We start from the raw sequence: 70651 nt of genomic DNA, 5'->3' as shown, positions 1-70651 counted from the left end.
AGGATGAAATGTCTTCAGATATAGAATTGTGCCCTTGAGGCTTGACATAACATCAGAGTTTGTAATTTTCTTCTCTGCCATAGATAAGAACTCTTCAGCTTTAGGTGTTTCCAAGGAATGCTGGTGACTCAACCAGAGTTTATCCCATACTTCAGTTGGAGGATCAACCTGAAGATCCCTGGGAAGTGGCTCAGAGTCTGTGTTCAGAGTTTGTAGCCTGGCATTGTACTGGCTAGTTGACTCCCACTTCTGTTGTGTCAGAGGAACTCCATCATTTTCATTCTTGGCAGTATCTGAACTGGCATCATCCTCAGTATCAGAGTTTGCTTTTTCATCTTCAGGAACAGGATCAGCAACTTTCTCCACATTATCCGGAGCAGATTTTTCTTGAGCTTCAGACTGTGACTTGATGGGCTTTTCACCAGTCTGAGCAAGAGATTGTAAAGCTTCCACAGCTACTTTGTCAGTTTCCTCAACTACATCAGACCTGTAGTTCTCTGGAGCTGTATCATGAACAATGACATCCTCAGGAATTTTCATTGGAGATTGAGGAATTGGACCATGATCAGATAATGGAGTTTGAGAATCAGACAAATTTGCTCCAGCTTCAGTTGTAGCTTGTGCATCACACTCTATTTCTTCATCTACTGCAGATGCTGTAGGAGATGCTTTAGGAGATGTTGTAGGAGATACTGTAGGAGATATCAGAGGAACAGCTTGAATAGGAAGCACCATCAGAGCTTGAGAAGTTTCTGGTAGTGTGGTAGATGGTGTTTGGTCTTCCTCAACAGTGAAGTCTGTGATGTCAGTTTCTGGGATTTTTGCCTTTGCAGGTTTTTGAGCCCGTAACTTGAATCTGGCTGTCTTCTGAGGACTTGTGTGAACAGGTTCAGAGACTGTTGTTGGAGTAGGTTCAGAGTTTGCAACTTGTGCAGTTTCTAGATCATCATATTCATATGCTGCAACAAGTCTTCTTCTTTTCTTCTGCTTTGGAGGAGAAGCAGCTTCATTGTGGACATTATCAGAGTTTGTGAACATAAGAGTTTACTGCTTTCGATCTCTTATATTGTCATACTGTATTACATATTGTGATCACTATATTATTATATATAGTGAATTAATAGGACCTAACAAGTGGTATCAGAGCCAGCTCTGTTAAGATTACTACAGTGAGATCTTAAACACAATCATGTCTGAAAAATCACAAGCTTCATCCTTTAGAGTCCCAACCCTTAAGGCATCTGAATATCCAGTCTGGAAAGAAAGAATGATCATATTCTTAGACTCTGTTGATCCAGAATACCTTGACCGGATTTATGATGGACCACATATGCCCACCAAGCTCTCTGTTGGGATTGCAGATGAACCTCAAAAGATGATTCCAAAAGAAAAGAAAGATTATACTCCAGAGGACATCTCATCTATCAGTAAAGATGCAAAGGTGAAACATCTGTTGCATAGTGCCCTTGATAATGCAATGTCTAATAGGGTGATTGGGTGCAAAACTGCTAAACAAATCTGGGATGCTCTGGAAACCAGATGTCAAGGAACTCAGGCCATTAAGAAAAACAGAAAAACAATCCTTACACAGGAGTATGAGCACTTTGACTCAAAATCTGGTGAGTCCCTGACAGATCTGTATGACAGATTTGTCAAACTGCTGAATGACTTATCTCTGGTGGACAAGGAATATGATCTTGAAGACTCAAACCTCAAATTCCTTCTAGCTCTTCCTGAAAAATGGGATTTGAAAGTCACTACAATAAGAGACAATCTTGATCTTGGAGAAATGTCTCTTGATGATGTTTATGGAAGACTGAAGACTCATGAACTTGAGATGGAACAGAGGAGCAAACGACATGGAGGAAAATCAAAGTCTGTTGCTCTGAAAGTTCAAGAGGAAGCTGCTAAGAGCAAGGGAAAAGCTCATGTCACAAAGTCTGACATTGAGACATCAAACTCTGATGACTCAAACTCTGATGTTCCCTCAGACTCTGAAGAAAGTGATGATGAGATGATGCAGTTAGCAGCATTGATGGTGAAGAGCTTCAAGAAGTTGGCCTACAAAAAGTTCAACAAAGGCAAAAGTTTTTCAAGGAAAGACAGAAACTCTGACAGAGTTTATGACAAGAAAAACTTTAAGAAGAATGAGGGCAAAGAAGGAAAAGCTGGAAAAGCTGACAAGTATACCTGTTTCAACTGTGGTGAAAAGGGACACTTTGCATCTGAATGCAAGAAAGCCAAGAAGGAAAAAGAAAAAGCCTTTATCACCAAGAAAGGAAACTGGACAGATACATCTGATTCAGAAGAAGAAGTCAATTATGCTCTAATGGCAAACACTGACAACAACACTGAATCTCCTGCTAAGGTACCTCACTCTACTCTTGCCTTTGATACTGAAGATATAACTGAGTTAAGATTGTTTCTTAAAACTTTACATATCAGTTTTAGAGATCAGACTTTAGAGAATGAAAGATTAAAATCTGAAACTCTGAGTGTAAAGAAAAGGAATGATTTTCTAGAAAAAGAATTAGTTCAAATGTTGGAAGTTCAAAAGGAAAGAGATGATGCTGTCATTGTCAAAGATGAATTATCAAAGAGGTATGCATCTCTTCAATCAGAACTTGCCAAGGAAAGAGAGATCATTAAAACATGGACTAATTCAGGCAAAACTACTCAGGATATCTTAGGTAGTGGAAACTGGAAGAAGGGACTAGGTTACACTGATAACTCAGAAGCTGAGTCATCAAAAACAGAGTTTGTTAAAACTCAAAAACCTAAGGTTAAACCTGTTAAATTTGTTGTTGAATCCTCTAAGCCTAAACAATGTAGACCAAAATCAGAGATTAACAACAATTTAAAATCTGAAAAGCCCAAACAGGTTAACATAGGACTGATGACTCAGAAACAGCTTAAACATAAGCTTAAAGAGGTAAAGTCTGATGACAGAAACAAGGAGCCTAGGAAAAATAGAAATGGCAAAATTGGCATAGACAAGAGTAATAACTACATGCCTGTTCCAAATGCACCTAGGAAGACATGCCATAACTGTGGTAATACTAATCATCTTGCTAATTTTTGCAGGAAGAACAAGGACATTAACTCTTTACCTACAAAGTCTGGAGTTAGAAAAAGTAGTATTAGATATAAACCACAAGATCCTTGTTTTCATTGTGGTAGTTTATGGCATTCTATTTATACTTGCAAAGAATATCATAGTTTGTATTATGATTATTATCAATTGAAACCTTCTTTAAAGGTTAATAAAAACTCTGCAAGTACAAACTCTGTTTCCAGTACAAACTCTGTTGCAAAGTCTGTTAGCTCAAACTCTGATAATAATACCGCTGCAAAAGCTAACAAACTTAATAAGGCCAAGGGATCCAAGCAAGTCTGGGTCCTTAAAACTAACAACTAGTGGTCTTTATGATTGCAGGGCAACAGGAAGAATATCCTAGTCTTGGACAGTGGATGTTCAGGACACATGACTGGAAATAAGACCCTGCTGTCAGAGTTTGTGGAGAAGGCTGGCCCAAGTGTTTCTTATGGAGATGGCAACATAGGAAGGACTCTGGGATATGGCAACATCAATCTTGGAAATGTCATCATATCAAATGTAGCTCTTGTTCAAGGGCTGAAACACAATTTACTCTCTGTCAGTCAGATCTGTGACAGAGGATATCATGTTGATTTCTATGAAGAACACAGTGAGATAGTAAGCAAGTCAACAGGCAAAGTGGCAGTAACTGCTCACAGACATGGGAATATTTATGAAATCCACTTGCCTACAAACTCTGAAGAAAAAGCAATTTGCTTGTCTACAAGGATCTCTGCAGAAGAAAGTTGGAAATGGCACAAGAAGCTTTCACATCTAAATTTCAATTCCATAAATGAGCTTATAAAGAAAAAGCTTGTGAGAGGACTCCCTGAATCACTACTGACAACTGATGGATTGTGTGATTCATGTCAAAAAGCCAAGCAGAGAAAGACATCTTTCAAGAGTAAGACTGAATTCTCAATAAACAAACCATATCATCTTCTACATGTTGATCTATTTGGACCAGTCAATGTACCATCCATTGCAAGGAAGAAATATGCTCTTGTCATTGTTGATGAGTATACTAGATACACTTGGGTATATTTTCTTCACTCTAAAGATGAAACAGTGTAAAGCATAATGTAATATGTAATGTAATGTCGATAACTCAACTGTAGATTAAGAACAGGAAACAATAACTAAGTATCGTACAGGAATCTACAGAGTTGAAGATACGATTCAAGAAGTTGAAGGCAATCAAGATATCTGAGACGTACAGCAAATCACTGATAGAAGTTCATTAAAATGTTCAAGCCTCGGTGAAGAATAAAGTCAAAGTGGTTTCTGATGTCAAGGTTGTCCAAAGATCAAGATTCTCAGTTCTGGAAGATTCAAGTACATCCTCTCTGATTATTCGTAATCAGAATCACTGAAGCAATACTCAAGTCTAGTGAGACTGATTAAGTATGTACTCAAGAAAAGAAGACGGAGAATTAATTCTGTATTAGTCGTTCGTGAACCAGACCAGTGCACAGGACGTCAGTACATGTGAATTGGATTCGAAGGATTCAGTCAAGATAACTTAATCAAGTCAGGATGAAGCCTCCTCCAAATTGATTAGTAAATACTTATACGTATATATGCAACACATATATATATATATATATATATATGTATAAGTGTTCTAGCCCGTTCTATTTTTGGAACAAGGAAGATTTATTATTTAAATCCTTCCTTGCGCCAAAATGGAACAAGGAAGAGATTTAATATTTAAATCACTCCTTGCGCCAAAATGGAACAAGGAAGAGATTTAATATTTAAATCTCTCCTTGCGCCAAAATGGAACAAGGAAGAGACTTAATATGTAAATCTCTCCTTGCGCCAATTCATCCAACTTCCTTCCTTGCGCCACACCTGGAACAAGGAAGAAATTCCTCCTTGCGCCAAGTGGAGCAAGGAAGCCTGATCTGTTTCCTTGCGCCAAATACATGTTTCCTTGCGCCAATTTCATATAAACAATTCTTTTGAATTGTTTTGGCGCAAGTTGAAGGAGGAACGAGGAAGGATGGAACGAGGTAGCTCTTTTCTGATTGGTGGAAAGCTTCCTTGCGCCTAGCGCAAGCACAAGCTGAGTTTGTCCCCCAAAGTCTATAAATAGAGCTTTGTGTCCTCATTTGAGAACAACTACACACTTTGTAAAGTGCACACAATATACACATTCTCGAGAGCAAGTTAGAATATCGTTTTAGTCGAGAGTTTGTATTAGAGTGTTTGTAGTCTCTGCAGCCGACATTCGTGTTGGAGTTTGTAGCATCCGAGGATTATTTTTAATATAAGAATATTCCCCGACTTGCTGGAGTTGTTTATTTACGATTGATTTAACTGGACTTAAACAGTAATATTCCGCAATCGAATTAATCAAAGAATTTGGTATAGACGTATTCAACCCCCCCCCTTCTACGTCTGATTGGACCTAACAATTGGTATCAGAGCGAGGTTGATCGATATACAGATCTGAGATCCGTAACCAATCTGAAAAGCTAGCTGTCCGTACAATCGTAATTTTATCTGATAACAATGTCGACACACAAGTTAGGAATCAAGGTACCTCCATTTGACAAGGATGACTACAACAACTGGAAGATGAAGATGTTGCTGTACATCAGAGTTGCTAATCCCATGTACATTGGGATTCTGGAAAATGGCCCGTTTGTGCCAATGAAGATTATTCCTGAATCTGTTGAAAATGGTGTTCGTATTCCACAGAAGTCTGTTCCCAAAGAGAAAAGTGAATACACTGACACTGATAAGGAATATGTTGCACATGACCATAATCTGCAACTCATAATTGTTGAATCAATGACCAAGACTATGACACATCTGATACTAAGTCTGAAAACTTCAAAGCAGATGTGGGACACTGTTGAGGCATTGATGGAGGGATCTGAAGAAGTCAGGGAAAACAGATACGATATGCTAATTGCCAGATATGAAGCATTTCAGGCAATACCTGGAGAGAACATTTCTCAAATCTATGAAAGGTTCATGTTGCTGTTGAATGAACTCACACTACATGGAAAAACTTATCCACAGAAAGAGATTAACAGAAAGTTCTCATTTGTGATGCCACCCCATCTAGTTGTAAAGACAGAGACCATCCGGGAAAGAAGCGACTTCAGAACTATGACTTTGGAAAAGCTGTTTGGAAAACTGAAGACGTTCGAGATGGAACTTGAACAAAGAAAGATCATATATGGTGGTGGATCAACTGAATCCAAGAGTATGGCCTTACAGAAGACCACTGCACTTATTGCTGATCAACCATACTTTGGTTATCAACAATTAGTTGAATATGGTATCAATGATCACACTGTTGCTCAGAGTGATTGTTCATCCATCAAAGCTGACTATCCTTCTACCAATACTGAGATTGTAGAAGCTGAAATTGATGAAGTTTCTGGAGAACCGGAGGATGAGTTCTACACTCTGGAAGAGCTGGAGCAGCTGGAAGATAAGTCAATGGCTTATATGGCTGCAAGGTTCAAGCATATCAAGTTCAGAAAGAACCCCCGGTACAAGAAAGCTTCAGGGAACAAGTTTCAGGGTAAAGGAGGATACTCAGGGTCAGGGTCAAAGAGTACTGGCAGTTTCAAATCTAACATGTATGACAAGAGCAAGGTCAGATGCTACAACTGCAATGACTTAGGGCACTTTGCAACAGAGTGCAGAAAACCCAAAGCGGCTCCTGTCAAAGAAAGAAGCAACTCATATGATAAGAAGAATTCTTATGAGGATCTGAAGAAAGAGAATGAGAAGCTAAAAGCTAAGTTGGAAGCAATGGTGGCCAAGCACAAAGGAAGGGCTTACATTGCTGAGGGAAAAAGCTGGGATGACACAGATTCTGATGATGAACCTGTCCAGAGCAATTATGCTTTTGCATTAATGGCTGACACTGTCGAGGAATCTCCATCTCAGGTATCTCTTGAAATTTCTGTTGATGACATGACTACTGCTGATTATAAAAAGACTATAAATGAACTAGGTCAAGAGATGTATAACTTGCACACTAGTTTATTAGCTTCAGAATCAGATAACAGTAGTCTTTCTCTAAAGATAGCTAAACTTGAAGAAAGAGTAGATGAATTAGCTTTAGAGAAACTCATGAACACTAACCTTAAAGATAGAATTGAATATCTAGAGAATAAGGAGAAGTGTAGTGCAGAAATTGAGGAGTCCCTTAGATCTCAGATTGCTGACCTAGAAACTAAGCTTAGGGCCTATCAGAATTCTGCTTTTCTACAGAAAGAGATCTTGGATAGTCAAAGGGTTGATAAGAAGGTTGCTATTGGCCTTGACTATAGTTCTTTGGAAAGAGCTAAAAGAAAGAAGAGAAAAGAGAATGAAGGCATATTTGTTTCAGCAGGAACTGAGAATGCTCCTGAAGGAACAAATATACCTAAAATTCTGAAGAACACCAAGACCCCTATCTTTAGAATGGCACAAACAGAACCTCTGATAGAAGAAGACCTTGTCATCAAGGAAGAGTTGAAAAATGAGGAAGTTGTTAAGCCTCAAGTAAAACAGGAATCACAAGATGTACCTTCTAATTCCCACGTCAGAGATGACTCAGATAAAACTGGATTAGGAAGTACTAGTTCCAACAAAAAGAAGAACAACAGGAATGGCAAGTTAGATCCTAAGAACACCAATTCTAGGAATTCTAATGCTAGAAAGGTTTGTAATAATTGCAATTCTACTAATCATCTTACTCATGCATGTAAAGTGATTAAAGTAGATAATTCTGTTCCTAGCATGCCTAATACTGTTAACATGAATGCTGTTCATTTGCCATGTGGTAGAGTAGGTTGCATGCTATGTGCTATGAATATGATGTCTGCATGTTTTACCATGTTAAATGCATCTTTTTCTGCATCATCTGCCATGAATATGAATATGCCTGCACCTTCTGTTGCCCCTGTGGCAAAGACTGCTAGTCCTTCTAAGAAGAAGGAAACTCCCAACTCCAAGTCTAAAAGCACTTCTGCTAAGACTAAAAAGGAGAAGAGTCCAGTCACCTCTGAACAAGCACATGTTAAACCAGTTTCTGTTGATAATCCTGTTTCCACTAAACCACCTGGACCCAAGAGCGTCTGGGTACCAAAGAAAGTTTAATCCATTTGTGAATGCAGGGCACAGGAAAGAAAGGCAAAGTTGTGTGGGTTCTTGATAGTGGTTGTTCAAGACACATGACTGGAGAAAAGTCCCTGCTCACAGATGTGGTGATGAGAACCGGCCCAATTGTAATCTTTGGAGATGACAGCAAAGGATTTACAACGGGATATGGTAAGCTGAAAGTTGGAAATGTCATCATTGAAGATATCTCTCTGGTGGAAGGACTCAAGCACAACTTACTCAGTATCAGTCAGTTCTGTGACAAAGGATACGACGTAATCTTTCAGAAGGAAGTTTGCTTAATCCAGAACCGGAAGAACAAGGATCTTACACTCCGTGGTGTAAGAAAATCAAGTTTGTTTATAGCCGACATAGACTCAGCAAGTAAGGGGGAGGTCAAGTGTTTCTACACCAAAGCCTCTGCTGATGATAGTTGGTTATGGCATCGGAAGCTCTCACACTTAAACTTTAAGACTATGAACTCTTTAGTCAAAAGAGAACTTGTGAGAGGATTGCCACAGAAAGAATTCTGTCAAGAAGGACTCTGTGATGCATGTGAAAAAGGAAAGTCAAAGAAAGCATCACACAGAAGCAAAGGCATGACTGACATTGGTTCACCCCTTCAACTGATTCATATGGATCTGTTTGGACCAGTCAACATTCCTTCTATGTCAAGAAAGAGATATGCTCTTGTGATCGTCGATGACTACTCAAAATACACATGGGTATTATTCTTACATACAAAGGATGAAGCAGCGCAAGTCATCATTGATCATATCAAGAAGATTGAAAAGGAAGCAGATTTGCCAGTAAGGGCAATCAGATCAGATAATGGAACAGAATTTCGAAATGCTGTTCTTAATGAATTCTGTACTGATAGGGGTATTTCTCGTCAGTATTCAGCTCCAAGGACTCCACAACAAAATGGTGTCGTAGAAAGGAAGAACAGGACCTTGATTGAAGCAGCAAGGACAATGATTAGTCAATCAAGACTTCCAATCTATTTCTGGGCTGAAGCTGTGAATACTGCTTGCTACACTCAAAATCGTACCCTGATTAACAAAGATTTGGATAAGACTCCGTACGAAGTAATGGCCAACAGAAAACCATCACTGAGTTACTTTCATGTGTTTGGTGCAAAATGCTATGTTCTTAAAGAAGAGCATCTGGGTAAGTTTGATGCTAAAGCTGAAGAAGGCATTTTTCTGGGTTATTCCTTAGAGTCAAAGGCCTACAGGGTTTATCTGATCAATGACGACAAGCTGATTGAAAGCATTAATGTAAGGTTTGATGATACCAAGCTCCCAAGTCTTCAAAAGGAAAATGAATCTGATTCTCTAGAATTTGAGAACTTAGATGACATCTATATTGGAGAAGATGAACCTGAAGCTGATACTAGAGAACCTAATGCAACTGAAAGAATTGCTGATCCTGAACCATCTGGAGGAAGTGTTGGTAACAATACAAGTGATCATCATGATCACAGTGGTCAAAGTGGAGGATCATCAAATAGGATTAGCATCAGTTCAGGGGGAGCAAGTCACATTAGTGGATCTACTAGTCGTCACACTCAACACAACAATGATTACGGTGAATCATCAAGATTGAATCTGCCAAGACCAAGGGTATGGAGCAGAGACCATCCCATTGAACAAATCATTGGTGATCCTGACACAGGAGTACAGACTAGAAGAGCAACTCAAAATGAATGCAACTTTGCTGGATTTTTGTCTCAGACAGAACCAAAGAAAGTTGAAGAGGCTCTAAATGATCCAGATTGGGTATCTGCAATGCAGGATGAACTCAATCAATTTGAAAGGCAGAAAGTTTGGAAGCTGGTGCCAAGACCTAAAGGAAAATCTATAGTTGACACTAGATGGGTTTTTAGAAACAAACTGGATGAAGATGGTATTGTTACGAGGAATAAGGCAAGACTGGTTGCAAAGGGTTATTCACAACAAGAAGGAATCGATTACGATGAAACCTATGCTCCAGTTGCTAGGCTTGAAGCAATCAGAATGTTCTTAGCATTTGCTGCACACTCCGACTTCAAAGTATATCAGATGGATGTGAAAAGTGCATTCCTGAATGGTGATCTGGAAGAGGAAGTTTATGTTGAACAACCCCCTGGGTTCGAAGACAAAGAATTTGAAGACTTCGTGTATTTTCTCTTCAAAGCTCTTTATGGTCTGAAGCAAGCCCCTCGAACCTGGTATGACACTCTTTCCAAGTTTCTGCTTGAAAATGGTTTCACCAGAGGTATCATCGATAAAACTCTTTTCCATAAAAAGCATAAGAATGATGTAATTCTGGTACAAGTATATGTCGATGACATTATATTTGGTTCTACTAATGATCTTTTGTGCGAGAGATTTGCTAAGCTTATGCAGAGCAAGTACGAGATGAGCATGATGGGAGAATTGTCCTTCTTCCTAGGACTTCAAGTACTTCAGAAGCCTGACGGTATTTTTATCTGTCAATCAAAGTACATCAAGGATCTTCTGAAGAAGTATGGAATGGAAGAAGCATCTCCTGCCAAAACCCCTATGCCAACTGCTGTCAAACTTGATCAGGACAAATCTGGTAAGTCAGTTGACATCACGAGGTATCGAGGTATGATTGGCTCTCTCTTGTACTTAACTGCTAGTAGGCCAGATATCATGTTCGCAACTTGTTTATGTGCTAGATTCCAGGCTGATCCTAAAGAGTCTCATCTTATAGCTGTTAAGCGTATTTTTAGGTATCTTAAGGGAACCCCCAATCTTGGGATATGGTATCCTAAAGATACAGGTTTTGATCTGATTGGCTATACAGATTCTGACTTTGCAGGATGTAAGATTGATAGGAAAAGTACTTCAGGAAGCTGTCAGTTTCTTGGACGAAGGTTGGTGTCATGGTACAACAAGAAGCAACACTCCGTGTCTACGTCTACAGCGGAAGCTGAATACATAGCTGCTGGGAGTTGCTGTGCTCAAATCTTGTGGATGAGGAATCAACTACAAGATTATGGATTCATGTTGGATAAAATTCCGATTCTGTGTGATAACACGAGTGCCATTGCCATTGCCAATAATCCTGTTCAACACACAAGGACAAAGCATATTGATATCAGGTATCATTTTCTTCGTGAGCATGTCATGAATGGAACAGTAGAGTTACACTTTGTACCTACTGATCAACAAATTGCAGACATCTTCACTAAACCACTAGACGAATCCACTTTCTCTAGATTGGTTGGTGAACTTGGGATGTTAAATCTGTCTAATTAAATTAGACAATCATTAACTGCAATTTGTTCGTAAGTTCACAAGTATTTAAATGTCCATATTTCTAGGACTTGTGAATTTACAAGTGCATCCAGTATTTTATGTATTTAATTGATAATTAGTTCTAATTGATTTGCCATGATATATGTGATTATGTGTTTTAATCGCTTAAATGGTAGATTGTTAAAATTAATTGCATAAATTGTTTAAGTGTTTTTATTCAATTAATGGATATAAATATTTAAATGATTCAGTTATCTTTAGTTTAAGATTAGTTAATGGACTTGAAGCAATTCAATGATTATTAGTTTCCATTAATTAAATTTAAATTAAAATAAGCAGCATAGTTTATTTAAATTAAGTTTACTAAAGTCAATATAGTTTAATTTAATTTAAATTAATAACTGTGAATTTGTTTTTGCTTTAGTCGATTGTGATTGGTGCAATTTGATTCATCAAAAACCTTTATTTTCTGATGATCTCCACCTTGCGCCATACACCTTGTTTTTCGATTAAAACAATTTCAAATACTCTACCTTGCGCTAATTCTCCTTGCGCCAGGTATTTTTGCTTTATTTCATTTTATTTCTTTTTCTTTTTCCTTTTCTTTTCTTTCTTGCGCCAGTTTATTCCTCTTATTTTCCTTCTGTTTCCTTGCGCCTCTCCTACCTTGCGCCAGGAATCATTTTATTATTTTTAGTTTCTTTTAAATTTTCTTTTTCTATTTTCCTTGTGCCTCTCCTTTCCTTGCGCCAGGAAAATATTATTTGTTTTGTTTTGTTGTTCCTTGCGCCGTTCCCTCCTTGCGCCTCGTTTCGTTAGCGCAAGGAAATCTCTTTCCTTTTTAATTTATTTTCTTTCTTCCTTGCGCCTGCTTCCTCGCGCCAGGAGAACTGTTTGTCTTCTCTCCTTGCGCCACTTGCATGCATATACACACCACTGTTCTTCACAAAACATCAGTCGCCATTCTTTTCAAAAAACTCACGAACTGCTGCCTCATTTTTCACTTAAAATCATATCGAAACTCTGCCCATTTTTAAAACCGATTGTAGTTTTGGAATCCCCTCGCAAAGCCCGTTCTTTTCATATAAAAATCTTTACGATCCGTTATAGTTTTTCGTTGGGGTTTTCAAGACTTTTCAACTTCCGGGCTTAGTTTCTACGTGATTTTGGTGTTAAAAATTTGCGATTCCGATACCATTAGTCTTAGAATTTCGAAAGGAACAACATACTTTAGTTTCATCAGATTTCGAAATTATAAGAATTAGGGTTTTTCGGCTCGTGTTTAAATTATTATTTTCGTACCATTGTGATATATTTGTCTCGTTTCTAAACAAACAAAATTTTCCTTCATTTTTAATTTATTTAAATTAAAAATGGCTGCAAATTTTGTAATTCCAAAGACAAATTACACTATTGTTGCAAATAATGATTTAATCAAACCGCAAAATTTTAAAAGATGGGTTCGTTTCTTGAGTGAAGCTTCACTTGCACGTATAGCCATGACTCAACATACACTGCTGATTAATGATTTACTTCGAGATTTTATGAACACAGCACGTGTTAGCGATGTTGATCAAGTTTTAGGTGTAAGTTGCGTGATTCAAGGTCGGAACTTTACTATATCTGAGACATTGCTGAATGAAGTACTGGGACTTCCAACTGCCAATTTTGTCCCAGTACCTACTGAAGAGGAACGAATAGCATTTTTCAATCAGATCAACTGTTCACTTGATGATCAAGGGAGGTTACCCAAAAAGATATATGTCACTCATCTCCCAAAGGAATGGAACTTTTTCTTCTCCTGTGTATCATATGTCTTTGCTCCAAAGGTTGGCGGATTTCATGGTCTCACAACTTTCAATCAGAATTTTGGCATTGCCATTGCTGAAAACCGGCCAATCAACTTTGGGCATCTGATCATGGAAGAGTTCCAAAGGACACTGACAGGACCTCGTTCTTCAATGTTGTATCCACGATTCTTCCAGCTGGTCCTCAATCATGCATTGTCCACAACGGAGAAAGCTGCATATGCTCGTTGTGTAACTTCTAATAACTCTTATCTTTCTCTCAAACAGCTGATGATTCTCCATAACAAAGCCAATTATCCCAATAATCATCCTGTGGTACTAACCCAAGTACTAAGAAATTTCTTTGAGAATATGAATGTACAGGTACAGGTACCACACGGACAGGCTGCTCCTGAAATCCAGGATGATGTGAATACTGAAGAAGCTGCTGAAGTTGATCCTGCTGCAGAGCCAATGACTGAAGCCACTGAGGGACATGCTCCTATGGATGTTGATGCTGATCCAGTAGTCCCTCCACGTGAATCTGATGTCGTCTCTGAAAGGGCTGTAAACTACGATGATCTATTCACAGACAATTACACTCCGGAGCAACCAACAGGTTCTTCTGAATTTAATCCTGATAATTTGTCTTTTCATCCTGATGAATTGTGGATGAATATGCTAGACACAGATGATCCTCTTCTTCTAAATGCCAATGCGTTTGCAATCCCACAAACTCATAACCAAGGCATTCCTTCACACACCTATGAAGCAGAAACCTCACACCCCTCTAGCCATACAGCTACAAATTCTGAGAGAGAGGGAGAAGATCTTCTAAGTGCACCACTAAAAAGTGTTGTTTCTGACACTACCACCTTATCTCTTAGCACTTCAGGAGATCTACAACATGAGGCAACTGTAACACCACAAATTTCATCACCTCTACCAACTCATATCACTACTTCGCACAGTAAGGTGCACACACTTGATGAATTGACGGTTGCAAACACCTTGTCGACCATGTCACGGTCAGACACTGCTGTTTTTGATTCTTTCGAGGATCCAGTGCCTTCACAGGCAAATGAGGGAAACTTGGATGTTCTGCCAACTTCAACATCCTTGTCTACCCTCCTGGGAGGAACATTCCCAGATCCCCCACGGGACCCTTCACCCCTGGAAGGTGAACGGCAATCTGCAATTGTGCCCTTCATATCAAGAAGTGAGCCAATTGTAGAGGACTTGACTACAAGTCATTCGCTGTCAACAGCAGTTGTGGGAAACCAGGGTGCTTCGCCAACTCAAGGATCCCATCCTTCGAGCCCTGTGTCTACCCACCTTGGAATTCCAATCCAAGATCCATCTAAGGACTCACTGCCTTCGGGTAGTCGGCAACTTGCTTCTAATGACTCAGATTCGTCTGACGAGGAAACCGAGGACGAGGCCTTACGAATCCTCATTGCACCTCCACTGACCTCTTTAAAAGGGGCTAGGGAGATTTCTTCTGCAGGTACATCTTTATTACTTGGAGCTGGAGCTTGTGTGAGTGTGAGTGATACACCAACAGAACATGTTAAACAGCACACCACAGCCCAACCGAGTGATCCAAACTTGAGTGAATCGAGAGAAACACCTACAGAACGAATAAGTGAGGACCCTTCAAAAGCCATATCTTCACCTCCACCAACTGTGTCACTTGCTCGATTCGAAGCCCTGGAATTTGAAGTTCGTCACTTAAAGGCTGAGAATCTTGTGCTAAGGGAAGAGTTACTGGAAGTCAAGACGTTTTCTAGCCAGCTTGAACAGAGATTAGCAACTTTGGAAGCTCGATCTATTGCTTCTCAAATATCTCAGGAGGATAATTCAACTGAGGGGGAGAGAGTGGTAAAAAAAGCAGTAAAAGGCAAAGCCAAAGCTGTGCTGGAAGGCTTAACTGAAGAAGTGTTTGAATCTGCACTTGACGGAGTTCCACTTAATGATGAACCATATATTCCTGAACACGTTGAGACAGAGTTCATTCCTGGAAATGTGATGAATGAAGAAGATTTGGAAGAAGGAGAAATCCCGCAAGTAGATGAAGTCTTTGTGGACGAGCTTGCATATCATGATGACATGTTTCCAGAAGAAGAGATTCCAATTACTAATCCTCAGGATATTCCTGTTGTCCGACAGCAAAGGCTTGAGAGAAACAGACTAAGGGAAAGGCTTGAAAATCAAAGACGGATACGTAGGGAGAAACTGGAAGCAACAAGGTTGAAACAAGGAGTTGAATGGGATATAGCAAGATCAGTGTTTGAATTTCCTGAAGTGGTAAAGGGTAATCATGATAAAGAAGTTCAAGAAATCTTCGACGTCTTCAAAAGCAACTATGAGAATCTTCATGAGTTTCACGAAGCGTTGGACAAGGCAATCACATCTGTATCTATCATGGTTATTCCTGCACATGGATGGTCCGTGCATATAACATTCATTCTGAATGGTGAAAGTAGAAGATTCAAACATGTGACTTGTGAGCTGCTGAGGAACTTATCTCTGACAGAACTGTTCGTAGTGAAAAACAAGATTATTGCCACTGGCGAGAAGTACAATGAAGTCTTCAGAGATAAGGTAGAGGAATGGCTTACTAACATCAGTGTAGAGATTCATGATAACCCTCCAGTGATCAAGTACTTCAAGGATAAGATGATCCAAAGCATTGGTCTGAAAGATGAAGCATTATCAGGATATCATCCAAGAATACTCAGTTACCTGGAAGGAGAAATCAGAAGAAAGTGTTCGAATACCAAAAAGGGAAGACTTACTGCAGAACTTCTATATGCTTATCGTCTGAACTTTGCGGCTCTGAAGAACAAAAGTCTTGAATCTGTTGAACGTGAACAACCATATCCACTGCCTCCTCTTGATCCTGAAACCCCTGATGTTGTGAAACCAGCTTCTGTGTCATACAATCCAACTTCCATCACCTTCAGAAAGTTCAAGAAATCTGAGCCTGAAAAGCTAACCCTTGAAGAAATTGGTGAGTGCACCTCTAAGTGTATCTCTCGGGCAATTCGACAAGTCAAGTACTCAGTGATCAAAGAGGATAAAGCTGTACTCATCCCTCTACTTGAAATACTGAGAGTAAAGAAATGTACTGAGACTGCTCAAGACACCGAAAGAGTTCGTGCTCATCCTTCAAGACTGATGATGAAAGTGGAAGGAATGAATTTGAATATTCCATTCAAAAGGCTTAAGAAAATGAGGCACCTAACCTCTCTGGAGAAAATGCAAAGAAGATTTGAAACGACTCCTCCAGTAAATGCTTTAGAGGTTGGAGCTTATAACATCATCACATCCAGGATCAAAGAAATTGAGACGAAGATAGATCAATTGAAAGCTGAGAAAGCAGCAAAGAAGAAAGCAGAAGAAGCCCTACTAAATGCAACAGCCAAGAAAGCAAGAAGAGATTAGCTCAGTCTAGAGGAGCAATTGGCCACTTGTATTTATTTTTGATTTCTGGAAATTGTAATATATAATCCAGATTGTACTTAGTATTATTTCCTGTCTTAAGTTTAATTGCTTTTTCTATATCAGTTGAGTTATCCTCCTAAAGGATTTGCTTGTCGAACTCTAACAAACAAATAGGGGGAGATTGTAAAGCATAATGTAATATGTAATGTAATGTCGATAACTCAACTGTAGATTAAGAACAGGAAACAATAACTAAGTATCGTACAGGAATCTACAGAGTTGAAGATACGATTCAAGAAGTTGAAGGCAATCAAGATATCTGAGACGTACAGCAAATCACTGATAGAAGTTCATTAAAATGTTCAAGCCTCGGTGAAGAATAAAGTCAAAGTGGTTTCTGATGTCAAGGTTGTCCAAAGATCAAGATTCTCAGTTCTGGAAGATTCAAGTACATCCTCTCTGATTATTCGTAATCAGAATCACTGAAGCAATACTCAAGTCTAGTGAGACTGATTAAGTATGTACTCAAGAAAAGAAGACGGAGAATTAATTCTGTATTAGTCGTTCGTGAACCAGACCAGTGCACAGGACGTCAGTACATGTGAATTGGATTCGAAGGATTCAGTCAAGATAACTTAATCAAGTCAGGATGAAGCCTCCTCCAAATTGATTAGTAAATACTTATACGTATATATGCAACACATATATATATATATATATATATGTATAAGTGTTCTAGCCCGTTCTATTTTTGGAACAAGGAAGATTTATTATTTAAATCCTTCCTTGCGCCAAAATGGAACAAGGAAGAGATTTAATATTTAAATCACTCCTTGCGCCAAAATGGAACAAGGAAGAGATTTAATATTTAAATCTCTCCTTGCGCCAAAATGGAACAAGGAAGAGATTTAATATGTAAATCTCTCCTTGCGCCAATTCATCCAACTTCCTTCCTTGCGCCACACCTGGAACAAGGAAGAAATTCCTCCTTGCGCCAAGTGGAGCAAGGAAGCCTGATCTGTTTCCTTGCGCCAAATACATGTTTCCTTGCGCCAATTTCATATAAACAATTCTTTTGAATTGTTTTGGCGCAAGTTGAAGGAGGAACGAGGAAGGATGGAACGAGGTAGCTCTTTTCTGATTGGTGGAAAGCTTCCTTGCGCCTAGCGCAAGCACAAGCTGAGTTTGTCCCCCAAAGTCTATAAATAGAGCTTTGTGTCCTCATTTGAGAACAACTACACACTTTGTAAAGTGCACACAATATACACATTCTCGAGAGCAAGTTAGAATATCGTTTTAGTCGAGAGTTTGTATTAGAGTGTTTGTAGTCTCTGCAGCCGACATTCGTGTTGGAGTTTGTAGCATCCGAGGATTATTTTTAATATAAGAATATTCCCCGACTTGCTGGAGTTGTTTATTTACGATTGATTTAACTGGACTTAAACAGTAATATTCCGCAATCGAATTAATCAAAGAATTTGGTATAGACGTATTCAACCCCCCCCTTCTACGTCTGATTGGACCTAACAAACAGCCTTGCATCTGATGGATCATGTGACACAACTGGATCATGGATCTGAAGACAAAGTGAAAATCATTAGAAGTGATAATGGAACTGAGTTTAGAAATTCAACAATGGAAGAGTTCTGCAAAGAAAGAGGTGTAGTGCAACAGTTCTCTGCACCTGGTACACCACAGCAAAATGGTGTAGTTGAAAGGAAAAACAGAACTCTTATAGAAGCTGCCAGAACTATGCTTGATGAGGCTAAATTGCCCACTTATTTCTGGGCAGAAGCGGTTCAAACAGCTTGTTTCACTCAAAATGCAACCTTGATTAATAAGCTTGGCAAAACCCCATATGAGATGGTGAAGAAAAAGAAGCCAAATCTGAAGTATTTTCATATATTTGGGTGCAAATGCTTTGTATTGAAGACTCATCCAGAACAGCTTACCAAGTTTGATTTAAAAGCTGATGAAGGTATTTTTGTAGGTTATCCTCTGATAACAAAGGCCTTCAGAGTCTATAATCTGAGAACCAAGGTCATCATGGAATCCATACATGTGTCATTTGATGACAAAAGAATTATGGGCTTAGCAGATATGGATGATCATGAAGAACTGCATTTTGAAAATGAAGAAATATTCTCTGATTCAACAAACTCTGATGAACAGTCAAACTCTGACTGTGAACAAAATACAGCAAACTCTAGTAAAAATTCACAAGTTCATGATGATGAAGCAATTGCTGAGGGGGAGCATCAGAATGTTCCAGACTCTACCCAAGCCTCATCAGAGAATGCTGACTTAAACTCATCAGAGAATACTGATTCAAACTCTGATAGCACAGACTTAGGGGGAGCTACAGAGAATGATCAACAGAATCAGGAGAGCATGGATCAAGGGGGAGGATCCAATGATGAAAATGGTCAGCTTCCACATGCTAGGAAGTGGACAAAATCTCACACACCTGATTTAATAATTGGCAATCCAGAAGCAGGTGTGCAAACAAGGACAGCTACAGCAAATGAATGTTTACATCATTGCTTTCTGTCACAAACAGAACCCAAAAAGGTGGAGGAAGCTCTTCAAGATCCTGATTGGATTCAAGCAATGCAAGAAGAGTTAAATGAATTTGAAAGAAATAAAGTCTGGACCCTAGTACCAAGACCTAAAGACAGATCCATAGTTGGTGCAAAATGGGTGTTCAGAAACAAAACTGACAGTGAGGGTGTCATTACAAGGAATAAAGCAAGGCTTGTGGCAAAAGGGTATTCACAACAGGAAGGTATTGATTATGATGAGACATTTGCTCCAGTTGCAAGATTGGAGGCAATTAGAATCTTTCTGGCCTATGCTGCACACAAGAAATTCAAAGTATTTCAGATGGATGTCAAAAGTGCTTTTCTAAATGGAAAACTGGATGAAGAGGTATATGTTGAACAACCTCCAGGTTTTGTGGATCCAAAACATCCAGACTATGTCTACAGGTTGGACAAAGCACTTTATGGACTAAAGCAGGCTCCAAGGGCATGGTATGAAACTCTAGCTCAATTTCTTCTTGAAAGTGGATTTACTAGAGGTACCATAGATAAAACTCTGTTTTATTTGAATCATGGTAATGATCTGCTTTTAGTTCAAATCTATGTTGATGACATTATTTTTGGCTCCACTAATGCTAAACTCTGTCAAAGATTTGCCAAGCTCATGCAGTCTAGGTACCAAATGAGCATGATGGGGGAACTCAGTTATTTTCTGGGTTTACAAGTTGAACAGACTGAAGATGGGATTTTTATAAATCAAGTCAAGTATACCAGAAATCTTTTAAAGAAATTTGGTATGCAAGACAGTTCTGCTGCAACTACTCCTATGGCAACAGCAACAAAACTAGACAAAGATACTGGTGCATCAGTGGATATCACAAACTATAGAGGAATGATTGGATCATTGCTTTATCTGACTGCAAGTAGACCAGACATTATGTATGCCACATGTCTATGTGCAAGATTTCAGGCAGATCCAAGAGAACCTCATCTGATTGCAGTAAAGAGGATATTCAGATATCTCAAGGGAACCACATCATTGGGACTATGGTACCCTAGAGAATCAGATTTTAGTCTTATTGGATACTCTGATGCAGATTTTGCAGGTTGCAAAATTGACAGGAAAAGCACAAGTGGGAGTTGTCAATTTCTGGGTGGAAGACTAGTTTCTTGGTACAGTAAGAAGCAGAAGTCCATCTCAACATCAACAGCAGAATCAGAGTATATTGCTGCAGGCAGCTGTTGTGCTCAAATTCTTTGGATGAAGAATCAACTGTTGGACTATGGGTTATCCTTCTCTAAAATTCCTATTTATTGTGATAACCAAAGTGCTATTGCTATGACAGGAAATCCAGTTCAACATTCTCTGACAAAGCACATCAGTATAAGATATCATTTTATAAGGGAGCATGTGGAGGAAGGAACCATTGAACTTCACTTTGTTCCTACTGAACAGCAGCTAGCAGACATTTTCACCAAGCCATTAAGTGAAGCAACTTTTACTAGGCTGGTGAATGAGCTAGGAATGATATCAGGAACTGAGTAAACATATTGGTTAGATCTTTAAAATTTAACTTGTCAAATTTACCATATGTATTACTCACACATCTGCCATGATATACTCTGATTGATAAAATCTGATGACATTCTCTGATAATATACTCTGTTTGCTTTACTCTGATAACATACTCTGATAACATTCTCTGATAATATTCTCTGATGCTTATAAAACTCTGAATCTTGATAAGTGATCTCATTTTTATCTTCTCTGAGACAAATCACCTATGAAGATACCATGAAGCATGTTCTGAATGAGTAATCATGAATCTCAGCTAAGTTCCTTAATCCTGATCTCAATTTTGTGCTACACTAGTTCACACTATGCATGCTGATATCATTGAGACTCTACTACTTCACATATCTTAATTATAAGTGAGACTGATTAATTTAAATTTTCTCTCATATACTAGACAGTGATTATAAACTCTGATGTTTTTGTTACCTGAGACAAAACCCCCTGAAAAATAAGCATGGTACTCCTTTGAGATCTTAGATGTTAATATGACAGTGACTGGGAAGAACCAAACATTTGCTGGTATTAAGTAATTGCTAAGATTTTATAATCTATGGTGACCAGTCACAATCTCTGATTACTGGAGAAATACTAATGCAATAGTATATTTAAAGGTCGTGCCTCACTCACACTGAGAAGCGTCCTGACTACAAAAAAAAAAAAAAAAAAGGGTAGATTATTTTATTGATTATCTTCAGAGTATGTCCTAGTCTAAGTTTTGAGAGTTTGAATAAATTATTCAAAGTCTACCTTATAATTACGAAATTGTGAAATTTTATATTCTCTGATTTAACATGACCACACACACATTTCACAAGCACATTATTGAGCTATGGATTTTAGAACAAACTCTGATTTATTGATGAATATTCTGAAAATTATGTCTTTATTCTGAGGTTCGCAGAAATTTATTTTCTTTGTCTTAAATCTCAGAGTTTAAAAATTCGAGAGATTTGATCTTGATTTTTTTTTCAAATATTCAGAGAATGTGAAGAGAATGTGTTTCAAACGGATGTATTATTAGTGGGTTTACATGCAAAACATTTTAATAGGAGAACGTGTAATCAGCATTTATTACTGCGCATGTTTTACTGCACTCATGATTATTACTCTCGTTTCTCCATCCCACTAACACTCATCTACCAGTTACATTTTGACAGGTGTCTGATTGAACAAAAAGCCCAGGCGTGCTCAGTTCAACAAAATCTGAAGAGTTTTTCAGATCAGATTTTATTGCTTATTATTCAATTTTACACTTACTCTCTACATTCACCTTCTAAACAAAACTCTTACACTCTGTTCTCTGCAATTCAAATCTTCGTCTACACACCAAGAGCTGCTAGGGTTACAAAAACTCTCTCAGTGATTTATATTCTATCACCAAGAGCTGCTAGGGTTCTTAACAATATACTTGATAACTCAACTCATATAGAGTAACCCTAATCTGTGTTTATATAGACACAGTTACAAAATCAATCTCTGATTTGATATCCTATAAATCAGCTAATAAATCTATCAATCAAAGATTGCTCCAGTTTTCTGTTTAGTTTCCATAGTCAGCAAATCACTCCTCAGCTTCTATCCTTCCTTGAAGTATATCCGCTTCTGAGCTCTTTCCACGTGTAAACTCTGTCGAGTCTTGACTATGTAAACTCTGATCAGACTTTATCAAACTCTGTCAGACTTTACTAAACTCTGATCAGCTTCCAGTTTAAACTCTGATGATTCCTGTTCTAAAACAAACCTTAAGAACATTAGTAATCATCAATTATATCTAACATCAATGTTCTTTCTATCTCATTTTAGTTGTCATATTATTATTTTTATTAGTCAAATTAACTAATTTTTGACTAAAAACTATAAGTGTCTCTTAATTATTTTAAAAAGCTGAAAATTATATATTAAAATAAATTAAAAATTATTTTCAATAATATTTTTCTTATTTTATCAATTTATAAAATATTAACATATTTCAGTCAAATTTTGATATATCTGTCAAAAATCAAACAGTGACACCTAAAATCAAAAGCCAAATTCCAAAACTAAAAAGGGATGTCATGAGTAGCAGCAGTAACTTCTTGTTAAGACTTTTACATGGATCATATAATCTGACTAGAATATTTGTTGCTGAATATTATAATTCTACAAACCAAAATCAAATACTCCCCCATCGTCCATCAACAGCATTTTCTTGAATTTTTTGAGCAGAGCATAACAGGGTACATGTATATAAATGAATAAATTTGTATTAAAACTACGATCTCCTCCTAAGATTTGCTCTTCAGCTCTTGTACAAGCAAAGACCAAACAAGACTTGCCTTACTTTGTGTTTGAATGCCGTAGAATCCACTTTTCCTCTCATCACCTCAATTCCTCCCCCGCATCTCTAACTCTAGTTCCCCTTGTTCAACCAGAAGAAGCTTTTCAATCACTTGTTTCATTCAGGTTTGCTTTTTTTGCAAAGCCCTTTCCCTCTTCTTTCTTTTACTCCCTTTGTTCCTTTCTTTTTCTAATGTTTTCAATTGCAATAATATCTTAGTCATAATCACCTCTACTATCTTCTTTTATCGTTTCTTTAATTGTTTATATACATGCTCCTGTCCCTTTCATTTGATTGATTATATGAACATATACAACTACCATGTTTAGCTCTTTCTTTTTTTGTTTCTTGAAAGTGATACCCATATATTATTCTATTTAATTGTGTTCTTGGATGCTGCTGAGCTCTTTTTAGACCATGTATTTTACTAATATTTACACATCTTCTTGTTCCTATTGTTTCATTTCTTGGATGTTTTTAAAGATTTGATTTTTATCCCTTGTTTTTCTAGGACCCTGTTTTTGGCTTCCAACGACTAAATAAAAATGTTCATTATTTGCATAGATTACCAATTTATACATAGCAATCAAGCTTAAGTTAATGGCGACTGCAACGATGGCCACAGCGGCTGGTGCAGCTGCACTTTTGTATTATACTCTTAACAAGAAATTACAATCAAAGCCATCTTCTGGAGAAGATGATGCTGATGATTCTGATGAAAACGTCAGCCCTGGACAAAGCAATGTCCACACAGGTATTCATCGTGTTTCCAACAGGCTTATTCAAGCCCCTGCGACATGGTTGGAGACGATTTCAACATTGTCGGACACCCTTAAGTTTACATACTCCGAGACTCTTGGAAAGTGGCCTATAGGAGAGTTGGCGTTTGGTATCAGTTTCCTTTTAAAGCAACAGGTAAGCATTGTCAGTACACGGGTATTGTTATATAATATACCATGTCCATATATATATTGCCGATGTTACAGAATTCTAATGGAACATTTCTAACTCTTGAATTCTAATAAAAACTACTTAGTGTTTGCCATTTTTAAACTGTGAAGGATTTATGCATATTCAATCTTCTGAAATGTGCATGGAGGGCTAGAGATATTACATATACACAACTGACTGTCTCATTGTGACTGCTATATTTTTTGAAATATACACTTTTGTTTGGGATGCTTTTAAATAAAAAAAAATTTCTTTGCAGGGGAATTATCAAGTCCACAGTGTGTTCGGTGGGAAAGATAGTGTGCAACTAAAAGGAGATGAAATAACTTTAGAGCTTCGATATTTTTTGCACTTGCTGACTTTATGTTGGCATTTCTCTAAGAAACCTTTTCCTTTATTTTTGGAAGAAACAGGCTTCTCAAAAGAGAATGTTCTTCTTCAGGAACCTAAAGCTGGAGTTAGTCATCTGACAATTACTCTTTTAGTTATCCTTCTTTGGTTTCGGCTTATTACTACTTGTCCCTTATTAGTCTCCTGCTTGCATTAATTATGTTTTACTCTGTTAACAAATAAAATAGTTAAGAGCATGTCTATTGCACTCATAGCCGCACCCCTAACTCGATTATTTCCTAGTACTTGCTGTACCCCTTAAGTCACATCAATCTGTCGACCAGCAGTATCTGGACCCTTAACTACCAGACTGTTATAAATATTAGGCATCTTGCCGGGTGAAAACGCTACATCTAGTACTGGACCAATGATTTAGGGGATATATCCGAGGTGTTTTTTTTGTTTGAGTGTGGAAGGCAGTAGGCACCGAACTAGAAGTAGTAGGATCTATTATCATAATGATAATAAATAAAATAAAATAGGTAGGATTTTTATTTATTTTTTGTTGCAAAATTGATCATATTCATCAAAATGAAATGTCCAATAGCATGTTGATCAGTTAATTTAAAAATTAAATAAGAAATGGGAGTTAGCAAGAGATTTCGCTGGTACCCCCCAACCGAATCCAATTCAATTGTTTACTTACTCACTGAGTAAAGTTGATGCTATATTAATAATATGGCCCCAAGAAAAAAAGAAAAAAAGAAATACCACCCCAGTGCAATGCTAAACATGGACAGAAAATATGAATAAGCTATACTTGGTGCTAAATGTAGAATCAAGTATAGATACTACTATAATTGTCACATAAGAATACAAGTGGTGAGAGGGGAAAAATGGATAATTAAAAGCTAGCATCCATTTTTGAAACATATTTGAGGTGCAATTGGTTCTATTTAGAGTTATTTGCTTCCATTTTTGAGCTATGGATTGGACGACAAATATAATTTCGGCACCAAGAATCAATTTTTGGGTTAATTTTATTGAAATAGCTATATGTATATAGCACTAGTACTGGATATGCGCTAATAAATAAGAGGGAACCTGTAATACTGTGAACAGATAATAATCTTTTCTGGCAGGGACAATCAAACTAACAAGAAAAACATCATTGTTGTACAATGTTAATAGAGTCTACTTGGATTTGGGGTTAGATGTATTTTGTGTGGACTTTATAGTATTCTTACATCAACTTAAATTTTGCAGATTCTTAAGCCAGCTTTTACAGTGCTAGTAGATCATAAAACAAAATCCTTCCTTCTACTTATTCGTGGAACTCATAGTATTAAAGATACCCTGACAGCCGCTACTGGAGCAGTGGTACCATTTCATCACACAGTTGTACATGAGGAAGGAGTTAGTAATTTGGTATTGGGTTATGCACATGGTGGAATGGTTGCAGCTGCTCGATGGATTGCCAAACTTGCAACTCCTTGTCTCATCAAAGAGCTGAAGACATTTCATGATTATAAACTGAAGGTATTCATGGCTATTACAGCTTAGAAAATTTGTCAGTTGTAACCTCTTCGTGGATAATGCTTGTGTCTAATATGAAATTTCGTACGAATGTCACAGGCCTTCATTTCAAAGGCCATCTCTTTTAACCCAAAATTTAAGATATTAATTATATTGCATTCAATATTGTTTAGTTGACATGTCTGATATAAAACTTAAATGTTAACATTGGAAAATCTCCAGTATACACTGACGACAAAGTATAATTCATGATCATACAGTATTATCTCAATTCTCAAAGAATGTTAAACTTTAAATTGAATCATAACACTCTGAGTTAGTAATGACATATTTTGTACTTTTTCTTCCTTGCAGATTGTTGGACATTCTTTGGGGGGGAGCACTGCAGCACTTTTAACCTATGTCATGCGAGAGCGGAAGGAATTGGCTACTGCTTCCTGTGTTACATTTGCTCCAGGTTTGCATAAAGTGTGTTGTTCATGTAAATACAACTAGCATAAAAATAAATATCTGTTGTGTTTTGCCAGGAATTTAACTCTGTCACATTGTTGCATTGATATTATGATCCATAAATGAAAATGTTCAGGAATAAGGACCTACTGTAATGTTATTATGTTGGTTGACCAAATGCATTGTCAACATACATATTCCACTTATTTGATTAAACGATTGAGACCCCAAAAATCACATCTTTATTTGCATAATATCTGCAGCCTGATATTTTATCATTTTGGTTTCTCTGGGCCTTTGGTCAAGTTCTAACGTTTTAAAATTCATCGCAGCTGCTTGTATGACCTGGGATTTGGCAGAATCTGGCAATGAATTCATTACAACTCTTATCAATGGAGCTGATTTAGTGCCTACTTTCTCCGCTGCTTCAGTGGATGACTTGCGCACTGAGGTTTAAATTCTGACTATTAAATTGAAAGTTCTCTATTAATTTTGTTGCCAAACCAAACCAATTATGTCTCGAAAGACTTATATATGTTTCCTTTGAATATATATATATATTTGATATTTTGAGAGTAGAACAGGTGCCGATATAAGATATTTATTTAGGAACAACACCAAAATCTATAATGATTTCGTTGTCATCCCCACAAGATGGATTTATTTACTATCAACTTTGATTCAGCTTTTCTTTAGTAAAGTGTTACAGAGAATTGCATGCAGCTGTAGTTCTTCCATTATTTTCCTAAGTGATTCTTCCATATTACCTATTAAGTGATTGATGTTCACTCAGTGTTAAGAGGTCTCTGTAATTCTAAACAAACAATATTATTTAAGTTACTCCATCTGTTTCTGAATATTTTCTTTTTAAGTTATTGCATAAAGACCAAAATTTTCATTCATTAGTCTAAATGTTGGTGTATTTAATTCTTTGTTTACAAGAATACCCCTGGGTAGTCAAATTATTCAAATAGAGCATTTATTATCTTGTAAGGATATAGTTGGAATCATAAATTAATTACACGTTGAAAATAAAAAAAAAACAAATATTTTGAAACAAGGCTACTTCTCTAAATTAGCACATATTCAAGAATGAAGGGAGTGACTTTTATGCGCTATTGCTTTGATGGGTTTTACTCACTATATTTCATGGTGATATAAATTTGTTACAATTCCTTTTATTACCTGGAGTGGAATTAATTGCTTTACTTTCCTGACAAGCTGGGGAACACTTTGATACTTCTTGGACTAATACTTTTGGTTGCATGTTAGGCTCTTCTGTCATGTTATAATGTTTATGATTTATATAATCCACTTCTTGTAGGTCACCGCATCTGCTTGGGTTAATGATTTAAAAAGTCAAATTGAGCGTACTAGAATACTTAGTACTGTATATCGGTCTGCATCTGCACTTGGTTCTCGACTTCCGTCTATAGCTAGCACTAGAGCAAGAGTAGCTGGTGCTGGTGCAATACTTCGTCCGGTTTCTACTGGCACCCAGGTTTGTTCCATATCTTGATAGGACGATGCTTGTTTCTTTTCCTAAAATCTAACTAGGACAAAAATTTGAGGAAAAACTAGTTGCTGTATGATTTACTTTAAGCAGGTACGGTACATGGTTTGTTAGAAAATGAATATTTCCTGGGAATCTGTTATTACTTGTTACTTTAAAAAACAATCTGTATTAGTTGCTTATCGTGAATTCACTTGCTGATATATGATCATATGCAGAATTATCTAGTTATTATATGACCGTTCTTTGGTGTGTATAATTCTAGGTTGTGATGAAGAGAGCCCAAACCATGGCTCGGGCAGCATGGTCGCGCCCGTCTTCTGAGTTATCATCATGGTCGTGCATAGGCCCCCGTCGCCGCCCCACCACTACTCGTACGCGTTCAAATATTGCCGAATGTTCCATAGGTTCGTCATCTAGCATAAGGGAAACCTTAGAGCCTCTCAAACCTCCCCAAGAGTCCATAACAGCCATTGAAGCCATCGAGCGACCTGAGACCAGGGTTTTGAGTTTGGAACCTGAATGCTCTCCTACAAATGAACTAGGCTTGAATTGTGAAACTGATGTTGATTATAATGACAACCTCGTTGGTCCTAATACACGAGAAGACAGTATGACGGAAGTTGAGCTATGGCAACAACTTGAGCACGAGCTCTATGACCAGCATGAAAGTGATGGAGATAATGCAGCAAAAGAAATGAGGGAAGAAGAGGCAGAAGCTATCTCTGAGATGAGCGAGAGAGACCATGCAAGCTCTGTGCTGAATACAAGAGAGGTACACAGATTTTTACCTCCGGGAAAGATAATGCATATAGTTACTCTTGTTGGCGATGAGGCAGAGAATGAAACTAATAGCAGTACATCCAGTGACAGTGGTAGTAGCCAGCCAGAGACAAAGATTGGCATATTTCTTACCTCACGATCATTGTATAGTAAATTGAGGCTGTCGCGGACTATGATTGCTGATCACTTCATGCCCGTCTATAGAAGACAAATTGAAAAATTGATTGCAGAACTTGAAAAAGAAGATACAGAAGCAGAGGTTCTCTCTTAGAGCACGAGGTTAGTCATCATTTGTAAGTTGTGAAATCAAAGATGGAGGCATGGGTCGGAGTAAAATGTAGGTAAATTGATTAATTCCGACCTCTGAAACACATGGGTCCTGCGTCGTGGCTGAGTTATCATAATTGTATAACCATATAGACAGGAAAGGAAAAGAGCCGAACTATATACAATCATTACTTGAGAAGAGTTGTCATGTACATCGCAACTCCGAAAAACTAATTATATATGAAATTAGAACGTTGCATGATAGTTAAATAACAGTAATGTTTTCTAACAGCATCACAGATTTTAAGGACTGCCAAACAGAACCTAAATACAAATATAATAGAAGAGTAAAGTGCATTATGTGTAACTGCACTTTAAGCGAGACACCACTTGCAATACTGCACTTCTAAAACCAACACATGCAAATTGCAATATCAAAATTCATAACCCAATACAATTTATTCAGTTGCGTCTATAATCCTAAGAGACAAAGGCAAGTAGATGACTACAGCCGTCTGAGTATGAATGGCAAGTCGCCGTAATTTGTGACAACTTCACAGCTAGAAGAATTGTAACTCCACCCCTCTCTACGTACCACTGTTATGCTAACAATCCTCTCCCTCTCATCTCTCTGTTTATTATTGTGCGACGCTGGTGTTCTTACAGATTTATACTACATCTTTGATCTTTTATAGCTTACCCTTGTTCAGCCTCCGATCAAATATGTCTCATATGTTTAGCTTTTTTAATATTCCTCAAAAGCTTCAACAACAAGCTCTTCCGGAGATACAGAGATAAATCACATCACACACCCTCCATCCATCCAGGTAAACAATTTAATTAATTGAATTTCTTTCATATGTGATCGATTAGATGCAAATTAAGTTGTTTTCCTTGTTTAACTAGTACAGCAAGGAATGTCTGTGAGTGAAGAAGCCATTGTAAATTGTAATCAATCCTGCAATAATTGATCAATCAGTTGAGTGTGCTAGCTGCGATTGCTGTGGATTCACAGAGGAGTGCACGCAGGCCTACATTCACAGCATTCGACAACGATACAAGGGAATATGGATATGCGGACTGTGTGCAGAAGTGGTCAAATACGAGATGAGGATGAGGAACGAGCTGCAGGAAGATGAGGCGCTGCTTCTACACACGAGTTTCTGCAACAAGTTCAAGTCATCATCCCCGCCTTCCAATCCGGCTGTGCATTTAATATCCGCAATGAGGAGTATCTTAAGGCGGAGCCTGGATTCACCCACATCCCTGCCTAATTCTCCTACTAGACGTGGAAGAGGAATCAGACGGTCAGGCAGCCATGTTCCTACTGTTTCTCCGATTCATCTTGATCAATCACCCTCTCGTACTAGCACCCAAGATTTTCATTTCAATTTTTGAAGTGTTAAAGTAAACTTGATTGTTCAAGACAAAACGATAAGGCCAAGGCCACTCCCTTGGATGATTTGGATAAAATCTTATTCATCAGTGATTCTTGCAGCTTGTGCTTTCAAGTGAGTCATAAACTTCACATAACATGAACACGAGTCTACTCTTTCTTGGATCAAACATAATCATTCTTATGAACAAGATTTCCCTGAAACATAAAGCTTTGGTAGTTTCTCACATACAATTGGGAGTTTTTAACTTACACTTGAAGTTCTTAGTTACAATTAGAGAGATCTTGATCATTGATGAACTAATTCATATACATATTTAATTTTGGGAGCAACATAATTTTGATATTGAGCTCTCCACCGTTACAAATCCAGTTGTAAGGGATTTTCAGTTTTAGCTCAATAACCATAATTGCAAAAGAATACATCTGTCAATCAGATATTCAGGGAACAAAAAACATCAGAAATTTTCTTCGAAAAAATATATCTAAAACTAAAAACCACTGGAGGTGTAGATTGTCAAATATTTTTAATAGAGGGACTAAATAGAAAAAGGTCGAGCACGATTGGACAGTGGTGGGTTTATCCTCTGTTGACCCGGGGCACCGGGTCAACAGATACTAAGTTGTAAGGCATATAAGCCTGCATCGTCAAAAAAATAGAAAAAGGTCAAACACTTTAGGTAGTAGCTATTGTTAGACTTAAAACGGAAAAATGAAAGAGGATTCACCGAGAACAGAAGAGGGAAGTAACAGATACTAATTTAATAAGAAAATCCAGGCAGCAGCGATTTAATTCCCGCACGCGCCAAAGTGTCCGTCGGCGATAGCAATCTCAGGCGAAGGAAACGTAAAGATCGAACGGTAGCAATCTGATCGGCGTGGGTAACATCCTCGTTTTGATTCCTTGTTTTACTGAAGATTAATTAGGGCTTTCTTCTATGCTCATTCAAAACCCTAGACCTCCTTTTCTACTTGGTATTATCTATCATATATGAGGAATTTAACTCCATTCTGCACTAGGAAAGCTCCTACAAGTATTATCTGTGCCATAGTCCTTCTACTTTTCTTGTTCAGTAATACTGATTATATTGCCAACGCAAACAACCCCGTTTACACCAGATGGAGCTCCAAACCCGGACTTTCTGGTCGTACGCCAGTTTTTCGTCGCCAGATTGTTGAATTAGGTGTGAATTCATCAGATGCGATGGATGTAACTGAACCGAATAATTCGAGTGTGTTGGATGATTTGAGTTGTTATAACTTATTTCATCATCAGGGTTACGGTTCCAGTTGTGATTATTTGAAAGCTCACCCTGAATGCTCGTCCCCTGGATTTTTTGACTACGTCAAGTTCTATTATTGTGATTGTGGACAAAGTTCATTTGCCTTTATTGTTTTTGGTGTTTGGCTTGTTGCGTTGTTTTATCTATTGGGGAACACTGCCGCAGATTACTTTTGTTGTTCACTGGAGAAGCTTGCAAGTCTCTTGAAATTATCTCCCACGGTGGCTGGTGTTGCTCTGCTTCCACTTGGAAATGGAGCTCCTGATGTCTTTGCAAGTATTGCTGCTTTTGTCGGGACTGATGCAGGTGATGTTGGGCTGAATAGTGTTCTAGGTGGTGCATTGTTTGTTACTTGCGTTGTTGCTGGGGCTGTTTCTCTTTGTGTAGCTGACCAAGGATTCCAGATTGATCACAAATGCTTTATAAGAGATATTCTTTTTTTCATGTGTACACTGATGGCCCTTCTGTTCATTTTAATTGTTGGTAAGGTCAGTGCTTGGGCTGCTGTAGCATTTGTATCAATTTATTTGGCGTATGGGTTTGTTGTTGCTACTAATGAGATTCTAAGGAAGCAAGTACGAAGGCTGAAACTAGATGTTGTAACACCACTGCTACCAGTCAGAGGAAGTATATACTCCCAGAGTGGCCTCGAAGATGATTCTATCTACAGTTCACTTCTTGACATTGATAGTACAGCTGATGGAGACCAGTCAAATGCTTCCTTGCCACAGTGGATGTGGGCATCAAATGTAGCAATATATTCGAACACGCTTAAGGCAATTGATGGCGACAAGCCTTTGTGGGGATGGAGTGATGAGAGCTATGGAACTGGCAATTCATTCTCGTTCTCCTGGTCCAAACTATTTGCGTTACTGGAATTCCCTTTGATAGTGCCAAGACGGTTGACTATTCCCTTAGTTGAGGAGGAAACTTGGTCAAAGTTTTATGCTGTTGCCAGTGCTTTTCTAGCACCAGTTCTTCTGGCATTTTTGTGGAATACTCGAGACAATGCAACTCTCCAAAGCACAATATTAGGATATGTTTTTGGTGTTTCAGTTGGTTCTACTCTTGGCGTCCTTGCATATTGGAACACCAGATCAGATAGTCCCCCTCAAAGGTTTCTAGTGTTATGGGTTTTGGGTGGATTTTGTATGAGTATTGTCTGGTTCTACATGATTGCAAATGAGCTTGTTGCTCTGCTGCAGGGAGTTGGTGTAATTCTGGGGGTTAAGCCAACCATCCTCGGGTTAACTGTATTGGCATGGGGCAACTCCATGGGGGATTTGGTGTCAAATGTTGCCTTGGCGACAAATGGTGGGGATGGCCTGCAGATCGCATTATCAGGATGCTATGCGGGTCCGATGTTCAACACTCTTATTGGTTTGGGAATTTCCATGTTACTCGGAGCATGGACAGGGGAAACTGGTTCATACACAATCCCGCAAGACAGAAGCCTCTTCTACACTATGGGATTTCTTGTGTCTGGACTGACATGGGCTCTTGTAGTCCTTCCCAGGAATGATATGCGTCCTAACAGAATGCTAGGGGCAGGACTAATTGCTATCTACTTGATATTTCTTTCAATAAGAATGAGCAATGCAATGGGGATCCTACCACTTTTTGGCCTAAGTTGACATAAAGCAGTGTTCGTGTTATAGCCAAAGCTTTATCATTTACATATGGCAAGTGAGTGAAGTTCATGGACTACTTGTCTAGCAAGGCTCGACCTCTTCTTCAGCTTGACATGAAAATATCTTGTGGTTGGCAGCCTGTAATTTGTAGTCATTTAGGCTATAAAAAGTTGAGAGCTTTGTTCTCAGATACCTGGTGGTATATGATTGAATCTCAGAGGCATTCTTATGATTTGGGAGATCCAAGTTCATGGCCTATTTCGGATGCCTGTTGCGTAACTCTACAATATTGATATTTTGTTAAGGACTGGAACCGGATCATATATGAACTGCTTGTAACTTTTTCGTCTTGTACCCTTAATTTATTTTCACCTCTTTTCCTCCACGTGTTGAAGCTTTTACTTCAATTTTTATGCACTGAGCAATGAGCATAGCAATAATAAACGAAGGAATTGATAACTAAGCTTAGTATATTCATTATGTCCCGATCTGCCAATTACAGAATGTCCAAACAAGAAGAAAAGAATGGAAAGTCCATTTGGTTTATGATGCAAATAAAATTATGATGAAAATATATCAAAGAAGACTAAACAATTATAAATTAAATCATCACCTGTTTCAACTTGACGCTTTGGCCGAGTGGTTAAGGCGTGTGCCTGCTAAGTACATGGGGTTTCCCCGCGAGAGTTCGAATCTCTCAGGCGTCGTCCTTTTTTCGAACTCCATTTAGCAGTCAAAATTATTAAACTTTCTTTATTACAACACGAAAACAAACTCCGACTACAGTTACATATACCTACGGGTTCAGACTTCGGATTCATTTGCCAACAGTCGATTTATCGGATCTTCCGGCTATATATTTAGCCCTGATTTAGGGTTCTGAAACTGGGTGAAGGAGAATAATTAGATGTTTGCTGTAGGGTTTACATGACAAATAGTCAATATAAAACTCCATGTTGGCGGATAATTTAAGAACCAATAAAACGAACCATAATTATTATTTTTTTTGTTTATTTAAAAAATGCTTTACATAATCTACAAGTGTCTTAATAGTGCTAAAAATTAATGTCAATATTGTATAAGACATACCCAAAAACACTTCTTTAACAATGCTATCTAAAAACACAAGATCATCCCTGTGGAAACTTGTAACATCACAGAAACATCAATACTGTAACTGTGATACAGGGGTAAACTAAAGATCGACAAAGAGTTTGATGACTTGGTTCAGATCACCACTAGTTGAAATTATTATACCCTGTAAAACTTAGTCTTTGAAACTGCCCATTTTGCTACAATTTACTGTTGACACTAAATGAACTGACATCAAAATATTAAAAAGCTACGGGATACTAAAAGAGAGAGGCAGAGCCAGGAATATCTCTTGTCTCCCCTCTTTGCTCTTGTGATAGATGACTTCAAGAAAAGAAGACAAAAAAGAGGGAGCAATCCACAGCCTGCTACTGAATGATCTAGTGGCCATACTTCTGAAACTCCCACTCACTATTATCTTCATAAGTCAAAATATCAAATGTAATAAGTATTCTGAGCATAGTAAAATGATATATTTAATCAAAAGATACAAGTTGTCTAGTGAAGTACCAAGAGGACACACTTGACGAGTTTTTAGCCACCTGCTGATGCAGTGGAAATGGAAAGCGTGATTGCACACACCTGCAAGATTATAGACTTATGTGAGTAAAAGGCTTCCTGGTAAGGTCAATTACAAGAAATTAAATTAGTCACACGCAGATTTGTCTCTGCAGCTACCCAAGCCCTTCAACCTCTTGTTTACCAAGGGTTAGGCATACTGGGCTACAATGTTCATAAATGTTGCTGAAGCCAAAGTGATATATTTAGACCGCAATCCAAACTACCCAACTTCACAATGCTAAATTAGTGCCGGTCCAAAAATCACATCTCAGAAAGTGTTTGCGAGTGAGCAATCTGTGCACATCCCCGCCAAAACAATTAGAAATTCACCATAAATGCTCAAGATACTTTGAATCACTATCCTCACAAGGAGAAAAATTTACAAGTGATTGAAGTGAAGAGGGAAAAGATCCATAGCACACCAAAAGCGAGTTAAGGATGAACAATATAACATGTACAAAATGTAGGGTAGTGTTCCAGCATACGCCATACCGAGTACGGCAATGACCAAAACTATCACTTACAAAATGTAAGTGCACTTTGTATACTTGCACTTACTGTGTCGGAGCACTTGGTATACTAACTTTTCAAAACTATCACTTGCTATACTACGCATCTTAAGCGGTAAACACTTTGTGTATAAAGTTCGCTAACACTGTTATTTTATTTAGGGGTACTATTCAGTTTCTTCAAATTGATTTATGGTTTTATGTTGAATTTGTTTAGTGGTAATCTCGTTGTTTGTGAATTTCTATAGGGATATTTTCAGAGTTGGGTTTGTGCATTTTCCTTAACTATGGTTATTTGTATAATTGATTTTGTTTGATGGCAAACTCGTTCTTTTATTTATGATTTGCTTGTTGATAATTTCGTTGGAGATTTGTACGTTTTTCTGTTTTTGTTTCTAAGTACAGTGTCTATTATGAATAAATTAAGATGTTCTTAGTACAATTGAATATTTTCAACCATTAATATTGCTATTAGCTTAGAGATATAAACGTATTGGAAATTACAAGGTTTGGTGTATTGTAATTTTGACATTTGAATACAATGTATGGAAGTTAGTATCCAAGTGTTCAAAGAGCAAGTCTAATAGGTTATTTAAATGAGCTCCTAAATTCATATTTATGTAATGTATCACAAAAGAGGCACTCCAACACTATCCTAGTGAATTACCTAAATCACCAACACATCCTCAAATCTCCTAGCCATTACCTATTTTTAAGTAACCTCTAGCCATTACCTATTCAATATCTATGAATAAAATATTCATCAGCTCTCTCCTTCTTTCTTTGTCTTTTCTCTCCTTTTCACATTCGCTCTCTCAAATTTATTATTAAAATAATTATAGGGGGGCCAAATATAGGGATTGCTATTGGAGAAGATTACCTAAATCACTAAGACTCGCTAAGATTTATTATTTTATAATTAATAGGTAATGAGATAGGTAACCTATTGGACTTGCTCTAACACACAAACTGCAAGTATACAAAGTGCACTTTCCTCCATATATAATCACTATACACGGATATAACCTCACCAAGAACACCTTCATATTTTAAAGTAATAACCAAAAACACTAGGACTAAAACAAATGTATAAAAGAAGAAAATATAAGGAGCCTCTGTGAAAACAAGGACCCATATGTTTATAGTGGAAAATAATGATTCAATACAAGCAACAAACTGTATAAATGAAGGAGCGTAACTAGGGGGAAGACATACCCCAAGCAACAGTGCACTCCTCACTGGTTGCACTAGCCTGATTAGCTTGGCATTCAATGCCTAATTCAACACAAATACAGACGGAGCATAAGAAGATTGTGGTATATAAATTAGACTAGTGAGCTTCATACGGCAACATAAAGATGCAAAATAAACCTAATTATATAAAAAGGTAAACATAATGAACATTGAACAACAAAAAGGAATATACATAATACATATAATGATAGATGTCAAATATACAGATATGAGGGAGTACTCACAGAGATCCATGATATGATTCCTGCAGATAGCACAGTTATCAACAACGATATCTGCAAACAACACCGATTTAAGTCATAATAATCAATTAAAGGCGTGCGAATTGAGAGGGGGAGAGAGAGAGAGAGAGAGAGAGAGACCCCAAGCCCAGAGAGAGACGGCGTTCCACTTCTTGATATCGAAGCGCTTTGATGCTGCTGCTTTCTTTGAAGATGACGACGAGGATGAAGGCTGTCCCACCACAACGCCACCTGCTTCTCCGGCGGATGCCATTACTAAACTCTTTCTGCTGCTGCTGCGACTTATTCGCTTCGTATACCCAAGGACTGACAGTTACAGGTAGTGTTTTAGCTTGTCACGTAAAAGTAATGTGAATCAAGGGTATTTATATTGCAGCAGCCAGGCCCAATTTCCCGTCCATACAGGCTACCGCTACGCTATCTTTTATATGTATGGATCATCTATTTGGGCCCAAGCCCCATTCCCCAAACCTCTCTTATGCACCTATGACATATCTGATCCCAACAAATATATCAACAAATAATTTTTATTTTTCTTTGAAATATTAATAAAATTTGTTGAGCGAAAGAAACTCAGGACGTATAACGTGTTTTTAGTAAAAAATATTCCAACATATCACAGATGGTGTGTACAAATCATGATTGATGGGCAACAACCAAACGTAATAATATAACTTGGCGGTTTAAATTTAAACTCTTATCTTAATTTTAGAAAATTATTTTGAAAGACGAATTAAGTAAATTATTGGTGAAGTAGAGGTGATGGCTTCAAACAAATTTATTGACGTACATGTGATTTGTGCACTTATCAAACATATAACTTTTGTCCCTCTCTCGTTTGTTTACAATTACTATTTTGGGATGTCCCTCTCATTTCTTTACTATAAATAGTAAGTTTTTCTCATCATTACACCCACTATCTCATATTTAACAATAAAAAGTACTATTACACCCACTACTTTCCTCCACTATCTCAAAACTATTACTCCCTCCGTTTAAAATTAGATGTCCACTTTAAAAAAATCACACGGTTTAAGAAAAGTGATTGTTCACAAATTAATTGCATTAAATGATCAAAATATGTGGAGTGAGATTGATTTAGGAAATATAAATAAGAGATATGTGAAGTAGAATTGACTTTGGAAACATGATTTTGCATTGAAAGTTTAAGTTGACAAGTAATTTGAAACAAATTTTTTTCTCAAAAGTGGACATGTAAATTGAAACGGATGGAGTATTAAATATTGATAGGTCCCACCACTTTACCCATTTTTCATCTAACTTTACTCATTTATTATTATACATTGTCTTGGTCTCCGTGTCCCCCTCCAATATAAACAATTGAGGGGGACGGAGGGAGTATAACTTTTGTCCTTCTCGACCTCCTCCTTACTCTAATCCCACGCAGAATGTGATTCAGCGGTCTATTACATTATTTAAGAATGAAATAATTAATTTAAAATCTTTATACCAATAGAGACTTGCGAACAACAATCTAATAAACAAACATGGCATCATTGACATCACAAACAGTTTATACTGGGGACAGCGACCACAAATAATAGGAGGCATAGATTGAAGAATATTGTCATATTTTTCCGGCTTAATATTTTCTTGTTTTGTGAATCAAATGTTGGGTACAATAATTTGAAAATATACAGTTCCCACTTCACAAGGATTTTTTTTTTTTAATTTAGTCCTTAGAGCATCTCCAATAGACTCTTAGAATCACTCTTAAATATAATATAAATTATTAGCTCTTAGCAATTTAGTGTACATGTACTTCAACAATGTTCTTTATATCCACTTTTTATTTATTTTTATATTATTAAAAGTACATTGAACTCATAAAAAGACAAAAGAAAGTGGAAAGAAAGAGAGTAAGTGGAACAAACTTATAATAAAATATTAGTTAAGAGCTATCTAGGGGCTCCTACAATTGAGGAGAGAGAAGATACTCTTAAGCTTTTAAAGAGCCTCTAAGAGTCTCTTGGAGCTCAAAATTTGGCATGACTCTTTATTTTTTAATTTAAGAGCTCAAATAAAGAGTTTATTGGAGATGCTCTTAATAAATGTGTAAAATGTGAGCCGGAGAAAGCTGCTGCCAATCAACAGTGTTCTGAACTCAATGTTTTTTTTTGTAAGGATGTTCTGAACTCAATGATTAGTCGGAATTAAAAGTTGATTATTCATCCCGTCTCAACGGGACATATACGTTCATTATTTACACGTATATTAAAACTTCTATGAAGTATAGTTTTAAAATATTTTTCAATTTTATTTTTTTTGAATAAAAATATAAATATCATAATTTTATTCAAAAAAAGGAAATTTTTAAAAAAAGTATAAAACTATATTTTAAGGAAATCTTAAAATACGTGTCAAAAAGTAATGTGAAATTGACGGAGTGAGTGATCGACAAGTTGCTCGATTGCGTATGTGATTAAATTAGCATTCGATCGGGACTTGCTACTGAAGTTATATTTTCACGATAACTGATACTCCCTCTGCATCGTGGACGTATGATGAGTAGCACAAAAAGTTAAAATGAATAGGAAACGAAAATAGACACTCGACAAGTGACAGAAGTGAAGTGAGTCATGCAGAGTGAAACGAGGAAGTGGAAATGACGGTTAACAAAGTCACGCAGGACACAATGGGAAGGACGAAAGGTATATAAGCTTATTAAACACATGTTTTGAAATGGTGGAGAATGGGTCTTTTTGGATGAAGGAACGTGCAATTAAGCGTTAAGAAAAGTGGAGAGAGCATAGGAGTATAAAACATACTCCTTCCGTCCATGAAAGAAGTGGAAAGGAATAGAATGGCCAACTTTTCAAGGTCACGTAGCTTTGTTTGCTCCTCTTTACTCATTTAGTTATGTGGGTATGGTCCCCTTCCCATTTTGCATTTCCACCCACTACTTTTACGCCCATTTCACTTTGATTGTGCTACTTAACATTTCGTTTTTATACTTTGAGTATAAAACATGAAAATATATAATATACTATAATTGTTAAATTAGCTCTACACATAATGTATAAGTAGAGAAAAAGTTGAGTTAAATGAGCTCCCCACTCATTTTGTTAATTTAAGTGGACTGCACGGGACTTTAAGCCCACCAACTAGAAGTGTTCGCAGTAAATGTGGTGCGTTTTTTTTTTAAATCACTAACCAAACAATACATGAGTTTGATTGAACTCGGGTTGGTTGAATATTTAAATCATAACCACACTAGCATAAAAATCGTGTAAATCACATCACAAAAATGCGTTCTAGAATTATGCGATTTGCACTTTTAAGAGTAAATATACTTTTTTTTTTTACTTTTAACATTCGTTTTTAAAAGTTCTCAACTCTCTCTCCAAATCCTTAGTCATCATTAAATATTTAAGAGGGTTTTCATCGGTTTTCACCAGTGTAAAGTGCAAAGAAAAATATATAAAGTAACGTGGAAGAAAAGAAAAATGAGTAAAATGGGGTGTCATTAATATATAAATGATGGACTGCGAAAAATATATTAAAACGACGACTGAGATTAATTTTATTATTATATAATAAATTATTATTTTTAAAAAATTAACCAGTATGATCTTAAAAATGAAAATATAAATAAATGATATAGAGGTAGATGAGAAAAATGTATCAAAACCAAAATATAAAAGAAAAATATTTTAAATTCTTGTATTGATATGATGTAATAACTCTAAAAAACTTCACACAAATTAAAATATCCCTCACATTATCCGATAGAGCCCCTCTGTTGGATTAAAAAGCAAAAACGAGGGATTAAAAAGCCATGAATTCAATATTTTCTGCAAATATATAGGGGCCGTTTGAGTTAACTTAAAAAAAAGTGACTTCTTGCTTAAATTAAAGAATTGGAGTAGAAGTGAGAAGTAAATAAGTTAATAAAACGTTTGGAAAAGAAGTGGAAGCTGTGAAAGATAAGCTAACATTCTCAGCTTTTTAAAAATATTTCTACTTATTTACACAAATAGGTCAAAAGAAGCAGAAGCCAAAAACAACTTCTGATTCTACGAAACAAACAGACCTATAATCATCGCCTCATCAGTGATAAATATTCCGTAGAAAATTTGAAAAGAATTTGATGTGAGATGGACGGTAGTAATATGATGAGAATTATGCAATCAGTGGTATGTTGACTAATGTAGGAAAGAAACAAGTGGCAAACGAAAGGGTCACATCAGTGAGATTCCAGGGTGGATTATGTGGTGAAAGACTAAACTTTGCATCTCTGAAATGTGACTAATGTCAACATATATCACCTTAAATTACACATGCGTTCACAGCTCTTTCTTTATGCATCATTTTTGAAAGCCCTCAATCCGATATTTCCATTCTCATTGTTTTGCTTTATAATTCTTATTTGGGTGTAAAAACAAGTCTAAATCTTGTTAATAAGCTTTAAAGTTCCAATATAATAAATTAATAATATATAATAAAGTAGACTCCAACACTATTTATTTATTCCACTGATTCTCTAAGTCATTGATATATTTCTTTCATTCTCTATTTGACGTACCATTCTCTATTTCATTTTTGAAATAATAATATTTATTTTCTTTTTTCTAACCCAATAATTTCATTTACCATATTTTGTTTCTCACCATTTTACAAGTCTCACTCATTATTTCAAATATATTATTATTTTAATAATAATAAAAGAATAATTTTACATATTTTATATAATTATCCGTGACACTTTTTAATCACTTTTAATTAATAATGTGATATTACTTAGCAAACTAAAAAAACCAGTAATGTGATATGACTGGAGATGTTTACAGTGATTAAATATTATAAATTAGTTTGGGGCGCTTTTGTGTAATGATAGAGCTAGATTATAATTAAATTAAGATTGTTATCAAGATTCAAGATTAAAATTTACTAAGAAAAAAGATTCAAGATTAAAAAAAGAAGTTTAAACGGAATGAATCACAGTTTTACTTTGATTGGCCAATAGAAACAACGTCCAACTTCGATTGGATCAGTTGGAGACCATGATAAAATTTTATGCTTTTTATTACAAAATCAGTGCGCCTTTCTAAAGTGAACCTCCGGTTATCCGAAACGGATCTGTCGTATCAATAAAGAATTTGTCTACTTTAATCGATTTTTATGGGTTGCATAAAAACAATTTTAAATAAAATCTGAATTAAGAAAAAAAAATCTTTATTGACTCTAGATTTTTTTTATAAGAAAATAAATCCAAATCTCTTATGAGATGGTTTAGAAAATAAAAAAATGATATATTCTCAGGGAGGGGTACGACTTATTGACAGAAAAAAGTGATATGAACTACTCCCTTCGTTCCTTTTTACGCGTTCATTTTGATTTTTTACAAGGTTAATTAGTTATATTTTGACTGATATTTATATATATTATATAATTGAGAAAAATAATAAAAATTATATCATTAGAAGGTTACTTTGATCTATTTTAATATGCAACTTTTAGATTTTAAAAATAATGAATAAATTATTTATAATATTTAACTAAAAATTGGGGAATTTGATTTTTAAAAAACCAAAATAAACATATAAAAGAGCACGGAAAATATATCAAACTAACTAATTATCATCATTTCTCTCAAAAAAATAAAACAAAAATCGTCATCGGTCATCTCCGGAGGTTCATGCAATTTTATCTCAGTTTGACCAGTTGAACTTAATCCCCTGACCATGAAAACTCTAATACTAACAATGATAATAGATTTTTGGCGGGTTAAATAACATTTTCATCACTCAACTGACACCCAACTTGCAAGTGAGTCATCGAACTCAAAAAACTTTCAAACGAATCATTAAACTCATTACAACTTTCAATCCGGTCACTAAACATTTACAAATTTTCACGGCCGTTGAGTCTCCTTTGACTTTAACAGGATCTGTTAAATTGTTATGTGAAAAGATCCAAATAAGCAACAACATCAGCAGATATCCAAATACCTTGACCAGATCCACGCCATTAAATCAGGTGACAAAACCCGCAAACCATCAAGTTCTAAACAATCATCTCTCTTCTAAACATATCATCAAACAAGTTAAATGCATAATCTCATTTATTGCCTTACCATCCCGATCACAACGAGTCAAACACCCTCATAATCTCTTTAATAATACTATCATCAAGTATCGTACTTCTCTTCTCTTGCAACATAGAAGTCTTTGTCGATTCTTTAACCGAGATTTTTGTGGCCGTGGGATCGGTCTTCATGATCTCAAGCTTCTTGCAGGCTTTGTCGATAGTTAATTTGAATGTTTTGTAGCTAGAAAATTGTATATTGGATTAAGACCCACAAGATAGCTTTACATAGGATGGTTGTACGTACAGATTCAAGGCCATCCATTTGGGTGCATGAAGATGATGATGGTGTAGATGTGTATTAATTAATTTTAGTTTATTCTATGTTGTTAATTAGGAAAAGTGTTCATGTATAGATAATTGGGTTATGGGTCGGGTGAAAATACATAACTGATGTGTACATGCCACTTGTACCGATTCGGACAACTCATCCTACCGACTCATCATTCCGTCAAGTTTTTAACGTCACTAACGACAAGTGACCTAATTGAAAATTTTAAAGAGTTTAGTTATTTAACTGAAAGTTTTTTCAGTTGGATGACCCAATTGCAAGTTCGTAGTCATTTGAATGACTAAACTGCCATTTAACCCGATTTTTGGCTAAAACTTGTACACGCTCAATTAGAGCTGTTAAATGGAAAATTTCGGATATAAATATGTTTATATCTATATCTAAATCTTCAATTGTCGAATTTAAATATGAATAATATATGTTTTATTTCGGATATGAATAATATTTGTTCTTATTGAAATGCGGATATTTCAGATAGATGTCAGATTTTTATATGGTCCTACCGTATTGACAATGATTTTAGTATAATTTTTTACAACTAAACTCAGTAATATTTTTATATGTGTATAAAGTATTTGTATAATTATATAAAATTTGTATAAATAAATTATTTAATACATATACACACGCTGCAATCTAATAAAATAAAATTTTAACTATATATTATTATATATTATATAATTTAAATATCATATATCCATTTTTTTCTCGAAATGAAATGCGAATTTCTCGGGATGCATATTAAATTTTTTGAATTTTTTTTACATCCCTTCCCTACACTCACCTATGCTCAGTTTATGGATAATTCTTGAATAAGTACAACCAACCTTTGTTAACTATGTATTCTTTTTGTTCCTTTTATTTATTTATAGGTTTTTTCACACTGCTCGACACGCATTTTAAAAAACATATAAAACATAATTTTATAACTTATTTTTAAAAAATTTCTTTTTTATATAAAAATTTAAACATCAAATTTTTATTAAAAAAAATCAAAATAATTTATCAATGTTTACAAGAGCATTAAAATGCGTACCGAGCCCCAATCCCCCAATGTAAACAAACGAGGAGGTGTAGGGAGTATAAATTACAAGTTTTAAGAATCAGAAAACACATACACGTATGGTGGGTTCCGAATGTGTAACCGGCAAGACTGGGTTAATGTCGCCGAAAACAGCTCAAGGCTGAGAGTCATAGGACGTAATGTCAGCTTAAGACTAAAATGTGAACGAGAAGATTATGTGAAAAGTAAATGCATGGAATGTACGACTTGAACTAATATGTTTGATTTTGACAAAACAAGGTCGTTATTCTAAGTACGCAGTCGGAGTTATGTATGGCATGTTTCCAGGATTCAAATACCTGCAGTCCGCCTCGTGATCTCGTTATATTCTCTTTTAATATCTTGAATTTTTGAATAATTGATCATTTAACATGATATCATATCTCAATTTCAAACTCACGTGTATGTTTTGAAAATGGATGTTGTATTTCGTGATATCATATTTTAGACTCATGTGTATGTTTTAAAGATAGGTGTCAGTATTTCATTTTCAATTTATAAATAATCGACTGAAAGAAATGTTAAAATATAATATGATTATGAAGAATTTTCTTTCCAAAATTTCGAGATTTTGGAACTGAAAGTCACTCAACGTTGTCCGATTCTCTCTTTTCACTAACAATACTCCGCTCTCGGAATGTAACTCTTTCATACGCATTTTCAATCATCTACGTGCCTTGTGCAAAGCGGTATAGTTAAGGATCAAGCTTCAGTTGTGGTTGATTACCTAACCATTTTTTTATTTACCGGACTAATCCGACCTTCCCAATACTACTGTATCCTTTTTGGTTTTGCAGCCTTGTTTCTCGAAATATATGGATGGCCCATCGCTTTCATGATAATTTCGGGTCATAACTGGAGTTGGTTTCATAAATGAATTATTTTTGATCATCTTAAAATTATTTTGAAGTTATATGAAATCAAGTCATTCAAGTTGAAGAGTATCGAAGAGTATCAAGTTAAAATTAGAATTATGATAATTTCGAATCACTTTATCATTTTCGAGTCACTTTGAATTTTATATTCAATAAACCAGATTGTAAATTTTATGATGAAAGGGTGTCACTGTTTTATATGAGATTTTCCTTTAATATCTAGTTATCGAACTAGTAACTCGGTCCCATGAAGTTGTATACACATGAGACACAAATGAAATACAAAAATTAAGATAAAATGTAATTTAGCGGAGAAATATAAGAATAATGGGTAAAATGACAAGACCAACTAATATTTAATGCATGAAGTGAGTATAATTAGTGAAAAAGTGTAAAGAAAGTGGATAAGATGATGAGACCAATTAATATTTAATATATATACTAGGTGTAGCGGATTAAATTTTATATTATATAATATTTTATTATTTTAAAATATATATATAATTGAATTGAACATCTCGAAAAAAATTGTATGGAAATGAATCTGAGAGAGAAGGAGTTACTTTCACGGTTTCATCACAGCAGTATAGCAGATTTAAGTGCTTGACTTGTTGATCACGCTGATTAGGCTTAATACCGGATACCCTGCATCCTGGTCCTGGTCAATTGCCTTATTTTCTTCTGCCCAGTGCCCAGCATAACCATATTTATTTTTTACGTGCCCAACCAGAGAGACCAATTCATTACTAGTATTTTTTCTTATTAAACAACAATGTGTGAGTATATTTCTTTTCTCGCTAACAACCCGTCTCCGCTTTTTAATTGATGCATGCTAGCTAGCTGTGTGTTGTTTGCACATACCAATACCACCACTAAAATACGAGCTTCTACATCTTTCAATAGGATTTTTATTGATAGAGGTATGCTAATTTTTTATATATAAATTAAACTTAATAGTGGTGCTGTTTGTAGCTATATGTTTAAGTCATCGATTTTAATCAATTGATTAATCACTAAAGATGTTTCGTTGATTCGATATCGAAAATGCTTACTAATCAATATGTTTATCCCTTAAGCTAATATAAAAATTAAATTAATTAATTATTATAACATTATTTTAATCAATGATTTTCATTATCCGTATAAAAATATAAGATCAGCTGTTCAGTTTCAATTTTTATTTCTAAAATTAAGTATGTGGAATTAAGTTTTGATTTTTGATTATCCTATTAATTATGTAAGATTGTTAATTAATTTCAATATTTAATTATCATCTAAAACCCGTCATTCCTTAATTTTACCCAAAATCCAATGCAACAAGCTTAACAAACATTAGGATGTGTGTGTTTAGGACGGCCTCATGTTGCAACCCCAACAACTCTTTCCGACCAAAATATAGTAAAAACTAATACAGCTGCCACTTCATATTTTCATATCTTTTTCTTCTGTTTTGAAGGTTCCAACATATTTACGCCTTCCCGGTCCTACATTAAAATCTACCACGACGTCATCCTCTTAGATTTTAAAAAGTGTTATGGCCGGATCATTTCCAAGACCCTCTTTACAAATTATTCCCTCTTATTCATTATATAAGTCGGTTTATTTTTTACACCTAATTTTAGATATTTTGAGTCTTTTGACTATATAGTAAATATTAGACTTAATCACAGACTTGCCATAAGATCGCCTTAGTTATAACTTTTTTGCACCAAAATAACTAAGCTTTAATAATAGACACCCGGATGACTCATGTTTAAATTATAAATTATTTTTCTAATGAATTAATGATTAGTTATGTAAAATATTCATGTCGAATGATGTTTAAGAAAATATGTTAAAAAGATATATTGTCAGAAAATTAGTTTATGTAAATTTTCAATACAAGTTAAGTCATGTTTCGAAAATATGTTATATATTATATATATTTTATATGTGTTGGAAAACTTTTTTTTATAAATTTTTAATTATTTTTAACATGAAATAATTATATAATTATTGTATAATCATGGGTCGGGTTCCACATAGAACCGCTTAAACTTAGAACCTTAGAACCACATTAATAGTCATTAAATGAAAATAACCTAAATGAGTTTTAAATTAGTACATATTTAAATATACATGTATTCTATTAATGCACATTTTTAATTTTAATGAAACTAACCATATTTAATCATTCTAACAAAAAAATTTATTTGATCTTTAATGTATATATCTCATGTGATAAAATGATATATACATACAAATTAATTTATATACTGCTGCAGAATCGTGATATATGAATAAATCGAATATATCTATTATGATTTTATAATGCTATTATCTACATATACTGCAACAGAACTCCAACATACGATAAGCTGGAGTGTGTATGTTTTGATTTTATTTATTATTATTTTATGTACTGCAGCAGAATCTCTTGTTTTGTAATATTATATGAGTTATAGATATGTACTGCAACAGAAATCTCGTCTCTTTTATAATATTATATGAGCAAGAAATGTACTGTAGCAGAATATCGTGTTTTGTAATATATGAGCTCGATATGTACTGCAGCACAATATCGTGTTTTGTAATGTTATATTTACTGCAGCAAAAACTCGTGTTTTGTAATATCATATTATTAAAATTGATTGAAAATCACATGTTGTAGGTTTGATTTGCATGCATATATATTAATTAATTGTTATTGTAAGTAAGTAAATAATCAATGATTATTATGATTTGTAATAATGATCTATTTGTAAGATAAGGTATCTTAAATAACATCTAGTTTTAATTTATATTTATATAGCTAGGTAGATCACACGACCATTAAATTCATATTCATCCGAGGGATGTTTGTGGTCCTAAGTTCTAATCATAATATTGGTTCTAATTTGAACCTTACCCGTATAATCATAAAATTTATAATTTTAAAGTACCTATTTATATAATATAGTATATATGTGTGTATTAAAATGTATAACTTAAATATGTTTTAGAATATAAGAAACTTTGACTTCATTATATACACTCTTACTTTTTAGAAATATATAAACAATATTGTGTTGTTGTTAATTTTTAGCCCGTTATATTTGTCATTTGAATATTCAATAGAATAATTAAATATTGCTGATAAAAATGTGATTGATACTAATAAGAATAAAAAAAAAAAAGGAATACTGTGTAAATATGAGAAGTACAAACTTATAAATATAAATTGAAAAGAAAATGACTTTCACAAATCGAGGTATTGAGATCTAATTTAGAATGTTAAGAATGCAAAAAAAAAGTTAAAATTAAACATCAATCCAGAATTAGAGAAGACAAAAATATAAAGTAATCCCAAATTAGAAAAGATTTGACAAAATATTATTATAATGCTCGTAATCAAATCCGAACCTAAGTTGGTGGCTAAAAATAAAACCAAACTTAACATTAGTAACTAAAAGCAAAAATAAATAAGTTGAGTGGTAAGTTTCTAAAAACGCTATAAGTTGAGTGGCAAAAAAATCTATTTTCCTTTTAAAATATATTCAAAATGAAACGGAAAAATATTTTCCATATAATTCTTACCCACCGAGCATAGCGTAAAGAAGTCCACGTCCACAACGCAGGACATTTAAACAGGGGCAAAGACGTAAATAAAGCAAAAAAAAGCTCACTTTCTCACAGGCTTCCTCCGTTGAACGTGTTTATTCACAACTCGGTTTGACCCATATACCCAAAGCCGCAAAAGCGCTCGTCAAATAAGAAATATAAAAAGGACACATTCAAAACATCACAATTCTACAAAATAAAACATATTTTACATAATTATTTACTCGCAAGTAGAAGATTTAAACGTGTTGGCCGGTGATATCATTTCATTCCTGCATCTATATATACAGGATCTCATCCTCATAGTTGTTGCACACTTGATAAATATATAGCACATCCTCCTCCTCCTCCATTCTTACTACTACATTTCTTCACCAAGCCATTAAATTAATTTATAATTAGAAGAAGAGGAAAAAGGCTTGGTTGAAATGGCACTTGCTAAAGAAATCATGGGATTTTCTGTCCTGGAGAAATCTTCATTTGTCACCTCATCAAACATTGTTTTGTTTAATAATAATTTCAGACAGAGAACTAAGAATCATAGGTTCTGTGCTACCCCAGTTGTTGTGTGTTGTTCTGACAACAAGAGGTTTCAGAGGACCACTCCTTCCGCTGCTGTTACTGATAATCTGGTCAGGGTGGCTCCTGAAAAGGCTGTCAGATTCAAGGTCAGAGCTGTGATTACGGTCAGAAACAAAACTAAGGAGGATTTTAAGGAGACTCTTGTCAGACATGTTGATTCTTTTGCTGACAAGTTTGGAAGAAATGTGGTGCTGCAGCTTGTCAGCACTCAAGTTGATCTCAGTAAGTGCTTTCTTTTCTTGCTCTTCTGGGTTTTCCAGAATTGTTTTGATTTTTCAAATTAATTGTTTTTCTGGCCAATTCATTCAGTTTTAGCACATGGGTCATTTCCAGAATTTGATTCTGATGAGCAAAAAGTTGTCTCTTTTGGTCTTCAAGTTGGGTTTTCTTGGGAATTGTGATTGATTTTGGATGTTTGTTTTTGTGTTAATGTTGCAGGAACTGGAACACCAAAGAAAAGTAAAGAAACTGTATTGAGGGATTGGTCTGAAAAGTCAAATGTGAAAGAAGAGAGAGTGAATTACACAGCAGACTTTGTGGTGGACTCAAATTTTGGAGTGCCAGGGGCAATTACAGTGATTAACAAGCACCACCAGGAGTTCTTTATGGAGAGTATCACCATTGAAGGATTTGCATGCGGTCCGGTTCATTTCCCTTGCAGTTCCTGGGTTCAATCAACCACTGATCTTCCTGGGAAACGAATATTCTTTTCGAATCAGGTAATTTTACTTTACCTTTGCTATAACTGCAGATTATTACTAAACTTTTGTTTAATGTTGGCGCATCATTATTTTATGTTTTTGCATACTTGTAAGACTTGTTCAAATAGTTGACAGTCAAATTTGGATCATTCAATTCAATAATCAGCCATGAGTTCTTGATAAATTGGTAAAGTCAATCCATATATTTTAAAGCACTAGGCTTTTATAATGGCACAACTTGGTAGAATTAAACCATTCAGGCCAACCGGTTTTGAACTTTTCGTGATTGTTCGACCCTTTTTGAGTTTTAAATGATATGAAAGTTCTCCCTTCCGGTTGTGGAAATTTAATCATTACAAGATCATATAAGAGATTCTCTTCTTTTTCCTTCATTTTTTTTTTCTTTTTTTGTGTGCGTGCACAAGTATGTGTGTGTGGTGACTGGTGATAATATCTTCTTCTTGTGAATGGAAGAGAATCATTCAGCATCTTAGTCAATGGGGTATGAACAGGGCAACTTAGAATTAGGATGGCTTTTCTTAGTGTGTAAACATTGTTACGCAGACATCCAACCATAAGGACAGCTAAGTTGCAAATTGAGCATTAAATCATAGTAGACGATGCTTTAGTATGGACCCGTTGATGGTATAGCTAATAAAATATCGGGAATTTCCAGCATTGCTGTAGTTTCAAGGACCATGTGTGTAGCAGTATACCAGCAATTATACAATATCCATTTTTATTCTGTGAACAATTATGATTAATTTTTCCAACTTCTGAATGAACAGCCATATTTGCCAAGTGAGACGCCAGCAGGGCTGAGAGCATTGAGGCAAAAAGAACTGAGGGATTTGCGGGGTGATGGCAAAGGCGTTAGAAAATTGTCAGACAGGATATATGATTATGACGTGTATAATGATTTGGGAAATCCTGATAAAGGAATTGACTTTGTTAGGCCATCACTTGGAGGTGAAAAATGCCCATATCCACGACGGTGTCGCACTGGACGCCTTCCTTCCAATAGTGGTAAGTGGCAATAACTAACAACGTTGTTGAACTCACTGACACTTACTAAAATTTGTAAAGATGCTTAAATAATTCTACGGAATAGAGATAATGTTCCTACTATGGGTATTATCATACATTCTAGGTTTCTTAGTTTCTTTAGTGCAGAAATTATGTACTTAAGCCTAAAGGTTTATCTATGTGTACTACATTGTTTAATTAAGCTTTTTCAAAATTTTGTTTCTTGATACAGATGATCATGCAGAGAGTAGAGTGGAGAAGCCATTGCCCATGTACGTGCCACGAGATGAACAGTTTGAGGAGTGTAAAGCCAATACATTCTCATTTAGTAGGCTTAAGGGCATGCTTCACAACTTGCTGCCAGCTATAACAGCAAAGTTCTCACCAAAGAACCCTGACTTCAAGGGGTTCGAACAGATTGACAGCCTCTACAGCGAAGGTCTTCCCCTCAATCTAGGAACACAAGATAAATTTTTGGAGAAGTTTCCTATGATGAAGGGATCAAGGCAAGCCAATCTTCTGAAATATGACATTCCCATGATAACTTCACGTAAGCATCAGTGACCTTATCATCTTTATATAACTTAGTAAGTCGGCAATTGATCTAACAACACCCTAGGCTTACTAGAATGATGACTTGAAAGGTTTCCTCCATTAACATGAAATTGACATAGATTTGCTTTATAACAGTATAACACCAGTGCTAGAATTAAATGTCTCCACTGTCAATAACTTATCAATATCTTTTTCAGAGGATAAATTTGCATGGATGAGGGATGACGAATTTGCTAGGCAAGCAATAGCAGGGGTTAACCCTGTTGCCATCGAAGGACTTACATCTTTTCCACCAGTGAGCAAACTTGACCCCGAGCTTCATGGTCCTCAAGAGTCTGCTCTTAAAGAAGAACATATTATTGGCCATCTTAACGGCATGACAGTACAAGAGGTAATTAACAATCTACCTAGATCTTCATATTTTTAAGATTAATTATTCACATAAACTGTTAGGTTCTTGTCTTTGTCTTGTGAAGATTCCTCCAAAAGTTTATGGACTAAAGTAGTCCTAAATTCCTCCTAACGAGTAACTAACTAATCTATTTATGGTGATTTTACACAGGCTTTGGAGGGAAATAAACTTTTTATTGTGGACTACCATGACATTTACCTACCATTTCTTGACAAAATAAATGCCATTGATGGTCGTGCAACATATGCAACTCGCACCATCTTTTTCTCAACTCCTTCAGGCACTCTCAAGCCCATTGCTATTGAGCTTAGCTTGCCTGGTCCTAGTTCCAGGGCAAAACGAGTGTTCACACCTCCAGTAGATGCCACTACTAACTGGCTGTGGCAGCTTGCAAAAGCACATGTGTGTTCCAATGATGCCGGAGCGCATCAACTCGTATATCACTGGTGAGCATTAACAATCTCTTTACATTCCTTGCTATTTTTTGTCCCCTCCCACCTATGAGGCCTTTTACTAAACTGGCCTCTCAATACACAGGCTGCGTACACATGCATGCACTGAGCCATTTATCATTGCGGCGCATAGGCAACTGAGTTCAATGCACCCTATATATAAGCTTCTTGACCCACACATGAGGTACACCCTCGAGATCAATGCTCTAGCTCGCCAGAATCTGATCAATGCTGATGGTGTTATTGAGGCATGCTTCACCCCTGGTCGTTACTGCATGGAGATCAGTGCTGCTGCCTATAAGAATTGGCGCTTTGATCTAGAAGGACTACCTGCTGACCTCATCCGAAGGTAAACTCTTGCAAACAGACCACAATTACTCAATAGCAACCGTTAGCCCTCAGTGAAGCCTGCTAAATAAAGCATGTGCACCATTTTGAAATAAAAAAATGTGCACACGTTATGTTAAGTGTTAAAGATAAAATTTCAAGTATTTTACATCTTGCTAGTCTAACGAACCATGTGTAAATTGCCAGGGGTATGGCAGTACCGGACTCCACACAGCCGCATGGTGTGAAACTCCTACTTGATGACTACCCATATGCTGCTGATGGACTTCTAATCTGGGACGCTATCAATAACTGGGTACGCACCTATGTGAATCATTACTACACAGACTCAAACACAGTCTGCAACGACAGAGAGCTCCAGGCCTGGTATGCAGAATCAATTAATGTGGGGCATGCTGATGTGCGCAACGAAAGCTGGTGGCCTCGATTAGCCACCAGTGATGATCTCACTTCCATACTCACCACCATAATCTGGCTTGCATCTGCACAGCATGCTGCCCTGAACTTTGGTCAGTATCCTTATGGAGGTTATGTTCCTAACCGGCCACCACTGATGCGGCGTTTAGTCCCTGATGAAAATGATCCAGAATACGTCAACTTTCTCTCTGATCCTCAGAAATATTTCCTTGCTTCTATACCAAGTATGCTACAGTCAACGAAGTACATGGCTGTAGTGGACACATTGTCAACGCACTCGGCAGATGAAGAGTACATTGGGGAGAGAAGTAACCCCTCTATCTGGTCTGGAGATGCAGAAATCGTGGAGGCATTCTACGAGTTCTCAGCCAAGATCGGACATATAGAGAAAGAAATCGAGGAAAGAAACCGCGATCCAAAACTCAAAAACCGGTGTGGTGCTGGAGTGTTACCATACGAACTACTGGCACCAAGTTCTGGTCCTGGAGCAACATGCAGGGGTATTCCTAATAGTGTAACTATATAGAAGGTTAAATCAGGTGGAAAATTTAATTTTGTAGCAGTCCTATAAAAGCTAGATGTGGGATGGCACTAGTTGTCAAGTATAAGTGTGTTGGGTGTATATAGAATACAAGTATAAAAAAGTTGAATTGGACATGTCCTGCACCTGCAATGCATAGAAAGTGGTGGCTTAATACAGGAAACACCTTTATGTATAGAATGTTCAACTTGGTAGGGGAATTGTTATATAAGAAATTCTTTGATTTTACATCTGAACTTGTTAATGATCAAGAAATGCAATAAACCGAGAAACCAGATCCAGCCTTCATTTTATCCTAGCTTATATGCAAATGCTTGGAGCTGAAATCTCTAATCATCCAGAAGCTTGCTAGGCATTTCTCCTGTTGATCACTACATCTGGGAAATGTTATGCTGCATCACTTTACAACTAAATATCTAAACATGTAGTATGCGGCTTATAATAGGCTACAGCTGTAAAACCCTCAATATTATGTCAATAACTTTAATGCATTATGCAAGCTGTTGTGTATCAGTATTAGGAGAATGCATAAATATGCAACTTCTAAGGCCAAAGGGGCAAAAAAAAAACTGAAATTTGTAAAAGTAGATACCAATATAAACGAGTACTACTCATTTTATCCATAATACTTGAGAGATGAGCAGAAGGAAGAAAATTCCGCCTCATCAATTCACACTTGACAACTACCCATTGCGGACACTTGAGAAATTAAATTACACATCGCCTAATATGTCACACTTAGAAGGAATAGGTTCTCGTCACACTTTCAACTGAATTCCTAAAAATCGAAAAGACAGCATCTGTACATCTTTTTCCTAGCCTTCCCTAACTGTGATTTCTTTCTCTTGATGCAATGGCAGTTCATAAGCATTTCTATGTGTTGTATAAAGAGCTGTATCAGAGTACACAGCCCGAGATTTTGATGATTTTGTCAGACGCCTTGCTCGGTGTCCTTCCTTCTTCATGGAGCTTTTCTTCACAATTTTACACGTCTTTGCTCCGTCTTCTTGCATTCTCATGCTCAAGTCTTTGTCATTTTGCGATCTTTCTCCATCTGTTGAAACAGTATACACAAAAAAATCAACCGGGATGTCCTTCAAGTCCAAGAGGGGCTCCAGTGTCTTGACCACATGAGTCATCGTCGGCCTTGACTTGGAATGGTGGCTCAGACATTGATAGGCCAGTGCAGCGGCCTTCTTAGCTCCTTCTTTTGAGTACTGCCCTTCCAGTCTCGGGTCCATTATCCGGTCTAGTTTCTTGGGATCCCTCAGAAATGGCTTGGCCCAATCAGTCAGCCTCTTCTCCCTACTTGGTCGACTCTTGTCTATAGCTCGTCGTCCTGTTAATATTTCTAGCAACACGACTCCATAGCAGAACACATCGCTCTTCGTGCTCAAATGTCCTAATGTTTAAGAATCAAGTATATATTAACATCAATGTCTCCTCATATTGCATGATAAATCAAATTACAGAAAGAGTGAATGCGGAGTTTAAAATAGATACCTGTGGTGATATATTCAGGGGCAGCATAGCCTTCGGTTCCCATTACACTTGTTGTGACATGGGCATCAACGCCTTGAGGACCATCCATGGCCAGCCCAAAATCAGAGACCTTAGCACTGTAATCCTGCCAATTTTTATATAAAAAAGCGAGTGAGTATTTGTTTCTAAATAATTTTATATAATTTCTCCTTCATAATCTTATTTAGTAGGCAGCATTACAACCTGAAGGTATATACAACAGATGAAGAAGAACTTACAGAGTCTAATAGAATGTTGGAAGCCTTGAAATCACGATAGATGATAGGAGGCTCTTGGCAGTGGAGAAAAGCAAGGCCTTTTGCGGCATCCACTGCAATCTTCAATCTTGTCAACCATGGCAGTGAAACAGAGTACTCTGCAGATCAAACACGATCATCAGTAAAATCTTTAATATTTCTCTTTTTTGTGTGTGATCAGAGTGTTAATGACCAATCAAGTCCATAGAATGGTGTATACGTACTGCTAAACAGTTGATTGTCGAGATTTCCTCTGGCAATATATTCATACACAAGAAGCCGATGCTCATCTTCACAACAATAACCAATCAACTTCACCAGATGGGGATGTGTTAATTGCCCAAGAAATATCACTTCCGCCTGCAAGTCCGAATGTAGGAACATATAATATTTTTAAAAAAATATAGCATTTATTTAAAAGCTTATCAACTCCATGCAAGTAGGATTTTACGTCGAACAAACTAGAAAACGATGTTAAAAAATGTAAAATGCTCACCAGCCATTCCCTGCAGCCTTGCCTACCTTCCAGATCCAATCTCTTAACAGCCACAGGTTGAGCTTCCAATCCAGGCCTAAGCTTGTCATCAATAAAGCCCTTATAAACTGGTCCGAACCCCCCTTCCCCAACAAAATTACTCGAACAAAAATTATGAGTAATCAGCTCAAGCTCCGCGAGAGTAAAGATATGAAGACTGAGGCCAATGACAGAGTTAGAAAGGTCACTGATCAAAGAAAACGACGAGCTCTGGTAACTTATATCCGAAAGTGACAGCCTCTTGGACAAACTCTCCTTCAAATCCTTCTTCTTGGTCTCCTCGCATTTGTTATTAAGCTTGAAACACCCGGGGAGAACACTCCTCCATATGTTCTTGAGAACCATCTTGCTTAGCTTGTGTAATAACTTTAAACCTTAAAGTTGGTGATCAAACTTCTGGGCTGTCAAGTCTCTATAAATACACACTTGTCTGTGGAGCTGTGTTTTCCATTTGGAGATCTGTTGAGCATCATGAAAATCTTGTACAAGTAAACGAAAGTTTTGCTCAGTGGATTTCTCTATCCGTTTTGCAACTTTTGTATAACTTTCCCATTGAAACTTGAGTCTGCAGTTGGATTGACTTTGAATATGTAAAAAAAACAAACTAGAAAAGAAATACTCCACGGTGATTCTCTGTTTAAGCTGCAGAGATAAGATTTCTTGTGAAAGTTACCCAAAGACCATACCAAGATTTTTCAATAAAATTTGGTGCAGTTCCACATACCATACCCATATATATTTCAACATTCATATTTTCAATTTACGTTTATTACAAGTAAATTAATTCCAATCATCATTTACTACTGTAATATCGAGTAAATAAAAAGGGATCTTTTTAAAAATACCCATCTGTAAAATTATTTTTTTAAAAATACTACCATCTTTTTCATTGTTTTTAAAAATACCTTTTCATAAAAAAAAAATTCAAAAATACGATTTGCAACTTTTGCAACCTCATTTGCAACCTTGGACGGCGCAGCCGTAAAAGTTGCAAATGAGTTTGCAAAAGTTGCAAATGAGGTTGCAAAAGTTGCAAATAAAAATGGAAAGTTGCAACTGTTGCAACTACAATTGCAACTAGTTCAACTGAAAACTGTAAGTTGCAAAAGTTGCAAATGAGGTTGCAAATGAAGTTGCAACTGCAGTTGCAACTTTGCAACTGCAGTTGCAACTTCATTTGCAACCTCAGTTGCAACTAAATGCAACTGAAAATTATATATAGTTGTAAATGAGGTTGCAAAAGTTGCAAATGAGGTTGCAACTGCAGTTGCAACTTTTGCAATTTCATTTGCAACCTCAGTTGCAACTAAATGCAACTGAAAACTGCAAGTAACAAAGATGTATGGTGTGCCCCTGGCGGGGCCATTAGATTACAATAGAATCAACTAAATGCAACCATATGCAATTGAATACAACCATATGCAACCATATATGCAATTACAAATCCTGATTTCAAGTTCTAGTTTTCAAATGTCATTTTCGGAATCGATATATATATATATATATATATATATATATATATATATATATATATATATATATATATATATATATATATATATATGAAGTTGCATATGAAGTTGCAAAAGAGGTTGCAACACGGCTGGCGCCGCCTGTAGTTGCAAATGAGGTTGCAAAAGTTGCAAACAGTATTTTTGAAAAAAAAATTTTATGAAAAGATATTTTTAAAAATAATTCTGGAAGGTAGTATTTTTGAAAATAATAAAAGAAAAGGTAGGTAGTTTTGTAGATTTCCCAAATAAAAACGGGTTGTGTCGAATGAAACATGTGGCTATAATATAATTAATTATTATTATATAATATTTTAGCTAACTAATTTACATAATAGGATTGCGGATGCCAAGAGAAAAGTGACACAGAAATTCTGCATTTCTATTCATGCTCCTGGTTTGTTTGTTTATTTCAGGAAGAAAGTAACGAAAATAAGTGAAATTTTAATCCCCAAATTTTTATTCCAGAAATGGAAAGAAAATTAAAATAGATAAATGGATTTAAAGTCAAAAAAAAAAAATTAACATGCCCATGCTTACTAAATTTTCAAAGAATTTCATTACGCAGATGAAATTGTATTTTGAACATGAATTCAATAATTTCCTTAGCGTTTAATAAAAGGAGTTTCATCCTAGTCTTTTGAACTCGAGAGTTGGTGAAAATTATTACTTTAATATTTCATTTCACTTGCTTTCCCTCGTATTCCTATCATCCATTTTTTTTCCTTAATAAACTCGGAAACGGGTCTATCGTTTTTATTTAGTTTCCGTCCCAAATAACTAGTTTTTGATTGCACTTGTTAGAAAAGGTGTAATCAACGGTCTCCTGTTGTGAATGTTGAATAGAAGTTGTGAGACAGAATAGTAAAAATGCAGGAGGATATATTCAACCAAATTATGATTGGTTTAAAAAGCATATAATATCCACTGGGAAGGGAAGTCTGAGACAAGTCTTATCATACATTTTAGCACTGGTCTTCTGTCTTTCTCTTTGGCTCACGCCCATTATTCCCCGACTCGTGCTGCTTTCATTTGCTTCATTGCTTGCTTACCCCGCTCAGCCCAATGTTGAACACTGACCCGATTCAGGATTCAAAAAAAAAATTGGATCAAAATAAATATACTACCAAGATTTTCTTTAATCAAACAGGTGGACACATGGGTTAAAAGCTATTCACTGCTTCTGCTTCTGCCTGCACTAGTTACCTTGGTGTCAAATCATAAATTAAATACTTTAGTGCTGGTTAATACGAGATTATAAAAGATTGGGAATTTCGTAATTTCAAAACCGGATCATATAATTCTAACATGAACTAGGCATTCAGTCAGTACATACCTAGAAGCATTTTTTGAATGATTCATTCTTTTTTGATTGTTTATGTAACACTAAATCATAAATATACACGACTCATGTGTCTCCTCCATGGCTCTTCTAGATACATGTCATCAATAAGGTGAATAGGTGATAGCAAATCCTGAGTCCAAACCTAATAGTACTATGATAGACTGGAACTGGAAGATATGAACCCCAATTTCAAAACAATTAATGCAGTGTACATAAAAATACAAATACTTGAATTTGCTCCAATTCCACATAACAATTGAATTTCTTGTATACTGTATAAGCTTAGTTTCTGATTTTTGATGTTAATTGGATAGAGACACCCCATCTGAAACTAGTGCGCGAAAGCCAACAACCAATACGTACAACAAAGGCAAGGATAATGACGAGATTAGTAGTAGTAACATATTACAGCTGGTTACTTTGGATAAAGAAACCAAGCCAAGGATTATGAGGAGATTAAAACCCAGAGATTAAACAAACATTTCTTGTTTCATACGGGCGATGTAACGTACAAGTGCTCGAGTATTCTCGATGACCAAGCTGGTTGAATACATTGTGAAATATTGAAATTTCCATATTTTGATTTTGTTTTTTCTTCAATCATCATTAGATTAGATTATGGTGGTTACCACCAGGTTTCTAAAAGCCCAACCAGCCTTCCAACAAAGAAATTAAGAGGCCCGATTAGGTGAAACAATTGACTCCAATCTGTCGGCGTCAGAATAAAGCCAAAGTCCACATATAAGGCCCGGGTTGCTACCACTACCAGTATGAAACTTGAATGATAGCCCGGCAGCAGCACTTGCCACTTGGCATAAACACCATATTACTATATGTGAAACGCTTGATTATGATTCACCTTTTCATTTTCTTGTTTCAAATGATAACACCTTGAATCACTTTTGGATTAACAGAAAACAAGTCAATTCAATACTACGTCAGGGAGGCCAATAACAGGCTCACCTTTTTCTCGCTCGTGAAAGGCATGAAGACAGAACCGAACCACTTGTTCCCTCCGCACTTTTGGAATCAAAATCACACATATCTGTAATCTATAAATCTATGAATAAAACTGAATGGCTTTGATTTTCTTAAATATTAATAATTAACTTTACGGATGTAAATTACTTACACACATCCAAGGAACCACAGCCAATCAAAGGAAAATCCAAAACTTCTGATATAGACATTCTGTCATTCTTGCTAGAAACACAACATTCTTCCTAACCAAGACAACATTAATATTGCTCATGCTCCAGAAAACCATTTCATGTGTTGCACGTCATATTCAAGTTACTGCTTCCGCAAATATACACCTGCTACAGCAATTATATATAAATTAGTACAAATAGATGAAGGAATTCTTAATAACCGTATTTTATATTACTCTCTAAGTTGATATAATAATCCTAAATTTTAGTTCAGTAGATTATATGACCAGACAAAAAATTATCTACGACCACAAACAATAATTAACTTTGAAACCTGTACAAACAGATCGAAATCAATATTGATAAGTCACCATATGTTTGTTTTTTTGTGGACATTTAGATCAAAGAGGTGTTTACCTCTCAATGCCATAAGATCTTTGGGAAAAGTTATATACAGATACGATACCTGCAATGTGCAAGGAAATATAATTATCCGTAAGAGAGTTATTAAGTTCTAAATTCTTTCTGCTGCATGCAAAAGTACAAACCTTCCGTGCGCAAAACTGTTTCAATATTACAGAACATCATCATCCCACAATTCTAAAATTTGACCAAATGGCTCAGATATGCCAACGCTATCTGAAAACAAGACTTCCATTTTGCTCTTGTCTCAAGTTTTCTATGAATAGTTGATAGAATGACTTCAATGATTTTATATCCCCCTGTCAATATAAATTAGAACAACAAATTTTAGCATCCAATGGAGATGAATATATGAAAGTTGCTATAGACAAGCCAAGCTCTCAAGGAAATGTATAACATATACAACAATAAAGAAAGTAGCCTAAAACATTAGAGGCCCAGGTAAATGGCGACGAAGATGGGCTCTAAATTTCTAGCTTGCAAAGTCATATGCCAATGTTGGTATGTTGGTAATAAGCTGCCCTCAAAATATACAGAACTTGGTATCTTGACTTGCTTCAAATATCACTACACGTTTTAATTTCTAAAAGGGGAAGAAAATTTTGCCTGGATCCCATTATTCCCATGACAAGATCTAATTTACCACATATTATATATCATAAGGCAAAGGTCTAAATCTTACCTGAATCTTTTGGCAATACTGTTCTGCCAGAGCTTGGGGGCAATGTGCAGCCGGGAAACCTTTTGATACAAGATGAGTAAGGAAGTCATTGCCAAATTTTTCATACATGACCTTCTGAGCCACTACAATTTCTCCTAGTAAGACAAGCTGTCATAAAATCATGGAAAAAAGTCAGACCAGGAGCAATTTGGTAGAAAACAGCATGACGAATAAAAATCCTTAATAAGTAACTTTAATTTTTACGGATATATAATAAGCAACTATCTATTTAGATAGTCGCCTCACATAGATCCTAAGGGAGCTAACAGTGAGTCAGTGAGAAGTATGCAAAGCAACCAGAAAAGCAGCTAACCCAAAATTAATTCACCTCTTACCATAGCCCTGCTATCTGCAACTCCTAGTTTTTATATTTAGCCTTGGAGAAGGATGCAGTTCTAATACAATACTGGGTTTGGAACTCAGAACAATGAAAAGGCTACGAAGGATAGCAGACTAATTAATCCTTCAATATATGGAGTCCTTAGACATTCATACTGCATAGTATTTTAACGATAAATTGCCGAAGATTCAAATGTAAGGAAAACTATCATCAACATATCAGATGATTAGCCTGCATGCCACTTACAAATTATATATGTATATAAAACCAAGAACTGTTAATCATAGACTTACAGTGTTTGCATCACGAAAATCGAAGGACTTGTCAAGCACACTGTACAAACAACAATTCGTTGCGAAAGCCTCGATTACAAAAATTTGGAAACCAGGCACCTGAAATTGCGTTGACCTTGCTACCTTAGTAAACCAAATGCTGAAAATTTTATCCACTACAGAGTTTGAAAGGGTAAATTACCTTCTCTTCTCCAAAGCGCTTGGAACACCAATCCTTGATCAGTCTAGTAATTATTTGTACGCATGCCTAAATGAAAGGGAACAAAACATTAATAAACTGAAGCCACGATTGTTTGCGTCTGTTTATGTGCATATATAAATAATGACTGGACTTCCAAAGCACTGGAAATTTAAGGTGAAATTCGCATATTGTTGACAAATTTCAAATTTAGAGTACAACTGACCTTCCTAATGAGAGTGTCTTTGTGATGACATGAAGTGTGCAATAGCAATTGCATCATCGGATCCAAGTATCCTCTACTTTTTGGGGCAAGGAACACTGCGGACAGATCATGTGTTGCTATGACATGAAGAAATGTATACACCGTGCGCTGGAGCTCTTGCAGTTCACGAATTTCCTAAAAATAAATTTCTTCTTTACATTAATATATAACAAGTAGAAAATGTTAACCAAAAATGATGAAATAAACATATTTAAAGCAAGCACCATCAATAACTCGCTCTGTTAGGGGAATTGATGTGTTTTCGATACATAAACACATTTGGAGCAAAATAAAAATCAAATTAGTTTTGACCTGGAGATTAAGTGAAGTTTCAAATTGTAAGCAAGCAGTCAGATTCTGTTGGTGGCTGTTCTTGTTTAGTAGGTTTTTTAGATAGGTAAAACCAGTGAACAACTCTGACAAATAGTTATAATAACTAGCAAGTTACAACACTAATTCTGGAGGACTCTAAATATCAAATATAGGGCTCCAGCCAAGATTCTTTAGGCCTTCAGAAGCATCATCATGCATCCTAAAATTAGTATTAAGCAGCAGTTGGAGCATGATAGCTCAAAATTGATGCGTTGAAGTGATTGGGTATTCAAACCAGATAGCTTGCTTCTGTTTTGACTGGAAGTCGACTTTACTACTAAAGTATCATTCAGATTTTGAGGCCAGATAGGCAGGTACACAACCTGCAATAGCCATTCCCAGCTACCGTGGTTATTACAGTGCCAAGTCAAGCCTTGACGCCCGGGGTACGAGTCCCCCCGTGACTAGTTGAACGACTAGTCATAAAGAGTTGACCATTCTTCATATACACAAATTTACTAGATCCGATATATAAATATATGATACAACTAAGCACACATCAATCTCGTATTACAATTATAATTAATTAAAAATATATATTCAACCTCAACAAATATCCATAAACCAGTTGATAAACCAAGTTGATCAATTTTTTGTATATATAGCAATTGACATTAAGAAAATTTAACCAGTTAATTGTGTTTCATTTCACTTTCAAGATTTTTGTTTATATAAAAATATAAATTTATAGTAACGAAACTATCAAAAGATGATAATATGTTTGATTTTATCAAATTAAATATGTTCACATTGTTACACAAAAAATAGTATTTTAAGTAAATCTTATTTATACAAAAAACAAAAAAGAAATCATTTTGAATTGTATAGAATTGTTTGAGACCTTGTGTAAAAATCTGATTGTGTATATATAATAAAAAACTTTCTCTATTGAGCTTTATGAAAATTAATTGTATATAAATATAATCATAGTCTAAACCGCGGCCCGAAAAATGTGTCAAGCAGGCCCAGAAGAGGATGAGAAATGAAGAACGCGTGATTTAGGGATATAACATGGGGATAAACAAAATAATGAACTCCATAAATACACCATAGGAACAATTAATTACACCGCCGCGGACCCCTCTATTGAAAATCCGACATAAATTGAAATACACACACACAAAAAAAAAATCTATTTTGAACCCTATTTTTTACATTTTGGGTCGGTCCCGGGTAAAACCTATTACTAATCAAAGCAATAAATGATAAGTATCTCGAGAGAAAAACAGTCAAGAACTAGATCAGATAGGACATAACATTACATATAAAGTTAGTTTTTAGTATATCTGAAAATATCAGCCATTATAACAGCGAATAGATCTTTCTATCCGATTATATTCTCTCTAAAATCCAGATCTTTAAGATACCTTACCCGCACAAACATTCACTCCTATAAACTCCATTCAATAATGTCAATTACCTCAGTGTTGCTACCAGGCCCAGAAGGAAATCCGTCCCTGGGAAGAATATTAAAAATTCTACCCGCAATAACAGGGTATACTTCTTCCATTATATCTTGGACTGCAGTTCGGAATTTGCACATTAACTGATTCATTAGAACAAGGAAGTTCACCAACTCTTTAGGCTGCAACCAGAAATTGAGGGAAACAAAGAGTTAATGACAAAAAAGAAAACTATGCTAGCGCCATATTTTGATTCTTGACAAAACAACAACACTGCACAACTCCCAGTATTAAGTCCCAAACTCTACCCCAGAATTGCAAAGCTTTTATAGAGTTCAAGCTATCCCAAAGAGGGAAAAAAATATAATGCTTTTGATTTTATTTTATTTTTTTAAATAGAGCCTTCAACCAATATAGATGGAGAAAGTAACACTGAGCTGAAATTATAAATAAAAATTGTCAAAAACTGCTTTGCTTAAACGAAGGAAATTAAGAGTCGTAGAGGGCTTGGACAATTAGAGGAAATGTAAAAGTGAGAGCGGGAAGGAGGAAATACGGTCAACATGCACCTATATCTAAACAATAGTAGCATTAACTATAACTACGAATCTTTTTCAATATCTTTCAAAAAATATTTGTTTATCAGGTAGCAAGCAAAGCTTGCATCTCTGGAAAGACTATGGGCTAGTCTCTGCTGTTATTTTCATACAGCATAAAATGTAAAGTCTTGCCTCATTAAGAATACAGACAAGTTCAAAAATACAAAAAATACAGCATAAAATGTAAAGTCTTGCCTCATTAAGAATACAGACAAGGTCAAAAATACAAAAAAATACAGACAAGTTCAAAAATACAAAAAGGAAAGTATTATACCTCACTTTCCACAAGCAATTGCTCCAAAGCTTTTGGAAGGTAAGGGAACACAGATGCACCTAACGTGTCCACCATTCGATGTACAAACGACGTCACCTGAACAGCAGATTTGGAATTAGGTTGCTATCACATTGCAAAACCAAAAACAGCAGAATCAACAATTTCCTACCTTATACCGCAGGGATTCTATCTTTGGGAAGATGATAAGTATTTGTAGAAGTACATCCAATGTCTACATCAAGACAATCATAAGAGTTGTAAGTCAATGATAAAGTGTGTGTGTGTGTGTGTGTGTGTGTGCTGTTGAGATGCATAGATCCTAATGCAAACCTTTTTGAACATGAGACCAATTGCAGGTCGGCTAGCAGTAACAAGTCGCTCACTAAATCCCTAAGAACAGGAAAAAGTTCGATATCAGACCAAGTATATGTAGTACTGTAAGTCTTATGACCAAAAGAAAAAGAGTATATGTAGTACTGTATTAAATTTAGATAATTGTCTACTATTGACAGATTCTTAAATATCTGAATTAAAAAATGTGCTTGCAAATAACATGAGTACACTGCTAACTTGGGGAGCAAATCTAAAATTAAGCATCACTGATAACACTAATAAATACTGCAGGAAAACATGATATATAACAGATTAATAGCTATTAAAACCTTGCTGAGGGCATTAATGGCCATAATTATTTGCTGAATATTCCATAATTTCGCTGGAGACTCTTCTGGGTTCTGAACTTTGGCGTTTGCAAGCAATGCCTCAATCTGAACCAAGTATAACAAAAGTTTATATTATGCAAGCAAGGACATTTTTGGTTAATAAGTGGATACAAGTTTGTTTTGAAGTCTGTGAAGATTCCTAAACATCAGGCAACCCAATTTTAAGTGCATCACTGCAATTTAAAGCTGACCTGCTGACAAAGAGGACTAAGCAGCGATGAAAGGAAATCAGTTTGCTTCTCCACCGGCACATCTTCCATTCCAATTAATAAGCCAATAGCCTACATATTGTTAAGAGGTAGGCATACCATAAATAAGATAAAGACACGTGGAGGTCATTAAATATCATCACCTTGTCAGGACAATAAATGAGGTAATTACCTCAAATATGTGACTACCATTTTCTGCCACCAAGAGGTCGTTTTCCACACAATGTGTTCTCGTGAATTGAGCGATTGTGTCTTGCAGGCTCTGAGAAATATTTGAGAAAACAAAACAAGTATATTATGAGGGGAGCTGGGTTGCAAAGCAATAGAAGTACCCGAGTTTAATTCAGATATATACAAAGAACAAATACCTGCAATATAGTCTCTATGAAAGGCACGAGCTTGGCTTTGAGTAATTTAACAACTCTCATGAAAAGATAACTCGCTCTGCGACTCACATTAACATTTGGATGGTGTATACCACGTTCATCCAAGAAAGCAGCCAGAACCAGAGGTATATACTGGTTATTCTCTTGAACAAACTTGGCATATCTGGTTATTGTATCCAAATATATAAGTGCAACAAGCCTATTAGAATGGCAAGGAAACCTTGACGATAAGAGCATTGGTACCAGCTCTTTCAACAGACCATTTCCTGTTCTCAGTGCCTCATCACTTAAAGATTCTCCAAATGCATGGAAGAGGAACAGAGCAGCTTCTACCTCTTCTGCGTTTCTTTCAGGAGGTGCTGCAACCGAGCTGATCAATGAGTTCCGAATGTACATTTGGGTTACGTCAGGTGCTACACGACCTACACTACGGAACAATGTGATCAAATCCTTTCGGAACTCCATCATCCTATCTTCTTCCTCTTTCCCAATTTTGTCCAATACATCGAGATTGTCACGATATACGGGATCAAACTGAATCTGAATACGTATCACATCCAGTATCTGACCCACATGATGAAGTTGGGTCTCCCTTAATGGAGAAAGGCTCTTCATTGTGGCAACATAGCCGGAAAGAAATTGCACAATGCTGAATGTTGTGTCAATCTCGCAATTCTGCATGACATAAAAAACTGACGGCAGAACCTCGTTTAAAAGATCCAATGAAGTGCCTTTATCCTCGGCATTCAAGCGCTTGTAACATTCCAGAACTTCGGTAGCGTACCCAGTAAGCAAAGCTGCTACATTAGCAACCAACTCGGAATCCTTATCCTCACCTAACAAAACAAAAACTCTACTAATTTGAAGACTTTTTATAAGATTTAGCTTCAGGTGTGGCTCCATACGTTTGGATACTACTGCAAGAACACAACTCGCAGCAGCCCCTCTGAGCTGATCCAACCCACCATCAACCAAAATCAACTCAAACAACAACCTGAGAAAGGTATCATTTACAATTAACCCAATGTCTATCCAAGAAATATATCTCCTCATAGTGTCCAAAACACTAGCACATATTTCAGGATGGGAGTTCCTGGACATAGAGACAATGTCATACCACGCTCTTACAATTTGAGATATGCACTGCTGCCTCATTGCATCCTTAACCCGTGCAGCAACAGAAGTCTCCTCCGGCGTCCGGGGATAATCCAAACTAATCAATTCATCATCAAGCGAATTCAGTAACCGACAAAACATATCAATAACAACCGCACCCCTACTCAAATTCGGCAAAAAATCAAGGAACACGGAAGACCACACCCCCGGGTACTCATAATAAATCAAAGTAGTCAAAACCTGCGCAAGCTTATTCTTAATATAAGCAGGGCCATCCAACAACCTAATGGAGTTGTTATCATCAATCCCCTCAAAACACGCCATAGAAAACAATGACTTCCTAACAAACGCCTTCTGGTCAGGACTCATCGAAGAGTACTTGGCACCAAGCACCTCATGTAAGCATTGCAAGCACCAGAAGTGAACTTGAACTAGTTTCGAATAACACAGCCTCTCGACACAAATACTACAAATCAACGGATTGTCCTTAATTTGTTGACAAAAAGCAACCGCCTGTGACTTAAGTTGCGGATTAACAGTCCCGTATTCATCAAAACTAATCAAAATCGCCTTCTCCAAATCATCCATTATCGAAAGCAATTGAAAACTAAACTAAGCAAACTCACAGCTCAGAGTCCAAAACAAGTCCACACAGTGAATAAACACAGAGATATTAACAAATTAGAACAAAGGAGATCTGTTGATTACCTTAGCGTGAATTAGCAAAAGGAGTTGATTAGACAGACCAGATTAGGGTTTTTTAGTAAAAAAAAAAAACTAGGGTTTGATTGGTGGTGGTTTAATGAGTAGTCCTATGTAAGAGTGTGTAATTGACAGCGCTGCGCCGAGAGTGAATGAATAAGTGAACGGCTTTACAAAGGATGGATGCCTTCGTCCCCTATTTATATGTAGTCTATAAGCCTTGTCACGCTTTCCTTCTCTGCGTATATTTATTTCTTGGAGATGTTTTTCTTCTCCTCCTTTTTTCTCAACATCAATATTTAATTTCTTTTTCTTCGTTTTTTCCCCTTTTTGACGATTATGGAGTTGAGATTTACTTCGCTTCCACGTTAAATATATTTTAGTTTTCTTTTCCTTTTATTTTATATGATACGAAATCTATAATTGTGAAAATATTATCCACATAAGTATTGGAATGAGTAATCATAATCTTGATACGAGATATTATATTTATTATATTATATATTTTCTTTGATTCGTTACGTTTGTAAATCGCATTAAATCTGTGTTTATTAATGACTAGTGACATCAAATTTTATAAGTTACTTACGTACTCTCTCAGAAACTATTTCTGAATATTTTTTTGTGTATCTTAAATTTTTAATACACGTTGTAAAATGTTTTGATTGTTGTTTTAAATTCTTTTTATGAATTAAGATACTAAGTTAATACCTCAAAAAAAAAAGATACTGAGTTAATATTTTAATTTAAAATTATAATTTAAACATGAAAAAGTGAGTTGGCATATGGATATTAAAAGAATATTCTCTCTCTCTATTTTTTTACGGCAAGTATTTTAGGAAGTGTATAAAACATAATTTGATAGATTAATTTTTACAAAAATATAAACATAAATTTTATTTGTAAAAAGTAAATCAACTTATCAAACTGGCATTAAAATACTTATCCAACCCAATCCTTCGGTGCAATTGAGCTGTATTAAAATATGACATCCGCCGAGTAATCTTTTTTATGTTTTGTGGCCTATTAAAGCCCATGAACTAAGTTATTCTGTATGTTTTCTGGCATACCAACCCCATGGACAATGGAGAGGGATATTCCTGGAACTTGGGATACTGGCAACCGTTTGAAGAAGTTGGCTTTGAAGACTACTGTGCATATTTGGCCCAACAATTATTTGACCTGACTCCAGCAGCCCACATGAATTGGCAAATAGAGAGCGGCCTATCAAAAATTGTCTAAACTAGCCACTAAAAGCATCTCCAGCAATGTCTTAGTGTCTTCCTTATAAATATTATAAAATATTGAATCCTAGTGATTTAGGACAAGATTTTGTATTTCAACTCCAACAATGATCCTTATAATTCATTCCTTATTATTATTATAATAATAATAATAATAAATTTGAAAAGAGATTGATAAAAGATGGAAGGAAGAGAGAGAAAATAAGTTACAATAAGAGAGAGAAATGATTTTTTTATTAAAGAAATCAAATAAGGCATTGCTAGTGGTGCTTAATAAGGTGGAAGGAGGATCCTAGTGATTTAAGGCACCTCTAAGACACTGCTGGAGCACTAATTTATGTCACATTCCTTATAATTGGATTTAGGACATGAAACAGGGAAGCGGCTGGAGTTGCTCTAAGAGCATCTCCAATAACGGTTCTTAAATTGATATTTGAGGAGGATTCTAGTTTTGCTTGCTCCAATACACTCCTAGTCATTCTTAAATTCCTTAAAATTCTCTTCTCTCTCCTCAATCGTAAAAGCTACTAAGAGCAACTCCAGCAGCTTCCCTATTTCATGTCCTAAGTCCAATTATAAGGAATGTGACATAAATTAGTGCTCCAGCAGTGTCTTAGAGGTGCCTTAAATTACTAGGATCCTCCTTCCATGCCTTATTAATAAGGCACCACTAGCCATGCCTTATTTGATTTCTTTAATAAAAAAATCATTTCTCTCTCTTATTGTAACTTATTTTCTCTCTCTTCTTTCCATCTTTTATCAATCTCTTTCCAAATTTATTATTATAATAATAATAAGGAATGAATTATAAGGATCATTGTTGGAGTTGAAATACAAAATCTTGTCCTAAATCACTAGGATTCAATATTTTATAATATTTATGAGGAAGACACTAAGACACTGCTGGAGATGCTCTAATCACTCCTGACCAATATTTTATAAATTCTCTCTTCATCCACTTGTTTTTGTACTTATATGCACATGACTTGCTTTTAATAATATAAAACAAGATAAGAGCATCTCCAATAGGCTCTTAAATAGGCTCCTAACTCAAGATATAAAGACTAAAGAGGATGTTCAAAAATTGAGCTCCAAGAGCCTAGTGGCTCTTAAAAACCTTAAGAGTCTCTTCTCTCTCCTCTAATTTAAGAGCTACTAGTTCTCTTAACTTCATAAAATAATCATTTCCT

At 36.0% G+C, this 70651-nt stretch overlaps 7 protein-coding genes and 1 non-coding gene across 18 annotated transcripts; 5 read left to right on the top strand and 3 right to left on the bottom strand.

The window, feature by feature from the left end:
* The first annotated feature begins 22959 nt into the window (after window positions 1-22959).
* Window positions 22960-30066, top strand: LOC108196915 (uncharacterized). Of its 5 annotated transcripts, none has more exons than XR_001801872.2 (9): window positions 23277-24060; window positions 24356-24553; window positions 25693-25965; window positions 26317-26419; window positions 26745-26863; window positions 27737-27913; window positions 28191-28987; window positions 29738-29802; window positions 29887-30023. XR_001801872.2 is itself a non-coding variant. In XM_017364401.2 (8 exons), the coding sequence occupies exons 2-8, from the start codon at window positions 23746-23748 to the stop codon at window positions 28977-28979; spliced, it is 1974 nt and encodes a 657-aa protein (XP_017219890.1). In that variant the 5' UTR covers window positions 22960-23270; window positions 23710-23745; the 3' UTR covers window positions 28980-29176. The 5 variants fall into 5 exon arrangements, 3 of the variants coding, with proteins under 3 accessions (XP_017219890.1, XP_017219892.1, XP_063937023.1); XR_010285479.1 differs by having other exon boundaries at window positions 29671-29802; XM_017364401.2 differs by lacking the exons at window positions 29738-29802; window positions 29887-30023 and adding an exon at window positions 22960-23270 and having other exon boundaries at window positions 23710-24060; window positions 28191-29176.
* Window positions 29021-30472, top strand: LOC108195096 (uncharacterized). Its single transcript, XM_017362029.2, has 3 exons — window positions 29021-29049; window positions 29738-29802; window positions 29955-30472. Exons 1-3 carry the CDS (start codon window positions 29021-29023, stop codon window positions 30371-30373), a joined length of 513 nt encoding a protein of 170 aa, XP_017217518.2. The 3' UTR covers window positions 30374-30472.
* A 565-nt stretch (window positions 30473-31037) lies between these two features.
* On the top strand, window positions 31038-33670 carry LOC108193223 (cation/calcium exchanger 4). The gene has a single exon (XM_017359799.2). The coding sequence runs from the start codon at window positions 31363-31365 to the stop codon at window positions 33286-33288; it is 1926 nt and encodes a 641-aa protein (XP_017215288.1). The 5' UTR covers window positions 31038-31362; the 3' UTR covers window positions 33289-33670.
* A 240-nt stretch (window positions 33671-33910) lies between these two features.
* TRNAS-GCU (transfer RNA serine (anticodon GCU)) lies at window positions 33911-33992 on the top strand. The gene has a single exon. It is a non-coding gene; the product is annotated as a tRNA-Ser (tRNA).
* A 379-nt stretch (window positions 33993-34371) lies between these two features.
* Window positions 34372-37285, bottom strand: LOC108193846 (uncharacterized). Its single transcript, XM_017360678.2, has 5 exons — window positions 37064-37285; window positions 36926-36976; window positions 36663-36722; window positions 34888-34959; window positions 34372-34795 (listed from the first exon to the last, which is right to left on the bottom strand). The coding sequence occupies exons 1-5, from the start codon at window positions 37194-37196 to the stop codon at window positions 34758-34760; spliced, it is 354 nt and encodes a 117-aa protein (XP_017216167.1). The 5' UTR covers window positions 37197-37285; the 3' UTR covers window positions 34372-34757.
* Window positions 37286-48986: 11701 nt separating this feature from the next.
* Window positions 48987-54124, top strand: LOC108196505 (linoleate 13S-lipoxygenase 3-1, chloroplastic). The gene is made up of 8 exons (XM_017363807.2): window positions 48987-49664; window positions 49881-50161; window positions 50932-51169; window positions 51402-51719; window positions 51922-52115; window positions 52287-52582; window positions 52674-52937; window positions 53123-54124. Exons 1-8 carry the CDS (start codon window positions 49289-49291, stop codon window positions 53877-53879), a joined length of 2724 nt encoding a protein of 907 aa, XP_017219296.1. The 5' UTR covers window positions 48987-49288; the 3' UTR covers window positions 53880-54124.
* A 336-nt stretch (window positions 54125-54460) lies between these two features.
* On the bottom strand, window positions 54461-56804 carry LOC108196218 (serine/threonine-protein kinase RIPK). Its single transcript, XM_017363407.2, has 5 exons — window positions 56169-56804; window positions 55897-56032; window positions 55655-55791; window positions 55398-55521; window positions 54461-55296 (listed from the first exon to the last, which is right to left on the bottom strand). The coding sequence occupies exons 1-5, from the start codon at window positions 56550-56552 to the stop codon at window positions 54710-54712; spliced, it is 1368 nt and encodes a 455-aa protein (XP_017218896.1). The 5' UTR covers window positions 56553-56804; the 3' UTR covers window positions 54461-54709.
* A 1795-nt stretch (window positions 56805-58599) lies between these two features.
* On the bottom strand, window positions 58600-68509 carry LOC108196217 (exportin-T). 7 transcript variants are annotated; one of them, XM_064081227.1, is made up of 17 exons: window positions 66382-68411; window positions 66186-66275; window positions 65996-66085; window positions 65745-65849; window positions 65413-65472; window positions 65252-65314; window positions 65083-65178; window positions 64227-64391; window positions 62396-62569; window positions 62173-62238; window positions 61992-62090; window positions 61320-61466; window positions 60763-60936; window positions 60632-60680; window positions 60196-60379; window positions 60027-60115; window positions 58600-58793 (listed from the first exon to the last, which is right to left on the bottom strand). In XM_064081227.1, the coding sequence occupies exons 1-13, from the start codon at window positions 68101-68103 to the stop codon at window positions 60850-60852; spliced, it is 2964 nt and encodes a 987-aa protein (XP_063937297.1). In that variant the 5' UTR covers window positions 68104-68411; the 3' UTR covers window positions 58600-58793; window positions 60027-60115; window positions 60196-60379; window positions 60632-60680; window positions 60763-60849. The 7 variants fall into 7 exon arrangements, with proteins under 7 accessions (XP_063937297.1, XP_063937294.1, XP_063937299.1 ...); XM_064081224.1 differs by having other exon boundaries at window positions 60027-60108; XM_064081228.1 differs by lacking the exon at window positions 58600-58793 and having other exon boundaries at window positions 59398-60108; window positions 66382-68122; window positions 68224-68411.
* Between the last annotated feature and the right edge of the window lie 2142 nt (window positions 68510-70651).

This window comes from Daucus carota, chromosome 7 (genome assembly GCF_001625215.2).
Source record: "Daucus carota subsp. sativus chromosome 7, DH1 v3.0, whole genome shotgun sequence".
Taxonomy (NCBI): Eukaryota; Viridiplantae; Streptophyta; class Magnoliopsida; order Apiales; family Apiaceae; genus Daucus; species Daucus carota.
Note: the sequence above shows the minus strand (reverse complement) of the source record. Positions and strands in the feature narration are given on the sequence as shown.

Bases quoted from the DNA above. Each gene is read 5' to 3' on its own strand.
- LOC108196915 (XM_064080953.1), top strand. From the start codon at position 23,746: ATGGCGACTGCAACGATGGCCACAGCGGCTGGTGCAGCTGCACTTTTG. The intron at 24,061-24,355 runs GTAAGCATTGTC...ATTTCTTTGCAG, and splicing joins GTTTCCTTTTAAAGCAACAG to GGGAATTATCAAGTCCACAG. The intron at 25,966-26,316 runs GTATTCATGGCT...TCTTCCTTGCAG, and splicing joins TTCATGATTATAAACTGAAG to ATTGTTGGACATTCTTTGGG.
- LOC108195096 (XM_017362029.2), top strand. From the start codon at position 29,021: ATGGAGGCATGGGTCGGAGTAAAATGTAG. The intron at 29,050-29,737 runs GTAAATTGATTA...ATTCCTCAAAAG, and splicing joins TGGGTCGGAGTAAAATGTAG to CTTCAACAACAAGCTCTTCC. The intron at 29,803-29,954 runs GTAAACAATTTA...TTGATCAATCAG, and splicing joins CACACCCTCCATCCATCCAG to TTGAGTGTGCTAGCTGCGAT.
- LOC108193223 (XM_017359799.2), top strand. From the start codon at position 31,363: ATGAGGAATTTAACTCCATTCTGCACTAGGAAAGCTCCTACAAGTATT.
- LOC108193846 (XM_017360678.2), bottom strand. From the start codon at position 37,196: ATGGCATCCGCCGGAGAAGCAGGTGGCGTTGTGGTGGGACAGCCTTCA. The intron at 36,977-37,063 runs GTCTCTCTCTCT...TGTTGTTTGCAG, and splicing joins CGTCTCTCTCTGGGCTTGGG to ATATCGTTGTTGATAACTGT. The intron at 36,723-36,925 runs GTGAGTACTCCC...GTGTTGAATTAG, and splicing joins GAATCATATCATGGATCTCT to GCATTGAATGCCAAGCTAAT.
- LOC108196505 (XM_017363807.2), top strand. From the start codon at position 49,289: ATGGCACTTGCTAAAGAAATCATGGGATTTTCTGTCCTGGAGAAATCT. The intron at 49,665-49,880 runs GTAAGTGCTTTC...TTAATGTTGCAG, and splicing joins CAGCACTCAAGTTGATCTCA to GAACTGGAACACCAAAGAAA. The intron at 52,938-53,122 runs GTAAACTCTTGC...GTAAATTGCCAG, and splicing joins CCTGCTGACCTCATCCGAAG to GGGTATGGCAGTACCGGACT.
- LOC108196218 (XM_017363407.2), bottom strand. From the start codon at position 56,552: ATGGTTCTCAAGAACATATGGAGGAGTGTTCTCCCCGGGTGTTTCAAG. The intron at 56,033-56,168 runs GTGAGCATTTTA...TCGGACTTGCAG, and splicing joins AAGGCTGCAGGGAATGGCTG to GCGGAAGTGATATTTCTTGG. The intron at 55,522-55,654 runs GTAAGTTCTTCT...AAAAATTGGCAG, and splicing joins CCAACATTCTATTAGACTCT to GATTACAGTGCTAAGGTCTC.
- LOC108196217 (XM_064081225.1), bottom strand. From the start codon at position 68,103: ATGGATGATTTGGAGAAGGCGATTTTGATTAGTTTTGATGAATACGGG. The intron at 65,473-65,744 runs GTTTTAATAGCT...TCCTGTTCTTAG, and splicing joins CCATTAATGCCCTCAGCAAG to GGATTTAGTGAGCGACTTGT. The intron at 62,091-62,172 runs GTAATTTACCCT...ACGCAATTTCAG, and splicing joins AGCGCTTTGGAGAAGAGAAG to GTGCCTGGTTTCCAAATTTT.